We start from the raw sequence: 67,612 nt of genomic DNA on the forward strand, positions 1-67,612 counted from the left end.
AAATATCTGTGCGCCGATTAGTGGGATGACTGGAAATATCTGCATAAAAAGCCAATTGCAGGACCCGCGTAAGCAAACAAAAAAAAAAAAGTTGCGACGAGCTCCTTGGAGAAGTTTGAGAGTTTACACAAACTTTAGAGCTCGGGGTGGGGGGGAGATTGGCGCCGGTTGATCTCATTCATTACACAGTCCAAGCGTACATTTGCAAAATCCGCCTCTCCAAAGTCGCACTACGATCAGCGAGATATCGGGGCGAGGGCAATGAGCAGCTTTACTTTGTGTGCCACGCTTCTTCTATCTCTGCTAGCGACCGGCTTCCCAGCGAAAGCTTCCAAGGACACACTCACTGGTAAGGATGCATTTTAAAGTTATAATAATGAAGCACCCCCCCTCAGTTATCTTATGTGAAACAAAACGTGCAGCATTGGAAACGTTGCTCAGATATGTGTACTTGGCACGAATGCGTTTATGCTCTCGAAACTAATATTCCTCCTCGTGCACAATATTCATCCGGATTAACCCTCCTTATAAATTGAGATTACCAGTATGATGGGACTTCATACCTGCCAACCTATGTCCTGCCTCTCCCCTCTTCCAGCTTTCTTCTTCCAACCTCCCCCCCCCCCCCCCCTAAAAAGAAGTGAAGGAGGGTCTCGACCCGAAGCGTCACCTATCCATGTTCTCCAGAGATGCTGTCTCACCCGCTGAGTTACTCCAGTACTTTGTGTCCTTTTATGACGGGACTCTCACCTAACTCTCGATATGTAAACCGCTCATTTTTAGCGTGCATTGTATGTGGACGAGCAGTTTCTTGGATAATGGTTACAGGAAAGTAATAATGTTATGAAAGTAGAGTTTAAAAATGCATGCTTTTATGGAACGCTGTTCGCTGCACATGTAACATTTCAAGCACTTGGCTCGACTACTTCCATTGATAAATTTGAGGTGTTGCAAAATATATTGAAACAAGGCACGTTTGTTAAATAGGTATGTATTCACAAAATGCTGGAGCAACTCAGCAGGTCAGGCAGCATCTCGGGAGAGAAGGAATGGGTGACGTTTCGGGTCGAGACCCTTCCTATTGTTAAATAGGAAGAGCCACTGCGATTGTCGAAGTCTTATTGTTTTTCAAAGGGTTCGGACTGCCCAGTTCACCATCCTTCCCTGCCACTTGGTAAACTCTGTTCAAGCCTGAAAGGCTGGTGAGAATGGTGCATGACTCTGTTTAAGGAACACAACTCAACAAGCCCGAGATCATCTTAACCGAGAATGTGAAAAAAAAAAAAATAGCTAGGAGTAAGTAGAAGTTACAAAAAAGATGGGTGGAAGATTTGAACAGGAAATTAATGAGAGGAAAAGGGGGCTAAAGGTGGAAGGCCAAGCGGGTAAGAAAAAACGACCTTGCAAATGCTGGAGTAACTCAGCGGGACAGGCAGCATCTCTGGATAGAAGGAATGGGTGACGTTTGGGGTCGAGACCCTTCAGACTGACAGTCAGGGGAGAGGAAGACACAGAGATAAAGAAGGGTAAGGCGTGAAAACCAGACATCAAAGTGGATTAAGCTAAAATGTAGGATTTATCATTGTTATTCCCCTCCACCGATTCTGTCTGACCTGCTAAGTTCTTCCAGTACTTTGCTTGTTACTCAAGATTTCAACATCTGATGTCTTTTGTAGCTGTCAATTCCCATCCAAGGAATCTGCCTGACCCACTGGTCCTCCAGCAGGTTGGAATCTTTTGTTTTGTTTGGAATCCTTTGCCACCGCATATAAAATCTGCTGCTGATAGTAAATATTTAAAACTGTTGCTTGCAAACACTAAATTTTAAATCTGCAACTGCACGCATAAGGGACTGCATGTTTATAGCCCAACAGTGGCGGTTGGTGCAGTATCAACAAGACAAGGTTGTTTTTTAAAACTCAGATTCCAGCATCTCACGATTCCAACAGTCAGCACAGTCTAGCAACCATGTCACTGTATGTTTCTGATCTTAATTTTCCAGTACTTACACTGATTGCAAGCAGTGCTACAAATTTACATCTCAGACCCATTGGAATGTGTTCACATGTGACAACAGTTATTGTACATCAAAGAATATCTAATTAGTGTAACGAATTTTGGGATCCTGATTTCATGTGAAAATACCAGGGATAGATAGATAGCAGGCGAGTCAGCAGCTGTGGGGAAAGAAACATTTTATTCTTGCTGAATGCCTCCGGATTTTCCATTTATATTTCAGATTTCTGACATTTGCAGATTTTTGGATGCAATTGAAAATAAACAGCAGTGTTAAATACTATGCGGAAATTCCACTTTCTTTTTGTGCACAAAGGATTGGTGAGGGGTTATGTAAAAAATATACTTAATGTAATCCTAATTTGTTGGAATTGTGCCTGAAGCCATCTTATGGTGTTGTGCCCCATTGTGAAGATGTCGAATGGGCCATTTGAATATATGGATATTAGGAGATAGAATGAGTTACATCTAACAGTGGTCAATCAGTTGTCCCAAGGCATTGAGTAATCTGACGGATGATGGTAAATGGAGATCCAAGCAGGTTTATGCTTATCTTAAACGCTATCTGCCAGTTGGGAAGAGCAGAAGAGATTCGCCTGCATACCGCCCTCAACCTCCTCACTTAGCCTCACCATCCTACCGAGCGAGCCCTTGGAGCCCCAACGTTCTTTGATCTTTTACAGGGATTGTGTTTAACCGACCTCACCTGCGGGCTCCTAGTGCAGATTTTTTTCTACCCAGTGGCCAAATACCCCATCACTCAGCTTTGCCGCTTGGCTTGAGATTCAATTAAAGGTATGGGTGATGGCATCCTGTCATCAGAGAGTTGTAAATCTGTGGCATTCTCTGCCTCAGAAGGCAGTGGAGGCCAATTCTCTGAATGCTTTCAAGATAGAGCTCTTAAGGATAGTGGAGTCAGGGGGTATGGGGTGAAGGCAGGAACGGGGTACTGATTGAGAATGATCAAGCATGATCACATTGAATGGTGGTGCTGGCTCAAAGGGCCGAATGGCCTACTCCTGCACCTATTGTCTATTGTCTATTAAATTCATCAGGATCCCCATCAACCCAGTGAGCATCCTCAAGTCTAGAGTTCAACCACAACTCACCTTTAATATGACCTTCAGTTCTCCCTTAACTCTGGAGTTCTATCCTATCTACAAAGTCTTTCTTTTGTGTCTCACCACTTTGCTCTTAAAAAATCCTCTTTATTCACTTGTTCTGGAGTCTCGTCTGACTGATTTATGAAGCACTTTGGTGGAACATTTTCCTGCACTGTAGGTCTTCTTTAAAAACAACTTGGTGTTGTAACATTTATCTAACTTTGTCCCTTTATGGATATTATGAACTATAAAAGCTTTGCAGGTACTGTAGTGAATAGTGGAAATAGCACAGAAATAAATAATTCAGCCCATCAAGTCCAGGCTCACAGCTGAGTCTGATCCAACCTCCAACCCATTGAGCTTGATATGAACACAAGAAAATAGCAGTACCGCTCAGTTTCTTAAGCCTCTCCAGTATTATTGTATGTGATCTGTCCCAACCCTCAACTCCGCTGTGCCAGTTCTATATAGTCTTCAATTTTAAAAATGTGTCTACTTTCTCTTTAAATACTTCCAGCGATCTAGTGACCACAACCTTTTGGGGGTGGAGAGTTCCACAGATTCGCCATCCTCTGTGTGAAGAAATTGCTTCACACCTTGATTTTAAATGCCTGCCTTCTAATCTTGTAAATGGTCCCGTCATTTGAAACAGTCTCCCACCAGAGTTAACACTGACATCTGTCCTGCTCGAACATTTCATTGGTGCTGCTGTGATGGCCCCTCAGGATCTTGGAAAGAAACCCCCTGATTCTTCAAACCTCCAAAGAATTCAAGGCCAGATGCAGGAATTGGTCAATACAAATTATTTCTTCCCTAAGACCTGAGATTGATTATAACAGTGATTCCTAGTTACAGGTATCAACAAATGAACAAACTAAACTCTCAGAACCTGGCACCGTGCCACTCTGCAGAGTTAAATTGGGCTGAAATGTCAGGAGAGCTCTTGAGAATTAAGTTTCTGAGTAGATCTTGCTTTTCTTGCAGTTTTTGATTACATGGACTAACTGTTCACATTGCAGTTTCTTCATTTATTTCCTTCAAATGAAATAATGTTAATAAATAGCCAGTTGCAGATCCAGTCGAAAACAGAATTGTTAATCATGTCTTCGTTCGAAAGAGAATGTCTGAGTTGACACTGTCCCTTTAAATGATAACTCCTCGGAGTTGAATTGGGTGCTAGATTAAACACTTCTTCGCCAATGCTCTGTCATCTACACTTGGGAATTAGAACATACAGTCCCTGTCACAATATTACAGGGTGGAATTTCACAGCAGCACCAATGAAATGTTCGAGCTCCTCTCAAACCTGCTGTGTGCACAATTTGTCCATTGCTTTTCTAAAAGAGTGTAGCTCTAATTATGACAAAACTATGACAAATTAATAAGTAACTTTTTCCTCCTCTTTTCAAGCCTCTGTTCTGCTATAATTGATTCCCTTTGAAACTGGCTACCCCCTTGGGGATTCTTTGAGATATGGGCGTGTCGGTGAGCTGTTCAACCGTGGAAGGAATTATAGCTGCACCTGAAGTATACTGTCTGCCCTGTGCCCTTGATGCAAACTATCCTGCAGAGGTTATTACATAAGCATTCAAGATTCAGAATTCTGGCTTAATTTTCCCTGCTCTAACCTTGGGTGGAGCAGCTAATTATAGTTCACCAGCTATTGCTCCAACCAAGGTTAATTTATTCAGTGCAGTCTATCGATTAAAGCTGGAACCTTTTTTGCTCTGAACTGCATTAGGCCATCAATGTAAAACTTTCATATCTCTGAGGCAAAAGTAAGAATTTTTCTCCATACTGTCTTGAGGCTTTCTTTCTGTGAAAATGCACGTCGACTTAAAGTTTCTTTGCAAAACAAAGTTAGCCCATTGAGACAGAATGTAAAATTTGGAGTCATAAAACAACCACAAGTTGTCAGCCTTTATTACTTGTACCCTGAATCAGATTAGTGTCAGGTCTCTTGCACACATTTTACATTATTGTGTGGTGTTAAAATTGACATTGGTTAGGTATATGAAGGAGGGTCAAAAGTGATTTATTTCAAGTGCAGTATTGTAATACTGATGTGTGATATTCGGAATCTGGTGAAACCAAGTGGTAATAATCGAAAAAATAGTAATTATTGTGCTTCTTTCTCTTGAGTGTCCTGACACATGAAATGAAATTGATTAAAATCTGTAATAATCTACTTTTATTCATCTTTCTTGATTTCTTGTTCCCCAGCCTTCTCCCACAAGTGAACTACTGCCTGCAAAGGCATTCAGTTCAGTAACTCAATTGGTATCTGACTAACTACTAACTCTCAGAACGGATTTAGGATGGGAGTGAAAAAATAGAAATGTTTCTGATGAACCAGTTTTATTCTAAAACAAGACTGAATGTGCATCATCCTTGGTGCTCAAGGAACTGCCGAAGCAAACGATTAAAAAGTGTAGGAAACAATATACTAAAAAAACAGGTTGTCCGAAAAATATTTTTCACTTAAATTCTACATCAAAGGCATTGAGACAAATTCCCTCCTGCTCATCTTTCTCAGCACAAAAATGCATTTGTCATAATTTTCTCCTCAATTGGAGACAGATGGAAGAAACTATTTTAACATGAGTTTTTTTGTCCATTAGCCTTCAGTTACTGTGAAGAAAATATATATATTTTTCTGGTAATATTGGAGTATTTAATTGTTACCAACCTGTCATTTATATGATAATGATAAAACAAATGTACTTCTGCCAATTTTTGCTTTTATTTCTGGTTTCCTTTTGTTTTACTTGGATGTCTCTGGAAAATATTTGCATAGAAAGTTGCCTCAACCACTTAACAATAGAAGTTTTCGGCAACTGATGTACGTTATTGTTTGTATCAGCCTTTATATTTAGAATGAAAATTATCCATGCTCCTCATCACTACCTCATGTGCTTTGGATGGGGTTTGGAAAACTCAACTATTGTTGTATCTAAACTTTCCAAACAAATGCTCTTGAAAATCCAACTGACCGTTTATTTATTTTTTAGCAAATTAATTAGGAAATTCTCTTAATTAATGGTAAATTGTGTTGCGCCTTTTCTTGATTGAGGACAAAGAAGATCAGATTTCAACCAAAGTTCAGATTTATCCATTCTAAGTTTTGTACGCAAAGAGAAATAATATCAACTAGACCGTTGGGTCCAAACCTCTCCTGCAGCACCCTCTCCTCCTCCTCCCCCTCCCTCCCTCCTCCTCCCCCCCTCCCTCCCTCCTCCCCCTCCCTCCCTCCTCCCCCCTCCCTCCTCCCCCCTCCCTCCCACCTCCCCCCTCCTCCCTCCTTCCCTCCCCTCCTTCCCTCCCTTCCCCCCTCCACCCCCTCCCCCTTGCCCCCTTCCCCTCCCCCCACTCCATCCCCTTCAACCGCCCTTATCCTCCCTCCCTAGGAGATAGATTTAAACTTTAAAATGTGAATAACTTTAAAAATATAACACCGATTTCAATGAAACTTCTTCTATTAACACCAAAGGGACGACGGCGAGTAAGGTGGACCTAAAATTGTCGTGCTATCGTGTACTGTTTTGGCTGTAGTTCAGGAACAAACAAACAAACAAATGCGAGTTTTAGTATATAGATGAAATGTATTCTCTTTTTTTACAAGTTTGCATGAACTGTTAATCCTTGGTTATAAAAAAAAAGGAAGGTAATGTACATGTCAACCTAATGCATTCCTCCGGTTGGTTTTGACTCAACAGTCTCTGGTTCCAAAATTGACTACTGTACCATTTTGCTAATCTCCACGACCCAATCCAATCTTGTTGAACAGTCGTAAGTTTTCTTTTCCTTGTCTCCTTTTCGTGCCTCCAGACAATACATAGCCTTGGGACTTAAGACCAGTTATCAAAAGTTATTCACAATGGATTGTGAGACCATTAATATTTCATTTTCAATTTAACTACAACCTTGTACTTAACGGCAGCTTTGCAAACTGACCTTTTGTGGTTTCCCCACAGGCAAAGCAGTTCGGGATGTGCTACATAAAGAAAACCTAGGTCAGCATTACAGCACTATTCAGACAAAATTTAACCTTCAGAGCTCAGCAAATACAGATGGAAAAGACTGTGTCATTATTGCAGGTGTGGGCGAAAGTCTGGCGAAATGTAGCTTCAATATGACTTCCAAGACATTCATTATCATTCATGGTTGGACGGTGAGTTACACAATCTGCTATACCTATCCTTGCCCCAGGAAGTTGGCTCTGGTGTCTTGACCATCTTGGGTATAAAAATTGATCCTATGATGTGAGGTTTTTGCCATTGTTATTCGCAAATTGTCACAAAGATGCATGGACATTTTGTTACGTTTCAAGAAATTGCAGCATAATTAAAAGCTTTAAGAAATGTTCCTTGAAACAGTGCCTCTCAAAATAATTTGAAATTAAAAATAGAAATCTGGTTCAGAATGTTCTTGGAAATGGGCAGTTCTAATAAAATGGTTTAAGGTCATCGCCCTGGTGACATATCTTTAGACATTAAAATACTTGCAATGGGCACACACTGTTTATAAGAAGGTCATTGAATCATGAACTAGATTGTGTGTTTGTGATTGCACATGAATGCATTTTCTCTCTCCTCCAGCCTCCTCCCAAAATTCAATGACTTTGAGATGCTGTGTTTGGTAGGATTCTGATCCAATTTTTTTAGTTTAGAGATATAGCTATTCAGCCCACCGAGTCCAGCCTGACCAACCATCACCCCTATCCTAGTTTTGCATCTTACACACTAGGGGCAATTTACAAATCAATTAGCCTATAACCGGCACATCTTTGGAATGTGGGATGAACCTGGAGCACTCGGAGAAAACCCACACGGTCACATGGAGAATGTACAAACTCTGTACTGACTCCACCCTTAGTCAGGATCGAACCCAGGTCTCTGGCGCTGTAGGGCAACAACTCTATCGCTGCGCCGATGTGCCGCCCTTTATTTCTGCTATAACCAGCTAATTTATCGCAAGGAAAACTGGGATCTTGGAAATATTCAGCAGACCAAGCTAAATATCCGTGAAGAGAGGAGTAGTCAACATTTCAAATTGACGACTGCAAATATGACGATAGTACATCAACCTGAAATTATAACGTTTGTCTCTACCTACAGGTGCTACCTAACCCGTCGTGTGTCTCCAGCCCTTATTTTAATTTAGCATTTCCATAATCTGCATTATTTTGGATCTTTTTGTGACTCAATCGTGCACAAGAAAGCTGCTGCCTAATAGTGCAGCATTCCCATTGCTTCACTCATCCCACCACTGAATCCTCCCTAAATCTACAACTCCTCAGTATCTCTCCTTGCCTCCAATTCTGGCCTTTTATGCTGTCCAGATCTGAATTGTGATGCTAATGACAAACATGTGGCTGCACTAAACATTACACACTCACAATATCACATTCTCACCCTTCGGTTTTAAGATGCAGCATAAAAAGTCTATCTATTTGTCCAAGCATTTGGACAGCTGTCTTAATATCAACGATTAACTATTACTTTTTTTGGTGCTCTTGTGAAATGCCTTGTGATGATTTACTACATAATGCTATTAAAGTCCTGTTGAATGCACGTTATTACTGTTGTGGTTGCATGGACATAACAATTTTGCCAAGAATTAGCTCCTAAGCTTTTAACTTGTAACTTCTAATATGATATAATGCAAAACATTTTTATACAGAAAATAACTAATTATAAATTATAAACAGTCTAGCCACAAATCCCCATGTTATATTGCAATAGATTTCATGTTTAATGTAAGATTCACCAGGTCAGAATAAAACTCTTCTCACCAAGTAGTTCAAATTTGTTGTCCATCATTGAAGGGGTGGTAACTGGTGAGCTCTTGAATAATTATGAGCCCTTATGGGAATGATGCATGCGCTGTTCATCTTAGCGTTCATCTGATGGCAGTTGGTTGATGTCATTGACACCAGCAATGAAAAGAATGTGCTGATTTGCTGTCTCAGTCATCTAATTAACTCCCCCCCCACCCACCCTACTATGATGCTGATAATTTTTTTCCAGCTGATCTGATCTCTTGCCTGGTCTTACTCTGAATATAATCCTGGTTCAAGTACGAGTGCACAAGGTCAGAATCAGATTAGTTAAAAGACTATTAATGATGGTATGAAAGGGGAGTTGGTTTAAGGAAGTGCCTCTAGATGTTGCTCAGTGACATTTATTACAGTTTGACATTAATTATGATAGAGGAAATGGAGGGAGAGCCTGAAAGAGAAAATAATTTAAATGTAAAGGATACCAGAGTAACTGCGTTTGTGGGCCTAATCGCCTCTATGGTGTATGATTACATCCTCCAGCTCACTGTAAGAGTTGAGGGCGTGCAGCATAGGTTTACTAGGTTAATTCCTGGAATGGTGGGACTGTCATATGTTGAAAGACTGGAGCGACTAGGCTTGTATACACTGGAGTTTAGAAGGATGAGAGGGGATCTTATCGAAACGTATAAGATTATTAAGGGGTTGGACACATTAGAGGCAGGAAACATGTTCCCAATGTTGGGGGAGTCCAGAACCAGGGCCCACAGTTTAAGAATGAGGGGTAGGCCAGTTAGAACAGAGATGAGGAAAAACTTTTTCAGTCAGAGAGTTGTGAATCTGTGGAATTCTCTGCCTCAGAGGGCAGTGGAGGCCAATTCTCTGAATACATTCAAGAGAGAGCTAGATAGAGCTCTTAAGGATAGTGGAGTCAGGGGGTATGGGGAGAAAGCAGGAACGGGGTACTGATTGAGAATGATCAGCCATGATCACATTGAATGGCGGTACTGGCTCGAAGGGCCGAATGGCCTACTCCTGCACCTATTGTCTATTGATATCAATGTCTGGGAATAATCTGTAATGTTTTATACTTAAAACAGAAAACGCCTAGCAGGTCAGGTAGCAAATGTGGGAAGAGAAAGAGTTCACATTTCAGGTCAAAGACTATTTCACAGAAATTGTAAAATGTAAAAACTTGTCTTTTTTAAGTTGCAGAGAGGGTGGGGAAGGCATCCAGAGAGGAGAGGGCAGGCCCAGAGTTGTTGTGATGATATGTTGTTTATGAAGCCAAATTTTGAGTAGATTAATACATTAATGAGAGGGTCAGCACAGGGAGTTGTAAATGCTGTGAAATGCAGAAAAGTGGTATTATAGCAAACAATTTGGATGTATCCAGCAGATCAGGAAGTGTCTGGAGAGAGAAAAAATTTAGATAATATTATAGATAGATCACAATGTGCAGAACTGGCCAGAACTGTTCTGATACAAATAGAGAAATTGAATTGTCTGAGGTTGCTCAATTTGAAATTGAGTATCAAAGGCTGCAATGAGTCCAGGTGGAAGATGAGATGCTGTTGTTTTATAAATTGCCTAACATGTTGAAAATTCAACAGGTCTGCTTTTGATAATGGTGACCACCTGTCTATTTTCCTGGTAGACTGTCTAGTTTCAGTTTGGGAACAAACTAGCACAAAGTTGCCATCAATTTTGTATAATAAGCACCCTTAGCTTTGTATAAGTCTCATAATTATAGGTTATCAAAGAAAAATTGGCATTGAGTTGCATGAAAACATATTCTGACAGTGATCATAAACATGAGCAAATGGTTAGATTTTAATAAATATCTTAAAGGATACGACTGGGTTAGTGAGGAAATTACAAAATTTAGAGTTCGAAAGCAGTCACCAGAATTGGCACAATTAAAATCAGAAAATGTTGATCAGGGTAAATTTGGAGGATTGTGAAAATGTTGGTGGCTTGTTGGAGGTCATCTGGAGAGAGAGAGCTATGAGGGATTTAAAAGCTGTAAAAAGCACCAGGACAAGTATACTTTCCAGTGCTAACTTTTTTCCAAAAGATGTCTATACATGTGCATAAAGGAACAGTACATGATTGATTTCTTCATCATGTTCTTGTGCACAGGCAATTTGCTTTCCAAGTGGCCAAGCCCATGTTTTGTTTTGTAGAAGGTCATTACCTTCATTATCGTGGAGACTGGAGAAGGCTTTGCCAGGTAGCAAACCTCTGGGTCCCCAATAACGGAATGTAAATCTGAGGATTAAAAAAAGAACAGTACTAACAATACTATTCAAGTCTCGTTGAAAAGTGGCGCCTGCTCAAGGTGAATAAGTGCCCTATTTTGTAACCATTTGCCTTTCTTTGTAGACAACAGGCTTGATGGAATCTTGGATCAATGATATGGTTACAGCCCTCCAAAAACTAGAAGCACACGCAAATGTCATCGTGGTGAATTGGCTTGAACGAGCCCACCAGCTTTACACTATAGCTGTCAACAACTCTGAGATTGTTGGAAAAGAAGTGGCTATCTTAATTGATTGGCTGGAGGTAAATAATACCACTTGAATTCTCAAAGCACTAATATGTACATCCTAGATGAGCTTTATCTGTTAAAGGTTATTAACTGTTGATATTGCTTAAAGGTGATTTTAATCTGGGGTAATTAAGAGAGTTGTGAGATGGGATGAGTGGGGTTGAAGGATGAAACTTAAACGTGGATCTTATCTGATTGAGGTTCCAGTCCAATGCTGTTCAATGGAAAGCCTATTGCCCAGAGTATGATCATTAATGCTTGCTTCCAGGATAGCATGGACTAATTTTAACAGCAATGATTCAAGAGAGACACTTCATAGACAATGACATAGTTAAAGACTGACTAATTTCCACTTCATCCCTGATGTACAAATCTGACGCCCAACATGAGAAAGTGTCCAGTCACATCTGCAAAGTGAGACCACACCATCCAAAATTTATTTTCAGTCGTATAATCTAGAAATAAATGATACCATGCAATTAACCTTCTAGGTGGTGGAACACTGAAAAACAGACTACTTAGGGCATCTCACAACCTTAGGATGTACCAAAGTCCTTTAATAGACAATGAACTAATCTTGGAGCAGTCATGGTTATGCTGTAAAAATGGTGCAAATCTCTTTCCAGTTGTCAAAGTAACCTTCTGTAAAGAGCACAGGACTGAAGGTAATCATCCAATGAATATGGAAGTGGAGACTTTTATTTCAAGTTGAAAGTTGTTGGGGTGTGGAATGCTCCATGAGGGACCATGATGGATGGAAGCTTCTTAACCATTTTTAAAGGGAAACAGGCAAATATTTGGAAAAATAAAATAAAAATTGATGATGAATGAGCTGGCTTAGGCTTTCATTTGTTTTATAAAATTCTGTTTAGTGCCACAGAATCATTTTTTATTGGAATGGATTTGGATTAAACATCTCATCCAAAGCCCAACACAGCTGTATCTAAACACTGTGCTGAATTGTTGTCTAGCTAATGATCTCAGTTTCTGGAGTGGCACTTGAACTCAAAGCACCTTGATTCAGTGCTAAGAATTTTGCCAACGGTGCCAAGCTGTAACTAAATAATGTTCTGTAGGTGCGGAATTATTCATAGCTATTTGTGGTTGTGGCCATGGCTTCACTTCTATTTATGATATCAGCAAAGCAAAAAGAAATATAAAATCATGTGCCTTTCTGCTAAATTTTATTATTAGTCCAAAAGTAGAATGTAGGAATAATGAAAGTATTGGCAATCCCAATATTTATCACATTGGAAAAGCATAGAGCTGATAATATCACATGGGCAAGCACCTTCCACTGCGCCACGACTGTTTAAATCATTAACTTTTTTTATAAACTCGTTTATGATTTGTTCACTTGCGGTGGGCTGAGGAAATGGTGATCCCCACCAACCAATCTGAAAGTCATACAGTCTTGCAGATATAATATTTCAAATTATATGTATATATAGGCAGTGACTGGGCTGCCAGTGAAACTGTCATTCCCCACTGGGACTTGATGAAATTCAATCTAAACTGATAGGATGGCACATTCCTGTCTAAGGTTGTAGTTCTCCCAGCTTGATTGAGTATTGCACAGTTAAAGTCCAAACATTTACTCAGGCAGGTTAACTTTAAGGCTGCAAGGGTCACTGGTGCAGGAAATGATGCAGTTATGGCGAGTCCGAAAACTTGTTGGTTGTAAAGGAAGTTTATTGCAGCCGCAATATTCGAATACAGAGTTAAACAACAAGGTAAAGGACAACCATCAAAAACTTACTGTCTTCTTCGAAGACTTCGCCGAACTGGCTATTTCGGGCGCCAAACGCGCACATGACATCGCTGGCCAATCAGCGATGTCGCTCCCTGGACCAATCCCCATGGTCGCGTTCACACGTGACCTCGCTGGCCAATCCGAGGGTTCGACGACCTGGACCATTCTCTATGGTCGCTACATGACCCCCCCCAGAACCCGAGGTGCGGAACCTAGCAGGGAGCCGGATTTCGCGACCATAACGAGTACGGAGAGGGACAGCCTGAACCACAGGAGCCGGGGGTTCCGGACTTGGCGGAACAGCCGGAACGGGAGGTCCTGGAGGAACTACCGGAACGGGGGGTCCTGGAGGAACTGCCGGAACGGGGGTCCTGGAGGAACTGTCGGAACGGGGGGTCCTGGACTGAGCGGAACTAACGGAGGTCGGCCTCTCCTAGGGGTTTGACCGACCAGGACTGGTTGATCCGGATCCAAATGTGCAGGTTTGAGCCGGGACACCGAGACGAGCTCACTCTTGCCGCACATGTCTAAGGTGAAGGTAGCTGTTCCCTTACGCAAAACCCGGAACGGCCCTTGATAGACCCTCTGCAACGGGGCGCGATGGGAATCTTTTCGCAGAAAAACGAACTCACAGTCCTTCAGGGAAGGCGGTTCATGTACCATGGGACACCCATGACGTGAAGTCGGAACTGGAGCCAGGGAGCCCACCCGTTCCCGGAGAGATGCTAACACTGATGGGACTGTAGGCAGCTGGTCTGAAGGGTCCGGAAACAGATCTCCGGGTACTCCGGGTACTCGAAGTGTCGAGCCATATACTAGCTCTGCGGACGACGCACCGAGATCTAGCTTAGGAGCAGTCCGGATGCCCAAATGCCCAAGGGAGCTGGTCTACCCAGTCCGGGCCTTCAAGCCTTGCACTGAGGGACGCCTTAAGTTGGCGGTGGAACCTTTCAACGAGTCCATTTGCCTGGGGGTGATATGCAGTAGTGGGTTGTAACTTGGACCCGTACAGTTCTGCGAGCGCGGCCCAGAGGGACGAAGTGAATTGTGGGCCTCTGTCAGTGGTAATAACTGCCGGGACCCCGAAACGAGCTACCCAATGAAGGGCCAAAGTCCTAGCACAAGACGCTGACGAAATATCAGACAATGGGAAAGCCTCTGGCCACCGGGTGAACCGATCCACCACCGTGAGGAGGTGGGTGTAGCCCCGGGAGGAAGGCAAAGGACCGACCAAATCCACGTGGATGTGGAAAAAACGAACAGCCGGGACCTCGAAATCCTGTACGGGGGGCTGGACATGGCGCTGGACTTTAGCGGGCTGACAGGGAACGCAGGAACGTGCCCAACCCGCTACCTGTTTCCGTAGGCCATGCCAGACAAACCGAGCTGCTACCAAGGCAGAGGTGGAGCGGATGGACGGGTGCGCCAGCCCATGAATGGCATCGAAAACCCGGCCTGGGACGGGGAAGAGAAACATCGCACCAGACTTTTGTGCCTTCCGACCCACAAGCTACCTGGGCCAACTTCAATCCCGAAGTGCTGGACCGGTATGCCGAAACGGTATCCGCTAGAAGCTGTGCCTTCGCAAGCTCCTGGGGATCCACTTCGCAGTCCACCGCCGAAATAGGGGGAAAAGTGGGTCTAGACAGGGCGTCAGCAACGGCATTAAGCTTACCCGCGACATGACGGACATCGGTGGTAAATTCGGAGATAGCAGTCAGGTGCCGCTGCTGGCGGGCCGACCATGGGTCAGACAATTTCAAAAAAGCAAATGTTAATGGTTTGTGGTCCGTAAAGGCCACAAATGGGCGGCCCTCGAGGAAGTACCTGAAATGACGAACAGCTAAATAGAGAGCCAGAAGCTCTCGGTCAAATGCGCTATACTTCAGCTCGGCCGAATTTAGTTGCCGGCTGAAAAACGCTAAAGGCTGCCAACGGCCACCGACCTGCTGCTCCAGAACCCCGCCCACCGCCACGTCAGAGGCGTCAACCGTCAGGGCCGTGGGGGCGGAGGGGCTCGGATGGACCAACATGGTGGCGTCTGCCAAGGCTGCCTTAGCTGCTGTAAAAGCCGCCTCTGCGGTCGGGGACCATATCAACTCTACCGGATTCCCTGCCAGGCATTGGAAAAGCGGGCGCATGACTCGCGCAGCTGCCGGAACGAACCTATGGTAGAAATTGACCATGCCTACGAACTCCTGTAGCCCTTTTACTGTGGTGGGCCTGGGAAATGCCCGGATAGCCTCCACCTTCTCGGGCAAAGGGGAGGCGCCGGCAGGGGTAATTCTGTGCCCTAGAAAATCAAGAGCAGGAAGGCCGAATTGACATTTGGAGGGTTGGATAATGAGCCCGTGGTCTTGGAGCCGCTGGAACACGGTCCGCAAGTGGGCCTGGTGTTCCTGCACTGAGGGGCTGGCGACCAGGATGTCGTCTAAATAAATAAACAAAAAGGGTAAACCCCGGCCCACGCGGTCCATCAGTCGTTGGAAAGCCTGTGCCGCGTTCTTTAAACCGAAAGGCATACGCAACCATTCAAACAACCCGAACGGAGTAATCGTTGCAGTTTTCTGTATGTCCTCCGGTCGCACCGGGATCTGGTGGTATCCTCGCACCAAATCGATTTTGGAAAACACCACCGCTCCTTCCAGCCCAGATGAAAAGTCCTGTAGGTGCGGTATGGGGTAGCGATCAGCCGTGGTGACAGCATTGAGACGCCGATAATCGCCACATGGTCTCCACCCCCCAGATGCCTTGGAGACCATATGTAACGGCGAGGCCCACGGGCTGTCAGACTGACGGACAATTCCCATTTCCTCCATCTTCCTGAACTCCGCCCGTGCCACCACCAGTTTGTCTGGCGGTAGTCTCCTGGCCCGAGCGAAAACGGGAGGGCCTTCGGTGCGGATGTGATGGACCACGCCGTGCTTGGCCGAAGGCGTGTCAAAACGTTGAATGAGCAGCTCTGGAAACTCTGCCAGAATCTCAGCATACGAGTCGGGGGCCGCGACGACGGCCTGGACAGTAGGGCTGGGCGAGGTGGCGATTGTCGGAGCGACGTGCTCATCTTCGGCGGAGGGTCGGAGGTCGTTACCGCGGACATCAGGAACCAGTGAAAAAGCCCAGAGGAAATCTGCGCCCAGGATCGCTTGTTTGACGTCGGCTATGACGAATGGCCATTCGTACGTGCGGAGGCCTAACACAAGGGACATCTTCCGTATACCGAAAGTGCGAATTGGGCTGCCATTAACCGCGATGAGGGTGGGACCTGTCTTACCCGATCTGGTTTCGAGGTCGGTCGGCGGCACTATGCTGACGATGGCTCCCGTGTCCACCAAAAATGCTGTGTCCGTGAATCGATCATGGACATAGAGGCGCCGGTTCTGGCCAATCGTAACTGCCCCTATGTACGATCGGCCGAGGCATTTCCCGCGAAGGTACAAGGCAAGCGGCAGTTGCGGGATTCGCTACCCCATCGTAGGTGATAATAGCACCAGCCGCGCTTGTGCGGATCTTTTTGGCGGGCTTTCGGAGAATTGGCGGGAGACGTGGCGCCATCTTGCCGTCGCTGTGGCGTGGTCACTGATGTCGAGACCTTGTTGATCGAACCGCTTGCCTTGTTTTTTGCCGCTATGAGCGCGTCCGCTCTCGCTGCATATGCTTCGGGGTCCTTAAAAGAACAATCCGTGAGCAGCAGTCGGACATCCTCAGGAAGTCTCTCGCGGAATGCCTGTTCGAACATAGGGCAATCCGTATGCTCACCGGCTAGCATCATCATTTCGGACATGAGAACGGAAGGCAGTTGGTCTCCAAGATCCGGTAGGTGCAGAAGTCTTGCCGCACCACCATGCTTATTAAACCCGAAGATTCGCAGTAATACTTTCTTCATGGCCTCGTACTTGCTTTCCGCAGGTGGATTCACGATGAACCGCATCACGCGCTTGGTTGTGTCCGGCGATAGAGCGCTGACGAGGTAGTAGTACATCGTGGATTCGTTCGATATCTTCTTTATGTGAAATTGAGCTTCGGTGTGGATAAACCAAGCTTGCGGTGCGTGCGTCCAAAACAACGGAAGGTGAACGCTTTCCGCGCTTAACTCCGGTGTGCCCGGCGCGGTCATCGTCAACGAGGCGTCGGGTTGCTGCTTAGTCGGTGATCGTCCAGATCACGTCGGGGTCACCAATATGGCGAGTCCGAAAACTTGTTGGTTGTAAAGGAAGTTTATTGCAGCCGCAATATTCGAATACAGAGTTAAACAACAAGGTAAAGGACGACCATCAAAAACTTACTGTCTTCTTCGAAGACTTCGCCGAACTGGCTATTTCGGGCGCCAAACGCGCACATGACATCGCTGGCCAATCAGCGATGTCGCTCCCTGGACCAATCCCCATGGTCGCGTTCACACGTGACCTCGCTGGCCAATCCGAGGGTTCGACGACCTGGACCATTCTCTATGGTCGCTACACAGTGATCTTTGTTCTGATGCAAAGGAGACAGATTTATTGTGCACTTGGGGCCCAGTGAATGCAAGATGCTGAAGTGAAAACTAGAAGTGTTCTCCGGAAATTATCCCGAGCACTGATGAATGCAGCATTCCTCACCTAAAGTCTAATGTATTTAGTTTAATGAAACTATAATTATCATTGGCTTTATATGTGTGATATGCATCTAATAAATGCTTGCCTTGTTTATATCCTATAAATGCATGGAGAAAAAGAACTTGCATTCACACAATATTGTTCACTTCCTTACAAAATGCAAGAGTTCTTCACAGCCAGTAACATGCTTTTGAAACATTACCACTGTGCAGAAAAAAACATAGCATCAATTTTCTTCAACAACCCACTAATTGCAATGAGATGATCACTAGTTGCTCAGTTTCTCAGCACTTCTAGCATTTTGTTTATATTTCATACTTCCAAAATCAACAGTAATTTGTTTTGTATTGGGTTCCATTTTTTTGTTTCAACATGATGACCTGCTGAGACAAGTTGTCCCACTATAGTATTAATGTCCTTCTAGTAAAAGGTCACTAAATTCTTAACCAAGTAGCACAGATGATTCAAGTAGCAAAGCCGATTCTGAGTAATTTGTTGCATTCTGAACTGAAGTGCCATGCTAGAAGACTCTGGCTCATTTAAAACTGGTATATCATTATAACAGGTTTGCTTCTGGCTAAGGACATATTGAACTTCTCAGTCAGTGAAATGGAGCGTGATGGCAAAGCAAGCTGCTGTTCTATTAGTTTAGATAGCTCATTCAGTTTTAAGAATCACAGGTAGTACAGGAGGTGCTGGTTTTTAGTTGTTACTAGCACAAGTGTGCCCGTTGGGCCCGTCCTCGTAGGGTTTCCATTGTAAACGGGAGGGGAGTGGGGGGTGAGGGAAGGGGGAGGGTGGTGGGAGGGAAGGGGGAGGGTGGGGGGAGGGAAGGGGGAGGGAGGGAGGAGGGGAGGGGGAGGGAGGGGGAGGGGAGGGGGAAGGGGGGGAGGGAGGGGGGAGGGAGGGGAGGGGAGGGAGGGGGTAGGGGGGGAGGGAGGGGGAGGGGAGGGGGGGAGGAAGGGGGACCTCCCCTTTTCCCAGTACCCCTCTTTCCCCGTTGGGCCCGTCCTCGTAGGGTTTCCATTGTAACCGGGAGGAGGGGAGGGAGGGAGGAGGGAGGTGTGGATGGAGGAGGGGAGGGGGAGGGAGGGGGGGAGGGGAGGGGGGGAGGGGAGGGGGGAGGGGGGAGGGGGAGGGGAGGGGGGGAGGGGGAGGGGAGGGAGGGAGGGGGAGGGGAGGGAGGGGAGGGAGGGAGGGGGACCTCCCCTTTTCCCAGTACCCCTCTTTCCCCGTTGGGCCCGTCCTCGTAGGGTTTCCATTGTAACCGGGAGGAGGGGAGGGAGGTGTGGAGGGAGGAGGGGAGGGGGAGGGAGGGGAGGGGTGGGGAAGGGGAGGGAGAGGGGAGGGAGGGGGTTAGGGGGGGAGGGGGAGGGAGGGGAGGGGAGTGGGGGAGGGGAGAGGGGTAGGGGGGGAGGGAGGGAGGGGTACCTCCACTTTTCCCAGTACCCCTCTTTCCCCGTTGGGCCTGTCCCCGTAGGGTTTCCATTGTAACTGGGAGGCGGGGAGGGAGGGGGGGAGGGGGATGGAGGGGGGGGGGGGAGGGGAGGGGGGAAGGGGTGGGAGGGGAGGGGGGAAGGGGTGGGAGGGGAGGGGGGAAGGGGGGAGTTGGAGGGAGGGGGGAGGGGGGAAGGGAGGAGGAAGGGGTTGAGGGGGGAAGGGGGACCTCCCCTTTCTTTTTTCGAAACACTTGCCCCGGTGGCCCACGAGCATAGGGGCCCAATGCTGATCTGTGTATGTTAAATGACTTGCAATAAAAAACACAACTTTAAAAAACATTCTGTTGCCTTTCGCTACAATGTTGCAACCATCTCACACAAGCATTGTGACGTGAAGAGTGAGGATAAATGGGTCCCTTTCGGAATGGCAGGCAGTGACCAGTGGGGTACCGCAAGGTTCGGTGCTGGGACCCCAGCTATTTACGATATACATTAATGACTTAGATGAAGGGATTAAAAGTACCATTAGCAAATTTGCAGATGATACTAAGCTGGGGGGTAGTGTGAATTGTGTGGAAGATGCAATAAGGCTGCATGGTGACTTGGACAGGTTGTGTGAGTGGGCGGATACATGGCAGATGCAGTTTAATGTAGATAAGTGTGAGGTTATTCACTTTGGAAGTAAGAATAGAAAGGCAGATTATTATCTGAATGGTGTCAAGTTAGGAAGAGGGGATGTTCAACGAGATCTGGGTGTCCTAGTGCATCAGTCACTGAAAGGAAGCATGCAGGTACAGCAGGCAGTGAAGAAAGCCAATGGAATGTTGGCCTTCATAACAAGAGGAGTTGAGTATAGGAGCAAAGAGGTCCTTCTACAGTTGTACCGGGCCCTGGTGAGACCGCACCTGGAGTACTGTGTGCAGTTTTGGTCTCCAAATTTGAGGAAGGATATTCTTGCTATTGAGGGCGTGCAGCGTAGGTTCACTAGGTTAATTCCCGGAATGGCGGGACTGTCGTATGTTGAAAGGCTGGAACAATTAGGCTTGTATACACTGGAATTTAGAAGGATGAGGGGGGATCTTATTGAAACATATAAGATAATTAGGGGATTGGACACATTAGAGACAGGAAACATGTTCCCAATGTTGGGGGAGTCCAGAACAAGGGGCCACAGTTTAAGAATAAGGGGTAGGCCATTTAGAACGGAGATGAGGAAGAACTTTTTCAGTCAGAGAGTGGTGAAGATGTGGAATTCTCTGCCTCAGAAGGCAGTGGAGGCCAGTTCGTTGGATGCTTTCAAGAGAGAGCTGGATAGAGCTCCTAAGGATAGCGGAGTGAGGGGGTATGGGGAGAAGGCAGGAACGGGGTACTGATTGAGAGTGATCAGCCATGATCGCATTGAATGGCGGTGCTGGCTCGAAGGGCTGAATGGCCTACTCCTGCACCTATTGTCTATTGTCTATAATGGTTGTCTAACTACCTGCTAAAATACAAACTTTCCTACTGTAGCAGGTGACGGACTTACCTCATCAAAAACTGCATCTGATTGGCTACAGCTTGGGAGCTCATGTTGCAGGATTCGCTGGAAAAGCTGCACTAAATAAAATTGGCCGAATAACAGGTATGAATTGAAATGCTTACTGGGTTTAGCCTGTCGGGTCCATATTAGTTCACAACACTCCCATTCCTCATTTCCCTGTTTTGCAGCAACTTCTGTCTCATGTCCATCAGCTCTCATCAATTCTTTTTATCATTCACCTACACTAACCTAGCACATCCATGGGTTGTGGGAGGAAACTGGAATACCTGGCAGAAACCTAAGCAATGTTGTGGAGAGCGTGCAAACTCCAAGTAAAGAGCACGGGAGGTCAGGTTATAAACATAGTATGCTGGAGTTGTGGGGCAGTGGTGCTAACTGTTGTGCCACTCTAACGCTGGGTTGAATTTTTAGAGCAAACACATAAATGGATACATTTGACCAAAGAATGAAGGAATATCGATTTTACAACCATGAATTCTGAGCAGTGTCAGTCAATTTGACCTGTGGTGGGTGAAAAAATGGAATCGAACGCCATATTCTGAATTGTGGGGATGGATACAATATGGTGTTTGACTACTGGGCTCATTGGCGCATTACAAAAACCTCACTTTCCACTTTATATAATGTGGAAAGTGAGGTTTGTCTGAACTGCCTTTTTTTGGGGAGGCTTTGGTTGATTTGAATTTTCTCCTGTTGTCTACTCAATAACAAGGTTACGTGTTGACCAAGAAAGAGATTGGGAGCAAGTTATCTAAAAAAGAGGCTATTGTGAATTTTGGATTCCTTGAGTCCAGTAACTATATAAAAAGGAAAAGCGCAAAAGTTAAAAGCAGGTTTTGGAGAGTGACCGAGAAAGAAGGTTTCGTTACGGATTCCTTTAGCAATGGCCTTCTGTGCTGTAAACATCCATAGTTTTGTGGTTCAATTCTGGTCGGAGCAGGATGTTGGATTTTGCATTTGGCTTAATCTAAATGAAGCAAGATGGAATATTGCCAGTGTACAGCTTTAAATTGTTACAAGAGATTCATGTTAGAAAGTGCATGAATGTTTGACGAGAAAAGATGTAATGGGTCTTTGCCCGACTTAGATCTGAAAAGCTGTCATTTGAGGAAGGTCATGGTGATCCTCTGAATGTTTAGGTTTATTATTATTATTATTATCTTGTGTACCAAGGTAGATAAACCAGCTTTGTTTTGCATGCTATCCAAATCAGATCAGATTAATACTATACTAAATACAATCAAGCCAAACTCAAGTACAATAAGTATAGTAAAAGGAAAGATCCAGAGTGTAGAATATAGTTCTCAGCCTTGTAGCACTTTAGTTCCATAGACAAAGTCCACTGTCCACAATGGTGTAGAGGAGAATCAGGCAGTACCCTAGCTTATGGAAGGACCATTCAGAAGCCTGATAACAGAGGAGAAGAAGCTGTTATTGAGTCTGGTGGTGTAGGCTTTCAAGCCTCTCTACCCTTTGTTGGACGGGAGCAGGGAAAAGTAATGATTGGGGTGGGACAAGTCTTTTATTATGTTCACTATGTGGGAATATGTACAGTACTTGTTTTCGAGGAAGACGGGTAGTAAGGCAAAGAAATATTCTAAACACCATAAGCCCAGCAAGAGTCAAGCTGGCCTCTGCACTGGAGAGGAAGGTCAGGAGGGCGAGGAGGGATTTCTTCAATGAATAAGCATGTCTTTGCTCATTGCAGGCTTGGATCCAGCGGGTCCCATGTTTGAAGGTGTCGAGCCCGATAAGCGACTTTCCCCCGATGATGCAGACTTTGTAGATGTGCTTCACACTTTTGCATTTGGTACACTGGGAGTTAGCATTGGCATCGAACAACCCATTGGCCACATTGATGTTTATCCAAATGGTGGCAGTTTCCAGCCTGGTTGTGGCTTTCACAATGTCATTAATGCCATTGCCATTGGAAGTAAGTCTTTTCTGCTTGTTGTGCCATCTCTTTCCTCTCTATTCTATTGCTATCTAATGTCTATTTGCTTGTTAATGGTGGTTAGTTCCTCTTTTGAATCAGTTAGTAAATTCAGTATCTGTTTCTTTATTCCCGATTGGCTATATTTATCTTTCGCTGTCAATTTTTGGTCAACTTTGGGTTAACACATTTGAGACCAGCTTCTTTCCTGAGGTCGCTCTATGCACTGCCATAGATGCTACAAAGGAGGTTCAAAGTTTGATTTCCAGACTCTGGTTCATTGACTGATGTACTATACAGTTATAGCATGTTGGAACAGGGAATGGCTATTGAGCTTCAAAAGCATGTCTGTCATCTCGACTCTCGGACTACAAGAATAAAGAGCATCTTCTTCCCTGCTATTATCAAACTTTTCAACGACTCTCTTGTATACCAAGAATGAATTCCAATTTTCCAATCCATCTCATTGCAGCCCCTGCATTTTTTTAAATCGCCCATTGTCTGGATTAAATCCAGATCTCTAGCGCTGTAAGGCTGCAACTCTACCGCTACGCCACCATGCTGCCTCATTTGATCTGCATTCTTCAAAATCTCATGTTCAGTTAGATTTCAGTGGGATCCCACATTTTTGACGTGTCCCTGTTAAATTGATGTTAAATTCATTTGTGACATTCTGAGAGGTAATTGAAATCTTCAAAACTTGAAGACTTGCACATGTCGGATTCCAATTCCCCTTGTTGCCTCATGGCCCATCTAGTCATGACATGCGTATCACCTGCTCAATAAATATTTACTGTTGATCCCATTTGGCCTGGTAGGAATTGTATTTGAATCTCAGATATAAGTGCTATTAGCTTGACTTCGATGCTCCCCATATTTAGCTAGGCTTTTGCAACGACTTCTCAGGTCAACTTTGAAGAATGATGGGGAGTTGTGGATATGGGGAGAAGGCGGGATAATGGGGTTGAGAGGGAAAAATAGATGTGCCATGATCGAATGACGAAGCAGACTCGATGGGCCTAATGACCTAATTCTGCTCCTATGTTTTATGGATACATGAAATTGTTCATGACCTCTTTGTATCTGGTTCCTTGAGAACAACAGAGAATGTGCCATGTGATAATGCTACATTGGTTTCCTTTTTCTCTGTTGGCAGATCTTGGCAATGTCGTTTATTGTGCACATGAGCGGTCCGTGCATCTCTTTGTCGACTCCATCCTCAACCAGGATAAGCAGAGCTTGATGTATCGATGTCCTGACACTAAGACATTCGAGAAGGGGATGTGTCTCAGCTGCCGGAAGAATCGTTGCAATAAATTGGGCTACAATGTCAATAAAATTAGAAGTAAACGCCACAACAAGATGTACTTAAAGACAAGAGCAGACATGCCCTTCAAAGGTGAGTGGCAAAATAGTCTGGCATAATGTAGAAATAAGGAACTGCAGATGTTGGTTTCCACAAAGTGCTGGAGTAAGTCAGTGGTTCAGGCAGCATCTATGAAGAACATAAATAGGTGACATTTCAGGTCGGAATCCTTCATCAGCCTGAAGAAGGGTCCCGACCTGAAACGTCACCTATCTGTGTTCTCCAGAGATGCATCTTGGCCCGCTGAGTAAGAAGGGTCCCGACCTGAAATGTCACCTATAAATGTTCTCCAGAGATGCTATCTGACCTGCTGAGTTACTCCAGCCCTTCGTGTCCTTTTAGTTCGGTAAATGGTAGGTTACATGTTCTAACTGTAATAATTGAAGTTGGAAGGCGTACTAAGAAAATCAATACTGCTTGGAAATCACATATATTTGTTAATGAACTCAAGATCCATGTCATCAATGGTATCTTTTGACATCAATGTCAAATGAACAGCATTTATGTAAATGTGCTTAATTATCAGGGCAAAAAGGATTTTAATAGTATTGGCACATTTTCCTCAAATTTTCCCCTCCCCTCTTATGAAGGTGTTGATCTTGTAGACTTTGGAAGAGATCCCCCTCCCCTCCCCCCACTCACCATCAACAACACCACAGTCACATCTGTGGAATCATTTAAGTTCCTTGGAACCATCATCTCCAGGGACCTTGAATGGGGGGGCCACCATCGACTCCACAGTCAAAAAGGCCCAACAGAGGATGTACTTCCTGCGGCAACTGAAGAAACACAATCTGCCACAGGCAATGATGGTCCAATTCTATACTGCTATCATTGAGTCAGTCCTCACCTTCTCCATCATGGTCTGGTTTGGCTCGGCCACCAAGCACGACATCCGGAGGCTGCAACGGATCGTTCGATCAGCTGAGAAGGTTGTTGGCTGCAACCTTCCCCCCATTGACGAACTGTACGCTGCAAGGGCCAGGAAGCGAGCGGGCAAGATCACCTCTGACCCCTCTCACCCTGACCACAAACTCTTCTAAGCACTTCCCTCTGGAAGGTGACTCCGGACTGTCAAAGCAGCCACAGCCAGACATAAAAACAGCTTTTTTCCACGAGTGATAGTTCTACTCAATAACCAAAGTCTGTAGTCTTTTTATTGCTCTGGTTTATTTTCACCCACATGTTTAGACCGTAATGGTGTATCCTTATTGTTTTGCTGTGTTTATGCTTTATTCTTAATTGTTAACTGTATGTTTGTGTTGTCATTTGTGAGCGGAGCACCAAGGCACATTCCTTGTATATGAAGATAACTGCAGATGCTGGTACAAATCGAAGGTTTTTAGTCACAAAATGCTGGAGTAACTCAGCAGGTCAGGCAGCATCTCGGGAGAGAAGGAATGGGTGACGTTTCGGGTCGAGACCCTTCTTCAGACTGCATACTTGGCCAATAAACCTATTCATTCATTCATTCATTCATTCATTCATTCATCTGCAGGTGATTTCATCCATACTGGATGTCTTCCAATATCCTACCCAATGACGGGCAACATGTTCGCTTTCCAGGATGAGAACACAGACTAATCTAGAGTGTGGATAGTCATGTGGACTAATGGACTGTGCTCCTGAGTTGACAGTGCTCTGACAGGGAACCTGAGTTGTTAATTGTTTCCTCTCCATGCCAAGATCCAGTTGTACCAGTTAGCTGCTGCTCAAGCAGAAATTCCCTACAGAGTCAGGAATGGCATTTTTCTCTTAGACTGTTCAGTTTCCTTTATGGAGCTAGTGATAGGAAAGGGATTTGTGCACTTGAGATCTCTCTTACATTTACTAGTGAATTATATCATGTTGAAGTGGTTGGCAAGAATGGAACTTGGATTGAGAGGAAACCTCTGATTTGGTACTTTTTCCTCAAAATCATGAATGAAGCAGTGTAGTTTCAGCCAATGATTGGCTGCAGGTCAGAAAACTGATGTGTACTTGTGGCTTATGATGACTTACTGAGTGCATTAATCTTTATTGCAAGAATACAGCCATAGAATCATACAACACAGAAATGGGCCCCTTGACCCAACTGAGCCATACCGACCAAGATCCCCATCTAGCAGTACAATGTGGATAAATGTGAGGTTATCCACTTTGGTGGCAAGAACAAGAAGGCAGATTATTATCTGAATGGTGTCAGATTAGGAAAAGGGGAAGTGCAACGAGACCTGGGTGTCCTTGTACATCAGTCACTGAAAGTAAGCATGCAAGTACAGCAGGTAGTGAAGAAAGCAAATGGCATGTTGGCCTTCCTAGCGAGAGGATTTGAGTATAGGAGCAAGGAGGTCCTACTGCAGTTGTTCAGGGCCCTGATGAGATCACACCTGGAGTATTGTGTGCAGTTTTGGCCTCCTAATTTGAGGAAGGATATTCTTGCTGTTGAGGGAATGCAGCGTAGGTTCACCAGGTTAATTCCTGGGATGGCGGGACTGACATATGATGAAAGAATAGATTGACTGGGCTTATATTCACTGGAATTTAGAAGGATGAGAGGGGGTCTTATAGAAACAAATATAATTCTTAAGGGATTGGACAGGCTAGATGCAGAATTTTTTTTCCTGATGTTGGGGGAGTTCAGAACCAGGGGTCACAGTTTGAGAATAAGAGGTAGGCCATTTAGGACTGAAATGGGGAAAACCTTTTCACCCGGAGAGTTGTGAATCTGTGGAATTCTCTGCCACAGAAGGTAGTGGAGGCCAATTGACCGGATGATTTCAAGAGTTAGATATAGCTCTTAGGGATATGGGGATAAAGCAGGAACGGGGTACTGATTTTGGATGATCAGCCGTGATCATATTTAATGGCCTACTCCTGCACCTGTTTTTTATGTTTCTATGTTTACTCTATTTGTCCATGTTTGCCCCTTATCCCACTAAATCTTTCCTATTGTTGATATTGGAGTATAAAAGATAATGCAATAAACCGCTTCAGTCCTCCTAGTTAAGTAAGAAAATACTTGATTCATTAGATTGATCTTTGGGTTTGGGGAGTTGCCATACAAAGAGGAACTGAAATATATCTGTACACACTGGAGTTTAGAAGAATGGGAGACAACTTCAAAGTGGCATATTTTAGATTGAGATTAATTAGCAGGGTTGTCTTTTCAGACTGTCTAATGATTTCATGGTTATGGCTTTGTTGTAGGAAACATTTCAGGTGGGAAATAACAGCTTAAAAAAATCAGCTGTTTAGTATTGTTTTGTCATCCTTGGAGTTAAAAAAACTTGCAAGCATCACCTTAAAAATCAGATTTATCTGTGGCAAACAGGATAGTTTGTGATCCAATTTTTTAAAAAAAGTCATTTTCTTACTGCATTCCACAATGCAAATCTGGCTGCAATTGAGTCACGTACCAATATCTAAACACTGCTAATCCTGGCAAATCATAAGTTTTCTATGCCTGTTGACTAAGAAGGTGGGGGCCTTGGTGTAAAGGGAAAGGTGATTAAAAAATAACCGCTGTTTTGATAGCTTTGTTTTGTGCTCCAAATTAAATGGCAAACTTTGAAAATGTATCATATTATGATGGATATAAATGAACACTTTCCTTTGCTTTTCATCTTTTTCAGTATTTCACTATCAATTAAAAATGCACTTATTCAGTGCAGAGGAGACACAAGACACAAATCCCACACTACATGTTAATTTGTATGGCACAGAAGCTGACAGCAAGAAGACCAGCATTGAAATGTATGTGGCACAAACAGCATGTGTTTGAGACCTGTATGAGAGTTGGTGAACAGATATTGCTATAATGTGTTTTGTATTGTGTGTAAGAACAATATAAATGCTTGGTGTGTACGACTGAGGTTAAAATTGCAACCCACGGGAAGGTAGGAGAATTGGTGGGAACAAGTTGGAGTCCTTTTAATTGCATCCCCTCCCCACCATTGTTTTCCACAAGAAAGGACACAAAGTGCTGATGTAACTCAATGAGTCAGGCACCTTCACTGGAGGTCAAGGATAGTTGATGTTTTAGGTTGGGATCCTTCTAAAGACTGTTTTCCCCAATCTATCATACCCCTCCAAGATTTCTGTGAGATGCGAAGATTAAAACCAGCTACTGAGAAAGCAATAGACTACTAAAATCAGTGGAAATTTATCTTGTCTGATCTTCAGTAATTAACCACACGAAATATAAAGAAAAAATGACTGAGGAAATACTTTAACCATGTCAAATCCATTGGTTCTGGTGCAAATATTGAGAAATTCTGTACTTGAACTCCATGGATTATCTGGTATTATGGGAAACTTGCTCAATTCTCTGATTTAAAAAAAAAGCTGCTAAGTACTTGTGTAACATAGTCCCAGTCTGAGCAGGCCAATAGCCTAACCATCTGCCGTATTACACAAGATAAAAATAATTGCCTACTTGTGGGGCAAAAAATAATGTGCTTTTCATTTCCTTTGAGAAAGAATAAAGAAACAGAACATTTTTTAAATGATTAAAAAAAAAAGAATAGTGATGTACAGAATGATCTTAGTGAGCTGGTTCATGAAACAGCATGTTAATTTAGTTTAGTTTAGAGATGCAGCGCAGAAACAGGCCCTTTGGCCCACCAAGTCCGTGCCGACCAGCGATCACCCCGTGCACTAGCTCTATCCTACACACTAGGTACAATTAACCAACGCTCATTAACCTACAAACCTGTACATCTTTGGAGTGTGGGAGGAAACCAGAGCACCCGGAGAAAACCCACATGGTCACATGGAGAACATGCAAACTCCATACAGATAGCACCCACAGTCAGGGTCGAACAGGCATCTCTGACGCTGTAAGGCAGCAACTCTAATGCTGTGCCCCATTGTAAAACACAATCTTTATCGCAAAGCTGGAGTACAAAAGAAAGGAAGTCTTGCAGTAACCATGGAGAAGTTTAGTGATACAAGCATTCATAATAACATAGAAAAATAGGTGCAGTTGTAGGCCTTTCGGCCCTTCAGGCCAGCACCACCATTCAATATGATCATGGCTCATCATCTAAAATCAGTACCCCATTCCTGCTTTTTCCCCATATTATTTGATTCCTTTAGCCCTAAGAGCTAAATCTAACTCCTGAGAACATCCAGTGAATTGCCCTCCACTGCCTTCTGTGGCAGATAATTCCCTTTCAGAGTATTCATTTTACATCTCTGCAGTGAAGGAAGGAAGCACTGATCCAGTTGTCTCCTTAATTGATTTCTGGATTTGTGGAGATATACAGTGAGAGATTGAGCATGTATTCTCTTGAACTTTGAAGGATAGGAGATAATTTCACTTAAGTATCTAAGTTTGCTGGGTAGATACTTGGGAACGGTTTTCTTGGGCTGAATTACCGGAACTAAGGCTTAGTATAGACTTAGGATAATGGGAGAGTGGGTTGCAAATCTTTCCCCAGATGACAGTAGATGCTCAGTCTCTGCAAATGCTGAAGACTGAGATCACAGATGGTGAGCAGGGAATTGGATATGAAGAACCTATTTTTTATCTGTGAACTGCAGATATGGGAAAAGTGACCAAGTATTCAGTTAGTTAATAACAGTCCCAGGCTGGGAACTATCAGCCCAAAGGAAACCAGAGAGGATCAACCAAACCAATATCAGAATTAGGACTCTTAGATGCATCCAAATAAGCTTATTTCTCTAAGTTCCAGCTACCCAGGTAATGATCTAGCAAGCTCTGCACCTGAGAGTTTCTTACTCTTGCTGCAGGCCCTCCTGATGTGAGCCCTGAATTGGGTTCCAGTCCAGGAGATCTCCCCATCTCCCATTTCCCAATCCTGGTCGCAGAAGTTGCATTCCAGGCTAATTCTGAAACATTTTGCCACTTTGAATTCTACTGAAGAGAGGCTGTAGGTGATAGTTTTTTTTTAAAGCCATGACTGATTGAATGGCAGAGTAGACTTGATGGGCCAAATGGCTTAATTCTGCTCCTATCACTTATGGTCTTATGAATGTGGCAAATATCAGAGGTGTGATGATGAAGTATTAAAATGTGTGTAACTGTTTCCCTTGCAGGCCAGAGCAAGTTATGGCAAACAGGACAAATTCGTTTCTAGTCTACTTGGAGGAGGACATCGGGGACTTGCTGAGGATAAAGTTGAGCTGGGAAATATCCACTTCATCCTGGTCAATTTGGACAAATATTAAATCTTTGTGGTACGGGCCGGATTTGGGTGGACAGAGAGATCTGAAAGAGCTGGAAATAAGGAAGATTCGAGTGAAGTCTGGTGAACTGCAGAAGAAGTGAGTATGGCCTTATTGTAGGGAAATAACTACAGATGCTGGCACAAATCGAAGGCATCACAAAATGCTGGAGTAACTCAGCAGGTCAGGCGGCATCTAGGAGAGAAGGAATGGATGACGTTTCGGGTCGAGACCCTTCTTCAGACTCAGATGGCCTTGTTGTAGATGATTCTAAACTTTGTCGTGGACAATACGAGAGTGGCTACTCATTGCTTTGCTTCATTTCTGTAGTTCTTTGGCAAGTGAACTTCCCAATGTCACAAGGTACACTGAATTTAGGTTTCTAAAAGTAAATATATAAGGAGCTCTTTCACCATGTCCAGAGAAGAGCAACCAGAAAATCCAACGCTTGACAGCTGGTGGGGTTAAGGAGAGGCAGAGACTGGTGAAAGGTGACTAGTTAAATTCAGAACTAACCTACTGAAGTAACGGGCCTTCTCATTAGAAGAGGTCTTAGTCAAACGTGGCGAATGTAACTCCAATCTGCACTGCATGTTCAGAATCAGATCTATGAGGAGTGGGAGAAATGCAGAGTGAAAGGGTGTGTGGGGGGGGGGGGGGTGGTGCTGAGACAGGTATGAGTTTACCACTCTTTCTAGCTGAATGACAACCTTTTTATAGCTGGGTGACCAGAACTGCACACAATGCCCCCAAGAGTGGTCTCTTGAACATCCTTTACTGCTGTAACTCTTGTACTTCATATCCTTACCAATGAAGGCAATCATGCCAAATGCCTTCTTCTATACTCTGTCCTTCTGCGTTGCCACTTTCAAGCAACAGTGTACTCCTACCTCTAGGTTTCCCTGTTCTACAATGCTCTCCAAGGCCCTACTATTTACTATGCAAGTTCTTCCCTGGTTTAACTTGCCAAATTCAACACTTTATACTTGTCCGAGTTAAATTCCATCCACCATTCCGTGGTCCACTTTCCCAGTTGACCTCGATCCTGTTGTAATCTTGGATAACCTTCTTCATGTTCACAAAATTGTTAAGGTAGATGACGAACAGAGGTGGACCTAACTCCAATCCATGCGGCACACTTCTTCTCCTCTGTTGTCAGGCTGCTCTACGCCCCCTCCTTAAGCTGAGGTACTGTTTGATTGACCTCTACCCCATTGTGGACATTGGACTTTGTCTAAGGAACTGAAGTGCTACAATGCACTACAATACTGAGAACTATATTCCACTGCCCCTTTGCTCTATCTATTGTTCTTGTGTCTGAACTGATTGTATCTATCTATGTAAAGTATATCTGATCTATTTGAATAACATGCAAAACAATGCTTTTCACTGTTCCTTGGTACATGTGACAATAATCATAGAGTCATAGTCATAGAGTGATACAGAGTGGAAACAGGCCCTTTGGCCTGACTTGTCCATACTGGCCAACATGTCCCAGCTACACTAGTCCCACCTGCCTGCGCTTGGTCCATATCCCTCAAATCAGTCCTATCCATGTACCTGTCTAACTGTTTCTTAAACGTCGGGGTAGTACCAGCCTCAACTACCTCCTCTGGCAGCTTGTTCCATACACCCACCACCCTTTGTGTGAAAAAGTTACCCCTCAGATTCCTAATTAAATCATTTCCCCTTCATCTTGAACCTATTTCCCCGGGTCCTCAATTCCCCTACTCTGGGCAATAGACTCTGTGCATCTACCCGATCTATTCCTCTCATTATTTTGTACACCTTTATAAGGTCACCCCTTATCCTCCTGCGCTCCAAGGAATAGAGACCAAGCATACTCAACCTCTCCCTATAGCTCACACGTAAATCTTCTCTGAACCCTTTCAAGCTTGACAATATCTTTCCTATAACATGGTGGCCAGTCCTGAACACATTATTCAAAATGCGGTCTCACCAACGTCTTATACAACTGCAAAATGGCCTCCCAACTTCTATACTCAATACTCTGACTGATGAAGGCCAATGTGCCAAAAGCCTTTTTGACCGCCTTATCTACCTGTGACTCGACCTTCAAGGAACCATGAACCTGCTCTACATCCCTCTGCTCGACAATACTCCCCAGAGGCCTACCATTCACTGTGTAGGTCCTGCCCTTGTTAGACATCCCAAAATACAACACCTCACACTTCCCTGTATTAAATTCCATCAACCATTCCTCAGCCCACCTGGTCAATCGATCCAGATATTTCTTTCACAACCATCTTCACTATCTGCAAATCCACCCACTTTTGTATCATCAGCAAACTTGCTAAACTTGCCCTGTATGTTCTCCTCCAAATCATTGATGTAGATGAATTATAGTAACGGGCCTAGCACCAAACCCTGAGGCACACCATTAGTCACAGGTCTCCAGTCCGAGAATCTACCTTCTGCCATCACCCTCTGCTTCCTTCCATGGAGCCAATTTGCTATCTATTCAGCTATCTCTCCTTGGATCCCATGCGATCTAACCTTCCAGAGCAGCCTACCATGTGGAACCTTATCAAGTGCCTTACTGAAACCCATGTATATAACATCTACAGCTCTGCTCTCATCAACCTTTTTAGTCACTGGTTCAAAAAACTCAATCAGATTTGTGAGACAACGACCTCCCATGTACAAAACCATGCTGGCTATCTCTAATCAGCCCTTTCCTGTCCAAATGCCTGTATATTATATCTCTCAGAATACTCTCTAGTAACCTTCCAACTTTAGATGTTAAGCTCACTGGCTTATAGTTCCCAGCATTTTCCCTGCAGCCCTTCTTGAAAAGTGGCATGACATTTGCCATCCTCTAGTTTTCCGGCACCTCTCCTCGTAAATTTCAACCAGGGCTCCCGTAATTTCCTCTCTGGGACCTAAACCTAAGCACTATTGGTCACAGGCCAGTGATCTGAAAAACAACCCTACACTGCCACTCTCTGACTCCAACCACCAAGCCAATTTTCTACCCAAATGGCTGCCTCTCTCTGGATCAAACCTTCCAGACTAACCTGCATTATGGGACCTTGTCAAAGGCTTTGCTCAAGTCAATGTGCACCAAATCTACCACCCTGCTCTTGGCACCCACTAAGAAGCTAGCAAGATATCCTCCTAAATTAATACATAGCCTTCAGTAAGTGAGTCAAACATCCTTGTTTCTTGAAAACACCCATGATGTTTCCACTTGTGGGAGAGTCTAGGACCAGAGGCCATAGCCTCAGAATAAAAAGATGTGCCTTTAGAAAGGAGATGAGGCGGAATTTCTTTAGTCAGAGGGTTAAACATAGAAACATAGAAAATAGGTGCAGGAGGAGGCCCTTCTATTGGCCCTTCGAGCCAGCACCAACATTCATTGTGATCATGGCTGATCATCCACAATCAGTAACCCGTGCCTGTCTTCTCCCCATATCCCTTGATTCCGCTAGCCCCTAGGGTGGTGAATCTGTGGAATTCATTGTCACAGAAGGCTGTGGATGCCGATCAGATGGATATTTTTAAGGCGGAGTTTGACAGATTCTTGATTAGTACGTGTGTCGGGTTACGGGAAGAAGGCAGGAAAATGGTGTTAAGAATGAAAGATTGATCAGCCATGATTGAATGGCGTAGTAGACTTGATGTGCCGAATGGCATAATTCTGCTCCTATAACTTATGAACTTATAAATGTAAACTAGGAATTATTCCTGATATGTAAATTTCTGACCATATTGGAGAACCTGGATTAAACTTGCATCTGGATATTCACAATGATCTCAGGAAACTAGTCAGGAACTGGCAGATAAAGCTGGAGTCAGGATCTTGACTTTAAGTAACTTCAGAGGTATTGTGGTATGTTCTTAGTGGAGTTTTGGCAGGCAGATACCATTTCACGGGTCTCATTTTTGGAATAAATTCACCTTGCATAAGCATATTCAAATCCAAAACAAATTTTGGTCTTAGACTACGATTTCCACATTTTACATATGAATAACCAAAATAATTTAAGATATGTTTAATGTTAGATACCCAAATCAAGTTGATAAATGACAAGGTCTGTGCTGGAGGTTTGGTCTGATCTTGCTTACTGCTTCTGAATGCAAGCCCACAGTCACCATGACCTTGCAACTCCTGCAACAATACAAGGCCTTGGTTGCATTCACATTCTGCAAATTGTGATACAGAATATACTTGGTTACAAAAAGGAAGATAATTGCTTATTTGTTGGTACAGAATGGTTACTGTAACACCTTTTTGCAATTATAGTCCTGCCTGCTTCATTTCTGTAAATCATTTCATCCGGTTTTTCTCGACTGGTGATTTGCTTTCTGCTATTTCTTGCAGCTTTGTTTTACTTGTAATCTTCACGATATTTCTGTTTATCTGTCCTTTTACACTCTATATGTTATACTCCATGCCTTTCCTTTCTACGTAATCCTTAAATCAAGACACTGCAACACCGTGTTTCCGCTGACTGGTTGGCACGCAACAAAAGCTTTTTCACAGTACAATAAACCAAACTAAACTAAATTTCCCACCGACCTTATTTTCCAAGTGCTCCAGTGCACAGAATTCCTAATATCTCGAGTCAGAGCCACCTTATTTACCTGAACCCCTTTTGCTCTTTCCATTTTGGATGGATGTTGGCCTTATTATATAGGAAGTCCTTTGAGCATGGCATTCCCACCTCACATCAGCACGAATGATGACTTGCTCATCTATCGGTTTCTCAGTATCCCTCAAAATACAAATTTGACCTTTTGGTTAGACAATAGACAATAGGTGCAGGAGGAGGCCATTCGGCCCTTCGAGCCAGCACCGCCGTTCAATGTGATCATGGCTGATCATTCTCAATCAGTACCCCGTTCCTGCCTTCTCCCCATACCCCCTGACTCCGCTATCCTTAAGAGCTCTATCTAGCTCTCTCTTGAATGCATTCAGAGAATTGGCCTCCACTGCCTTCTGAGGCAGAGAATTCCACAGATTCACAACTCTCTGACTGAAAAAGTTTTTCCTCATCTCAGTTCTAAATTGCCTACCCCTTATTCTTAAACTGTGGCCCCTGGTTCTGGTTACTGCTTCATCACTGCGCCAGAGACAGAGTTCTATCCTGACCTTGGATACTGTATATCTAAAGTTTGCACGTTCTCTCTGTGACCTTCAGAGTGCTATAGTTTCTTCCCACATCCCCAAAACATGCAGGTTTGTGAGATTAGATTAAAATTGCCCCAGGTGTGCAGGGAGTAGATGAGAAAGTGGGATAAAGCAACTAGCGTGAATGGGTGATCGATGGCCAGCGCGGACTTGGTGGGCCAAAGGGCCTGTTTCCGTGCTGCATCTCCAACATTTCTGCCACCTTCAGCACGGTCACCTCACCAATCACATCTTCCCATCTCCGCCTCTCTCCGCTTTTAGCAGAGGCCACTCCCTCCGTAACTCCTTGGTTCACTCATCTCATCCCACCCAAACCACCCCTTCCCCAGGTACTTTCCCCTGCAACTGCAGGAGATGTAACACCATATAGCTCCTCCCTTGCCAGGGACCTCAACAGCCCTTCCAGAACGGACAAAGATTCGCATGCACCTCCTCTAATACATTCAGTGCTCCCCGATGTGACATCCTTTACAATGGCAAGACCAAGCTTAGTCTGCCAAGGCCTGCTGGATCACCTGGTTGCTGGCCATTTTAACTCCACTTCCTATTCCCATACTGATCTTTTTATCCTGGACCTCCTCTATTGCCGGAGTGAGGCCTCACACAAATGGAAGAACGGCACCTTGTATTCCGCTTGGGTAGCTTACAAACCAACGGTATGAACAATGAGTGTTCCAATTTTAGCTAACTAACCTACAACAACCTCCTCCCCCCACCACCCCTTTCCACCTTGTTTTCCCTCTCTTTCCTGTGCCCCACCTGAATATAGCACCCATTTCTTCCTTTCCCCTGTCCCCTTCCACCTATGTCCCTTCCTCTGCTTTCACATTTCATGCCCCTTCAACCCTTATCTCTTAAGTGCAGACATTTTGTCTTTTCAGCGCGTGCCTTTGACCAACCATCTACCCCCCCCGTTTCCTGTATCCACCTATCACTTGTCTGACTGTCCCTACTGCTTATCCAGCAACCCCCACCCTACCATGATCAGTCTGGTTAAGGCTCTCCTAACTTTGTCACCTATCTACGATCTCCAGAGAAGCCGCCAGTCCTGCTGAGTGACTCTTGAACTTTGCCTTTTTTTGGTAAACCAACATCTGCAGTTCCATGTGTTTATCTTTACTAGTTTATCTTTCTGGCCCTCCCACAATAACTTCCCAAACCAAATCCTGAACAGCATTGCTCTTTATTAAAATTGTATTATGTAATCTCTCTACTATTCCCAAGTTCCGCCACTTCCATTGGTGGAATTTTATGTATCCAATTATGGTCCATGCATCTTTAGGTAATCTTTCTCTTCACATCTTACTGTTAACTTGCTCCTTGCTGACATTCACCATCACAAATGTAGCCTTGGGATTTTGGCTCTACCTCCCCACAGTTTCCTACACCCCTGCCTTTGGTTCCGCGCTGTTGTGAATTATTCCAAATATTAGGATGAATGAATCCTCAAACTTTATGCTTTTGGCTGAGGAAACCCTTCCTTTACCCAGTGCCCTGTCTGAGGATGTTACAGGGAAAGATAAACGTGAGATAAATGGCTGGTGGAAAGGGAAGGAAAAATATTAGGACTATGTTGGAAGTAAATGGAGCATCAGTGGAGCAGCGGTAGAGTTGCCGCCTTACAGCGCCAGAGACCTGGATTTGATCCTGATTACTGGTGCTGTCTGTATGGAATTTGTACCCTCTCCCTGTGATCACATGCATTTTCTCCAGGTGCTCTGGTTTCCTCCCATACTCCAAAGAAGTAAGTTCATTGGCTTTGGTAAAATTGTAAATTCTCCCTCCAGCACAGGATAGTATAAGCTGGTCAGCACGGGCTTCCTGGGCCAAAGGGCCTGTTTCTGCACGGTATCTCTAAAGTCTATTTTTTTGTTAAGTCTAAGCAATTTCTGTTCCCAGATATACGTTCTGTGCAAGCGATCCATTAGCCAGAAAGTTTTCACCAGGAAATGAATTGACATTCATCAAATGTATGGATGGCTGGCCAGTTAAAAACAAAACCAGGTACTGTGTAATATTCCTCATGTACTTAATTTTTTGATGCAAATTTAAGATAGAAAACATTTGAAAGACACACGGTGCTGGAGAAACTCAGCGGGTTAGGCAGCCTCTCTGGACAACATGGATAGGTGACATTTTGGGGCAGGACACTTTTTTTGCAGCGATTGTGGTGGTGTGGAGAGGGGTGAGGGGTCCAGATCTCTCACCTATTTCTCCCCCCCCCCTCTCTCCTTCTACCTACACTCTACCCTCTGGCTTCACGACAGATGCTCCCCGCCTTACGATGCTTCGACTTGCGATATTTTGACTTTGCGATGGTGCAAACGGCAGCGACCGATAGTGAGCCGCACCTCGCTTCCGGCCAGGTGATCATGTGTATTCAATGCATTTCGACGTATGATATTTTCGGTTTCCGATGGGTTTCTGGGATCGTAACCCCATCGTAAGTTGAGGAGCACCTGTATTTGCAACTCTTCAATCATATCTCATCTCTGGCCATTGTTGAACCATCTGCCTATCAACATCCCCTCACCTGTATCCACCTATCACTTGAAAGGCTTTGTTTTGCTCATTCTCTCTTCCAGCTTTCTCCCCCCCCCCCCCGACCCCACCATAATCAGTTTAAAGAAGGGAACCGATCCAATATGTCACCTATCTATGTTCTCCAGAGATGCTGCCTGACCTGCTGAGTTACTCCAACACTTTCTGTCCTGTGGTGTAAACCAGCGTCTGCTGTTCCTTGCTTCTACATTTAAACATTTGAATATATTTTCATATTTTGACTTAATCGGATTAGTCACAAAAACACTATGGTTTAGGAGCAAGTCAATGGATGTGAATCTTGTGGTGAGCTAGTCACCTTCCTGACATCCCAAAGGCTTTTCACCATTCATTGGTATAAGCCAGGAGTGTAATGGAATATTGTCCATTTGCCTGGTTGTAGCTTCAACAATGCTCTTGTGTCACGGTGCAAAGCATTATGGCCAGCTCCATAAATATTCACCACCATTGCCTGGTGGCTGCACTGAGTAGCATCTACAAAATGTAGCACAATTACATGCCCTGTGTAACTCCTCTAGCTATTTCACAAACATATCGCGGAGAAGGAAAAGGGGCAAGAGGTGCAGGAGGAGACCACAGGTTCCCTTCAAAATTCCATATTGTCCTGGTTTGAAAATAAATTGCCATTCTGTCATTAACGCTGAATTAAGACTAGGAACTGTGGAAGTAATCACCAAAAAGACTACAGTGGTTCATGAGAGTGGCTCATTTCATGGTCATTTAGAGTTAACATTAATGCTGGCCTTGGCAGCAAAACCCAGATCCCAAAACATGAATTAAAAAAATAAAACAAAGTCAGATTAGTGCTCCATCTTGCTGTGAGATACTGTGCAGGGTGATTAAAGGTTGTGGTTAATTTAAATTGCTGGAGTTTCTCCATATTCTTGCTACAGTTATTCAGCTTTCATTGCAACACTGCAAATTGTATGTGTCTCGTCCACTCTATTGATCCTATCAAATGCTGTCATCAAACGGCCATTTTGATGCTGGCACTGCCTGCAGAGATTCTGTTCCTCTCTCCTGGTCAAACACCGGAAAAATCTTGAGGTCTTTGCATCAAAATCCCCGTCATCCCATAACCTTGGTGTTGTGCCTGGTTTTCCCCGACTGAATGAGTAAGAATGACTGTAAATAGCTCTATTGTAATCATGTATTGTCTTTCCGCTGACTGGTTAGCACGCAACAAATGTTTTTAACTGTACCTCGGTACACGTGACAATAAACTAAGCTGAAATGAATGGATAATTTGTGGGTCTTAGAGACACAAGGTACTGCAGATGCTAGTATCTTGAGTATAACACAATGTGCTGGAGTAATTTAGCATCATCTGTGAAGAACATGGATTGGCCCGAGGCCTATCGAGGAGCCCGAGGAAGACCCAAAATGTCCCCTATCTATGTTCTCCAGAGATGCTGCCTGACCCACTGAGTTACTCCAGAATTTCATCTGTTACAATTCATGGGTCTTTCTTTATCTAGCTAAAGCATCATCTTAATGTCCAGGTATCCAGGTAATAGATTAGCAATCAAGCGGTTTGGGCTTGTGATCTGAAATTTGTTCAAATTCCTCTCTGGGACCTGGAAAAAAAGATAAATTGGGTTGCTGATATTGTGCTGATGTAAGCTCTATAAATTTGCTTTTGAGAAAGAAATCAGCTCTTTTGTCTGCCCTAAATGCAAGTCCAAACCAACAGCAATGTTGTGGCCTCCTAAGTGTTCTCAGAAATGTCCTAGCAAGACTTTCAGCTCCTGGACCATTAGGAACGGGAAGTAATGCTGGCTCTGTATGTGGCACTAACTTCCTGAGAAGAAAATTTCAAGAAATACACATCCGATGCATGATAGAGCATGGCTGACTGCGTCCGTGCTGACCATCAACCAACCATTTACAATAATCCTACCATTTTTTATTTATCCCAGTTTATCATCAACTCCCTCTAGATTCTACCAATCACCATCACACTAAGAGCAATGCACTTAGCGTACCAACTCTCGTGTCTTTGGCTGGGCGGTGGAAAACAGAGCACCCTGAGGAAACCCATTTTGCCACAGGGAGAATGTTCAGAATCCACACAGACAGCACCCAAGGCCAGGATTGAACCTATGTCTCTGGTGCTGTGGGGCGGCAGCTCTACTAGATGTACTGCTGAGCTGTCTGATACTCTGTTGTAACCCTCACCACGTCCATCAAGATTGATTCATGGGCCACCACATTTCTTGTATTTCTTCAGTGGAGTTGGGGTTGGAAACGGAAACCTTATGGGATGACAGATAAAAGTCTGGTAGATGGCAGATAGACACAAAATAGAGTAACTCTGCAGGTCAGGCGGCATCTCTGGAGAAAAGGAATACGTGACATTTCGGGTCGAGACCCTTCATCAGTCTGGTAGATGGCTTCGATATGATTAAGTAAATGATCGAGACATTGTAATTAAGTAAATGATCGAGACATTGTAATCTTCATCGTTGTTCTTATCTGACAGTTCATATGGCATGTATCTAATCTTACGAATTTCTTTTTCACTTTCTTTAATTTGCATTCAAGATTATTACAATGAGTGTGGAAGTAAAGTTACAGTATCTTCAAGGAAATCTGAAGGACGCCTTCAGCTGCACTCCATCCTGAAAATGCCAAAGTAGCTGTGATGATTAAAAGATTATTCCTGCTGACTGGTTGCTTCGTTTTCTCCGCTGAACTGTTTCGCACAAAGTTCTCTATTTGTGGCAAGAGACGACCCGGTCGTTGGTAGTGCTGTTTGTGGAGACAAGGTGTCCGTGGTACATTTGTACTTGTTTCATGGAGACCCACATTCACTCCTTTGCACCAGTTACAGCTGCCTTCTCAACGACCCCTAAAGCTATATGCTACATTGATTTTTTTTATACTGCTGATAATTTAAAAGAAAGAGTCTGTTTCATCGTCCTATCTGTATATATTGATTTGCTGCATTTTTGTACATTGCGGACTTACTTTCATTGAATGCTATTTATATACTGAAGTGGAATACTTTTGAAAATAAAATTATTTTTCTGTAATAATTGGAAAGTATGGGAAGGAATTAATTTTAAATGTGTGCAATGTTTGACGCCTCTGACCACGAGTTCAGGCTGATGTGTGGGCGACAACGGTGCTTGATTGTCTCCGACCAGGAACAATGCCAGAGTTCAGGCTGAAAACAGATATTTACTGGGGTGGTCTCCCACTTCCCAGACCACATGTTCCACGTGCTACCAACAGGAGTGGTTACTTGGCAGGAAGCCCAAGTTGAGGGCTGAGGCCACCCCAGTGAGTGCTGTGAACTCATGAAGTGAACATGAAATCAGCCAACAGGACCATGCATGAGAAGCAGCACTTTAGTTGTTTAGAAATTTGTGGAAAACCAAACGGGTATCTATCTAGAATTCTCCAGAATTCTCTCCTTAAATCGTTACCCTTACTACTTTTAATAAGTACCATTTGAACGAAGCTTTTAATCCTCTGACCACTTGGATTTCCTCTAACATCCAAAAGATGTACATGCTTGTAGGTTAATTGGCCTCTGTGAATTGCCCCCAGTGTATAGTGGGATAACTAGTGTGAATGGATAATCAATGGTTGGCGTGGACTCGATGAGCCAAACGGCCTGTTTAAACTAAACTAAAACTAAACACAGTTGGATTCTTTGATTTATCATATCCGCGCAAATTTTATAATTTAATACAAATCCAGAACAGATGAGAGAACCTGACTCGTAGAGTTTAGTTTAGTGACTCAGAGTTATATTTTGTTTGATGCTCCTCTGTGAAGGGCTTTGTGCTCCTATGTTGGGGCACGATGTAGATACAAATTATATGAAGTTTTGTTGCATTCATTTCCTTTGAAGGTTATTGGCTTTGTTTTCCTTTTGTTTTCCTGTTGGCTTTTGTAATATATCTATGTGTAACAACAGAAGGAACAACAGATGCTGATTTAAACCGAAGACAGACACAAAAGACTGGAGTAACTCAGCGGGTCAGGCAGCATCTCTTAAGAAAAGGAATAGGGGATGTTTCGGGTCGAGGCCCTTCAGACTCGGCCTTTTGTGTCAGGCATCTGTCTAGTTTGTTCACAGCTGCAGGGTGTTTCAAAGTCTCAGACTATCTTTAACCAGACTTTACTGTACTTCATTTTGCACTATCCCTTTATCCTGTATCTGTACATTGTGGATAGCTCGATTGTAATCATGTCTTTCTGCTGACTGGATAGCGTGCAACAAAAGGTTTCTCACTGTACCTCGGTACACCTGACAATAAACTAAACTAACTAAGTCTTTTATAATAAAGAACAATTTTTGAAGGCAGTCACTGCTGTAAGTATTTCTGAGGAAAAACACTAGTTTTATTTAGTTTTAGAGATACAGCGTGGAAACTGGCCCTTCAGCCCACTGAGTCCCTGCTGGCCAGCAATCACCAGTACACTAGTTCTATCCCATACACTAGAGACAATTTACAGAAGCCAATTAACCTACAAACCTGCACATCTTTGGAAAGTGGGAGGAAACCAGAGAATGCTGGAGAAAACCCACGTGGTCACAGAGAGAACATAAACTCCATACAGATAGCACCTGTAGACAGGATCGAACCTGGGTCTCAGGCCAGCGCTGTAAGGCGGTAACTTATATCTTCTCATCTCATTAACTACTCATCTTCTGATGTACAAGTCCTGACATCTGGCTGTATACATAGTTATAGAATCATAGTTATAGAATCCTTTGGCCCAAATCGTCCATGCTGACCAAGATGCCTCATTTAAGCTTGTCCATTTGCCTGCATTTGGCCCATATCTCTCTTAACCTTTCCCATCTATGTACCTGTCCAAGTGTCTTTTGTCCCATTTGTTGAGTTGCAATAATCATCTTTGACCCTGGCAGTGTATGTCAACAGTCATGTTCAATGAGTTTCAAAAATTTTGTTTGATAGTTTCAATAAACATATTTGCCCTGATTTTCAATAATCATATTCACCTGTGTTGGTGAGTTTCAATAGCTCCCCCGCTCCCCCCACCCCCCCATCTCAGTGAATCTCAATAGCCATGAACTCTATTGTTCAATATCTGCATCCATTTTTGTTGCTATTCATAACTAATGTGTTTATTTCAGTAACCATATTTAACTGTTCAATACCCTTGTTTTCTGAGTTTTAATAACCACGTTTTTCCATGTTGGAGGATTTCAATAACCATATTCCATATGTTCCAATAATCACATTTGCCATGTTGAGGAGTTTCATTAACTAGGCTCACCCTGACTAAATTTCATTACCCTTGTTTGCCCATGTCAGTCATTTTCAATTACCATGTTCAATGAATTTAAATACCATGTTAATTCTTGTTGATGAGCTTCAGTAACCACGATTGCCTCTGTTGGTGAGTTTCAATAACCACATTCATTCCTGTCAGAGTTTCAATGACCTAATTCGGCACCACTGGTGAGCTTCATCACCACACCTGCTGATATTCATCCTTATTGGTACGTTTCAGTAACTACATCCAGTGAATTTCTTTGATCGCGTGGATCCCATTCAGTAAATTTCAATAATCCACCTTCAGGGAATATCGCTAGCCACATGGGATCCAGGCTAAACTAGCCGAATGGATACAAAATTGGTTTGAAGGTACGAGGCAGAGGGTGGTGGTAGAGGATTGTTTGTTAAAATGGAGGCCTGCAAAAGGTATTGCTAGTTATGTACATTAACAATTTGAATGTGAATATAGTTGACATGGTTAGTAAGTTTGCAGATAACACGGAAATTGGTGGTCGAGAGGACAGTGAAGAAGGTTACCTAAGATTACAATGGGATCTTAACTGGGCCAATGGACTAAGGAATGGCAAGTGAAATTTAGATCAATGTAATACACTGTAAATGGTAGGGCCCTGGGGCTTGCGGTAGAAGAGAGATCTTGGTATAGGTGCACTGTTGCATGATGCTGGTCACATTTAGAGTAATGTGTACAGTTCTAGTCACCCTGCTACAGGAAGGGATGTTATTAAACAACAAAAAAATGTTAAAAATGTTTACAAGGAATTTAGTTTATTGTCATGTGTACCGAGCGAGGTACAGTGAAAAGCTTTTGCTGTGTGCTAACCAGTCAGCGGAAAAACAATACACGATTACAATCAAGCCAACCACAGCAGACAGATACATGATAAAGGGAATAATGAGAATAACGTGATAAAGTCAGTAAAGTCCGATCAAAGATAATCCGAGTTTCTCCAACGAGGTCAAGTCAAGTCAAGTCAACTTTATTTGTCACATACATATATACAAGATGTGCAGTGAAATGAAAGAGGTAACGCCTGCGGATTGTGCGAAACCTACAAAACAGAATAGAATAATTTTTTTTAACACAAAAAAACAATTAATACAGTAAATTAAATTAGTCCCTGGTGATATGAGAGTTAACAGTCCTGATGGCCTGTGGGAAGAAACTCCGTCTCGTCCTCTCTGTTTTCACAGCATGACAGTGGAGGCGTTTGCCTGACCGTAGCAGCTGGAACAGTCCGAAGGTATTTATTCAAGCTGGAACAGTCCGTTGCTGGGGTGGTAGGGGTCCCCCATAATGTTGCTGGCTCTGGATCTGCATTCTGGATGGGCGAGTGTAGTTCCCATGGTGCGTTCAGCTGAACGCATTACTCTCCGCAGAGCCTTCCTGTCCTGGGCAGAGCTGTTCCCAAACCAGATTGTGATGTTCCTGGACAAGATGCTTTCTACAGCCCCTGAAGGATCCTCAGAGATAGTAGTTCAGGACTGCTCTCTAGTTGTGACATGTTAAGTAATCTGATCTCTCGCAGTAACATAAGTTTTATGTCACTGTTCGGAAAATCAGTTTATTGTTCAATGGTTCAATTGAACAATAAACGGAAACAGAGTTTTGCATATAGTTCAATAAAGTACTACTACACAATAGCCCGATCCTACATTAAGTACAAGGTGTCTAGATGAAGTCCACTGGGAGAATATACGAGTGTCCACTGGGACAATATACAAGAGACGCCAGCGAACCTTCGTCCTTCTCCTCGCCTGCCCACCGTTCAGCCTTTATGCCCCGGGAACACCTCCTGCAGCCGACCTTGAGAGCCCTGTTCACGCCCCTACCGGCCACGTGTTCCTGCATCCGCCATCGGCATCTTGATTCTCTCTACCCTTCGCTCCGGTTCTCTGATCCTTGGGAACAGGCAGCTTCCCTCTCGATGGACGGGCTTCCTGGTTTCACGTTGGGCGAGCCAAATCTACTGCCAGGGGATAGTTGGGGCACCAGGGTCTCCCACCCAGCACCAAGGATGTTATGTAAGTTGTAAGTGAATCCTATATGTAGACTTTAGTTAGAAGGATCCTGGTTCATGTTAACCAATGCAAGGGCTTCCTGGGGTTGTAAATGACCTCACTTATGGCGTTACTCAAATTCTCCCATACCTAAAGCATTTTTCAAACAGGTAATAATAATAAAATGTTTCATGATATTCATTAATGAATTGGACACAGTTTATATTCCATTAGGTTAATTATGCATGGTGATTGGTGATTATTCAATGAAACAAAAGAATTATAGCAAATGTAGATAAGTAGAACCATGCAATATGGATTACTATAGAAAATGGGCATCACTGACATAGAGTAATCAACTGATGGACAGTTCTCAGGAATGGAATCCTTACATAATCTGGAGTCTGTCTGTATTTATGTTTCCACTTTCACCCTTGTACAAGTGCATCTGTTTCATTCATTGTGTTCCAATAACATTAAGAAAATAGTTCCCTGACTCTCAGTCTGATGAAAGGTCTCGACCCAAAAAGTAACTTATTCCTTTTCTCCAGAGATGCTGCCTGACCCGCTGAGTTACTCCGCATTTCTTGTCTATCGTTAAGAAAATATTATTTTGGGACCAAAGTTTCTTGGCCTAAGCAGAGATGCACAGAAATTTGCATTTATATTGTGTCTTATCATGTTCTTCTGTCTCCATAACATATCGGAAGAGAAACGTTAATTTGATGGTCAGCCACTGTATTAAACAGGACACTGGTTGGAGGAAGGTAATCTTAGATTACAAACCAAAATTAATGAGTTGATATTTGGGCATACTAAGGTCCTGAAACTGTCAGAATTCTCTCCCAAAATCGTTACCTCTTTACTTCTTTTAAGAAGCACCTTCTGAACCAAGCTTTTGATCATCTGACCATGTGGATTTCCTCCCACATCCAAAATATTTGTGGGTTTGTAGGTTAATTGGCCTCTGTAATTTGCCCCCAGTGTATAATGGGATAACTAGTGTGAACAGGTGATCAATGATTGGCATGGACTTGATGAGCCAAAGGCCCTGTTTCCATGCTGCATCACTAAACTCAACTAAAACTAAACACAGCCTGACTCTTTCATTTACCACAACCACGCAAATTTTATAATTTAATACAATTCCAGAACAAATGAGAGCATCTGACTCATAGAACATAGTTACGTTTATTGGCTCAGAGTTACATTTTGTTTGATGCTCCCCTGTGAAGGGCCTTGTGCTTCTGCTATGTTGGGGCACTTTGTAGATACAAATTGTATTACGTTTTGTTGCATTAATTTCCATTGAAGGTTATTGATTTTGCTTTCCTAGACATAGAAAATAGGTGCAGAGTAGGCCATTCGGCCCTTCGAGACTGCATCGCCATTCAATATGATCATGGCTGATCATCCCAAATCAGTTCCTGCCTTCTCCCCATATCCCTTGATATTATTAGCCCTAAGAGCTAAATCTAACTCTCTCTTAAATACCCCTTATTCTTAAACTGTGACCCCTGGTTCTGGACTCCCCCAACATTGGGAATATTTTTCCTGCATCTAGCCTGTCCAATCCCTTAAGAATTTTATATATTTCTATAAGATCCTCTCTCATCCTTCTAAATTCCAGTGAATATAAGCCCAGTCGATCCATTCTGATCTTAAACATAAAATCCATTTATAAGCAAAATGCAAAGGGTTGGCGGAACTCAACAGGTCAGACGGCACCTGGGGAAGGAATGGACAGTCAGCATTTCACGCCGGGACTGCCCTTCAGACTAGAGAAGGGACCTGATATGAAACACCATCTTTTTATTCTGCCTTTTAGTCTGTTTAAGAGGTTGTGGTAATTCACCCTCTGAACCACTGCCATCCTGGGTACAGATTCTCTGTACTGTTGGCTAAGAAAGTATCTCTGAATTTATGCAAAGATTATGACAGATAACTGCACTTGATGTTCTTTGTGTTAATACAGGACAATTATAGTTGTACAGGCCATCGTGAGAAATTTGGAAGTCTATACTGCAAAATTCAATTGATGCTAAAGTTCATTGTTACTGTTAAGATTGTGATCAATGAATGTTTGTTAACCAAGAATATTAAAGGATAAAGGAAAGAGGTGGGCAAGTAATATTATGTTTTAGATCAGCCACAAAATCAGTAAATGCTGGAACAGGCCCATAGATTTAAGTAGTTATTGCTATCAGAACTACAGTACACTACTCAGAAATTCCAGCTGGCAGAAGATTTTTCCATACTAAAATATAAGCAAACATTTCTTTAGAGAACTTCAGTGGTGTTTCACTTCCGTGTTAAGCCAGCTAATGCAAAGTGAGAGACTATCAGTAAACAGCTGCCTCAAGAGTGGTGTCTGAATTTATGACCATTAAACTGTATACAAATTGTGGCCATTTGCATGGGAATGAAGAATGACAGTGTTGAATTCCATTCACTTTTGCCCTCCGCACATCATTTATCTGGCCATGTTCCAACCATCAGGCAGGCCATTAAAGCTAAGCCGGTGTAGCTCAACGTGTCGGGCAACATATCTGGAGAACATCGATAGGTGACATTTTGCGTCAGAATCCTTCTTCAACTGATTGGGGTGGGGGGAAGAGGTAGTGAATGAAAGCTGGAAGAGAGGAGGAGCACGATGAAGCCTGGCAAGCGATAGGTGGATGCAGGTGAGGAGTGTTTTTGATAGGCAGACGGTTGGACAAAGGCCAGAGATGAAAGATTGGGAAGGTGTGCGACACAAAGGGTAGAAGGGTTGCGAATTGTAAAGCTGGAGGATGGAATGTAGGTGGAAGGGGAGGGAAAGGGGAGAAATAAGTGCGAGGCCAGGTGGGGCGCAGGGGAAAGTGGGGAGTAGAAGAAAGAGGTGCAGGGGAGAATATTCATTGCAAAGGTTCAATCATTGCATGTAATGCACTTATTTATTCTCCTTCCATGGGCTGAATATTAATCCCCAGTGAAAACAAAAGTTTTTTGTTTGGTAAAATTGAAAGACCTGTTACAAAACAATGAACACAGACATTCTGAGGTTGTGAGTGTTTTGTGGAACGTGGAGCAGTTTGCATTTCCGAGTTTGTTCTGCCTCTTTTTATCGCAGGTTTTGCAAGGTCAGATGATGTTCTTTTTGTCGCGCTTTGTTTTAATTTCCCTCCTCCGGGAGGTTATTAATCAATGTCATATCTATCTTCCTTTGTATACATTGAATGTTTTTCTTATTATTTTTTGGGGGAGCTGTGCCAGTTAAGCATTGAAAAGTGATATGGTTGCTCATTTCTCGGTACTCATCGAGCCAGGTTGTAACAGGAGATGGAAGTGGGAATATGGAAGTATGACACTGGTCGTAATAAACACACCTTGGTGGTGTAACATGGAAATTATGGATGGTGGGCAGTAAGTGGTAGGTTAACAATAGAATTTTTTCTTGAAAGATGAGAAACTAGCATAAGGTGTTGACAAACACGACAGTGCTCCACAGGGTGAGGAGAGGAGATGAATGGCAAAATAGCACATTGATGCTCCAACCATCAGGCAGGCCATTAAAGCTAAGAGCCGGTGTAGCTCAACGTGTCGGGCAACATATCTGGAGAACATCGATAGGTGACATTTTGCGTCAGAATCCTTCTTCAACTGATTGGGGTGGGGGGAAGGGGTAGGGAACGAAAGCTGGAAGAGCGGAGGAGCACGATGAAGCTTGGCAAGCGATAGGTGGATGCAGGTGAGGAGTGTTTTTGATAGGCAGACGGTTGGACAAAGGCCAGAGATGAAAAATTCATGGGGATAGAAAATTCATGCCATGGGGATAGAAAAATAAGGGTAAACATTTAAAAAGTGAGGCATGGTTTATCCTGGAATCAACATGAGCTAGAAGGCACAGGAATGATGGGTGAATAGGTTATGGTGCAGTATGGTCCTCGACAGAGGCCTCAGCTTTGTTACCCTTGGTCGCCATCTCGATGGGTTCCTGGACCGCCATGATGTAGAGCTTTTAGCAGTCTGAAGAAGGGTTCCCACCTGAAACATCACCTATTCCTTTTCTCCAGAGATGCTGCCTGACCCGCTGAGTTACTCCAGCATTTTGTGTGTATAAACCAGCATCTGCAATTCCTTCCTACACAAGTTATGGTATGAGACAGGACATGAGCAACAGCTTTGGACAAACTCATCTTCATAATGGATGGAACAAAGGATGTTGGTCAGGAATGCCTCAATGTAATCCCACCCAGAGATAAGATTAGTGGCAAGGAAGGCAATGGATTCAATATCATATAAAGTCAGGCAAGGCAGAATCAGACAACGTCATGGATTTGAAGATAAGAAATCTTTAGGAATGGTGCAGATATGTGGTCCAAGCCCACCTTAAGTTTCCCCCACCGTGATGTCACACTGGCCAACGAGCTCAACACCTTCTTTGCTCGCTTTGAAACCGGCAACAACAACATGAGTGGTAAAATTCTGGCCTCGGAGGACGAACAGGTGCTCACATTGAGCATACACGATGTACAGCGCGAGCGGCAGAGGATCAATACACGCAAGGCTGCAGGCCTGGACGGAGCCCCAGGACAGGTACTTAGGGACTGTGCTGTCCAGCTTGCTGAGGTATTCACAAAGATCTTCAATCTGTCTCTATCTCTGGCAACAGTCCCGAAGTGCCTGAAGTCAGCCGGTGCCAAAATAGGCAAACATCAGCAACCTGAACGACTAGCGTCTGGTTGCCCTCACACCGGTAATTACGAAGTGCTTTGAAAGGCTGGTCCTCTCCCACATCAAAGCCACCATCCCTGCCTCACTAGACCCACATCAGTTCGCATACAGAGCAAATAGATCCACAGAGGACGCCATCGCTCTGGCTCTTCACACTGTCCTGACTCACCTGGAGAGACAGGGCACATACGTGAGGATGCTATTTATAGACTACAGCTCTGCCTTCAATACAGTCATCCCCACCAAGCTCACCACCAAACTCCACCAGCTAGGCCTCAGCTCGCCTATGTGCAACTGGCTCCTGAATTTCCTGACGGAGCGCCCTCAGGCAGTGAGACTGGGCCTCCACCTGTCCTCCACGACCACTCTGAGTACTGGCACACTGCAGGGTTGTGTATTAAGCCCCATCCTCTACTCCTTCTTCACACATGACTGTGTCCCTGCATTCGCCACCAACACCATCGTCAAATTTGCGGATGACACGACGGTGATCGGGCTGATCTCCAATGGCGATGAATCGGCCTACAGAGCGGAGGTGCAGAACCTGGCGTGCTGGTGCTCAGAGAACAACCTGTCCCTAAACACACCAAAAACCAAGGAGCTAATCATCAACTTTAGAAGGACACAGAATGCGGAATGCGCTCCAGTCTTCATTAACGGGGACAGAGTGGTGAGAGTGTCCAGCTTCAGGTTTCTGGGCACACACATTTCAGAGGACCTCACATGGTCCACTAACACCACTGCGCTGGTCAAGATAGCACAGCAACGGCTGTTTTTCCTGAGAACGCTGAAAAAGGTCGGTCTGCCCCAATAGTTACTGATGACCTTCTACTGCTGCACCACAGAGAGCATACTGACATACTGACTATGTGTGGTATCTCAGCTGCACAGCAGCGGATAGGAGAGCTCTTCAGCGGGTCATCTGCAGAGCGCAGAGGATCATTGGGACACAGCTACCAGCCCTGGAAGACATCTACAACGCACGCTGCCTCAGGAAAGCCACCAGCATCCACAAAGACTCCACACACCCATGCCACCGTCTGTTTGAACTACTTCCATCTGGCAGACGTTGCAAGGCCTTCTACGCCCGCACCTCCAGACTAAGAAACAGCTTTATCCCTAGAGCTCTGAATCAGACCTGCTGAGAGCCCCCCATAATCTGTCTCGGCCCCCAGGGTCATCTGGCACAACTGACCCTGCATGACCCCCCCCCCCTCCCCTTTGTTGTTTTTGTTTTTGCCGTGATTTATTTATAGATTTTATTTTATAGCATCGATATGGAAGTGACATTCTTAATCTCGTTGTACTTGTACAATGACAATAAAAGATATTGTATTATATTGTATTGTAAGTAACTGGAAGGGCCTGTGTCATTTTCAGACGTATCAGAGAGGGCGATTTGGCCAGTGCAAGGGATCCAGCCTTCCTGGAAATTGAAAGGGGGAATTTTGCTTGACAAGTGCTGTATACTCCACAAGGAGCCTGAAAACTAGAGACAAGAGAGTTGATCGTAAAACAAAAAGGGGTATTTCCAGCATTTACCTGGAAATATATGTGAGTTATTGAGCAACTGTGAATGGAAAATAAATTAGAAGGATAACTGACTTTTTACTCATCTGTAGCTGTTTTGCTGGATAAAGACTAACCTTTATAGATGACTCAGAAGAAATTGATAGCAAGCATAGCAAATAATTAGGAAGGCAAATGATACATCAAAATGAGGTTATTTATTGCAGATACAAATAAGGACATATTGCTCCACTTATACTGAGTTTTAATGAAATCATACTTAGAATACTGTGTCACTGTTCTATCTGGAACATATGACAGTAAAACACTCTTGACCTCTTGATATAAAAATTCTCAACACAAGAATACATTCTCAGACTCCTATTGTACTGCCTAAACACTCACGATTGTACAGCCAAATTTGGATCTAACCCCGTCTATAAGTTTACCGAAGACACCACTGTTGTGAGTCAAATCTTGAACAATGATGAGGCAGAGTACAGGAATGAGATAGAGAACTTGGTAACATGGTGTTAAGGCAATAACCTCTCGCTCAACGTCAGTAAGATGAAGGAGTTAATTATCTGGAATGGAGTACATGCCCCAATCAGTATCAATGGTGCTGAAGTGGAAATGGTTGAGCGCTTCAAGTTCCTTGGCGGTAATATTACCAACAATCTATCATGGACCGACTACATTGATGCAACATCCAAGAAGGCACACCTACGCCTCTACTTCCTGAGGAGACCTAGGAAGTTTGGCATGTTTCCAATGACTCTTACAAACTTCTACAGATAGGCCAAAGAGAGTATACGGTTTGGGTTCCATCATGGCTTGGTTTGGGAACAGGTTTGGTCAAGACTGCAAGAAATTGCAGACAGTTGTAGATGTAGCCCATTCCATTGGACAGACCAGACTTCCCATCGTAGGCCCTTCCAGTTACTTACAATACAAAATGCTGGAGTATAGGAGCAAAGAGGTCCTTCTGCAGTTGTACAGGGCCCTAGTGAGACCGCACCTGGAATACTGTGTGCAGTTTTGGTCTCCAAATTTGAGGAAGGATATTCTTGCTATTGAGGGTGTGCAGCTTAGGTTTACTAGGTTAATTCCCGGAATGGCCGGACTTTCATATGTTGAAAGACTGGAGCGACTAGGCTTGTATACACTGGAATTTAGAAGGATGAGAGGAGATCTTATCGAAACATATAAGATTATTAAGGGGTTGGACACGTTAGAGGCAGGAAACATGTTCCCAATGTTGGAGGAGTCCAGAACAAGGGGCCACAGTTTAAGAATAAGGGGTAGGCCATTTAGAACTGAGATGAGGAAAAACTTTTTCAGTCAGAGAGTTGTGAATCTGTGGAATTCTCTGCCTCAGAAGGCAGTGGAGGCCAATTCTCTGAATGCATTTAAGAGAGAGCTGGATAGAGCTCTTAAGGATAGCGGAGTCAGGGGGTATGGGGAGAAGGCAGGAACGGGGTACTGATTGAGAATGATCAGCCATGATCACATTGAATGGCGGTGCTGGCTCGAATGGCCGAATGACCTCCTCCTGCACCTATTGTCTATTGTCTATTGTCTAACTCAGCAGGTCTGGCTGCATCTTTGGAGAACATGGATAGGTGACTAGGGTCTGAAGAAGGGGCCCAATCTGAAACGTCAGCTATCAATGTTCACCAGAGATGCTGCTTGGCCTGCTTAGTTACTCCAGCATTTTGTGTCTTTTTTAAAAACAAACCAGCATCTGCAGTACCTTGTGTCTGTTTCCCACCATTTTCCACATCTACATTTCATGCTGTTGAAGAAGTTGATTACTTTCAAAACAGAAATCGGTAGATTTTTGGGATCGACATATATTCCACTCTGGCAGGAAGGTTGATTTGAAACTACTATCAGAAAGTTTGGACATTAGCAGGCGACAGAGATTAAGTGACGAAACAAATATCTGACTAATGGAGCTGAGCCATGTCTCACGGTGAACCAGCTTATTTCCACCATCTCCAAAGAATAATTGCTGTGCAAAAAAAAAAGTCAGCATTTATAGTTCCATGGTTATATCTTCAACCACAGGATGGTTCAGACTTATTACTGGTATCGTCAGATCCAATTAATCCACCAGACACAAGTTATTCTTCCTCTCTCCCCTCATACCAATGAGTAACACATGAATACTGATATGGCAAAATGGAAAGGTTTCTAGTAGAGATCAACAATGATTTTATTGAATGCTTTTATTCACAAAATGCTGGAGTAACTCAGCAGGTCAGTCAGCATCTCAGGAGAGAAGGAATGGGTGACGTTTCGGGTTGAGACCCTTCTTCAGACTGATGTCAGGGGGAATGCTTGGCTTACTCCACCATCTACTTTAGTTTAGATTTTTTTTCATTTAGTTTAGAGATACAGCGCGGAAACAGGCCCTTCAGGCCCTTCCGCGCTGACCAGCGATCCCCGCATATTAACACTATCCTACACCCACTAGGGACAATGTTTACATTTACCAAGCCAATTAACCTACATACCTGTACGTCTTTGGAGTGTGGGAGAAAACTGAAGATCTCGGAGAAAAGTCACGCAGGTCACGGGGAGAACGTACAAACTCTATACAGACAGCACCCGTAGTCGGGATCGAACTGGGGTCTCCGGCGCTGCATTCGCTGTAAGGCAGCAACTCTACCGCTGCTGCCCAGTGTTTCTCCAATGCTTGCGGTTCACAAAAATGTCACAGAGATGTCTTTCCAATGTGATGAAATCCTGAACTTGCCAACAATGCTGTTATTTCACATCCAGGTCCTCATGTTCATATGTTATACAGGAAACTCTGTGACTATATCAGAGTAAAATGAAGTTAATCTTGCTTTCTCAAATTGTCTGTAACATTTATATCCACTGTCTTTGACAGTTAGAGAGGAACGTGATGGATCTTCGTTTTTCCTTCCAGCTTCTTTCTGCTTCAGCTATATTGCTCTCGTAGCTTGCTGTTTAGATCTGTCCAATATCTACCCAATGTAGCCCAGTGCATGGTGAGGAAGTGGGAGTTTGGAGAAAAAAAAAAACCCCACTTTAATAGCAGGGCACTTAAAACATTTCAAGGTAATCAGGCGAAGTGAAAAGGAAATCACGTTTGATCAGGTTATTGAAATTCTTTGAAGAAATAACTCCTGCTAAAGGCGAACCAGCAAAATGCTTAGATTTCTTGAAACTACTTGATAAGTACCACTTCAAAATGATTGTGGGAAATAAAAGTTCAAAGAATAGGAGGAACGATATTGGCATGGATAGAATATTGGCGGGTGATGGGAAAAAGGGAACAGGCAGAAATTGATATTTTTCTGCTTCTCACTGTACCTTGGTACAAGTGACAATAAACTAAACGAAATAAAACTTTATCTGGTTAGCAAGATGTAATGAACGGTGTGCCAAAGCTGGGAGTTCAACATTTTCGACAAACACATCAAACACATCACAAAGACAGCCTTCTTCCACCTCAAAAGCATTGCCCGTCTCCGTCCATCCCTCTCCTCCACAGCTGCAGAAACCCTCATCCACGCCTTCATCACCTCCCGTCTGGACTACTGCAACAGCCTCCCCTATGGCTCACCCTCAAAAATCATCAGTAAACTTCAATACATTCAAAACTCCGCTGCCCGTCTACTCACCCACTCCCCGATCCGTGACCATATCACCCCCGTCCTTTACAAACTCCACTGGCTCCCCATCCCCCAGAGAATCCAGTACAAAATCCTCCTCATGACCTACAAAGCCCTCCATAACCTGGCCCCATCCTACCTGACTGACCTCCTCCACAGGCACACTCCCACCTGCACCCTCCGCTCTGCTGCTGCCAATCTCCTGCCCCCCCCCCCCCATCCGGACCAAACTCAGATCCTGGGGGGACAGGGCTTTCTCCATCGCTGCTCCCACCCTATGGAACTCACTACCCCAAACCGTCAGAGACTCCTCCTCACTCACCACATTCAAAACATCACTGAAGTCCCACCTGTTCAGCACTGCCTTCAACCACTGAAGGTCACCTCACCTTCTGTCTCCTTTTTCTGCTCGTTTACTTATTTATCTATTTATTCACTTCTCTATGTTCTAGAAATCCCTGTAAAGCGTCTTTGAGTGTTTGAAAAGCGCTATATAAATGTAATACATTATTATTATTATTATTATTATTTTTATTTAAATAATGAGGTTGGAAAATAGGCTGTGAGGAAAACATTAGAAGGCCCCAAATGGACAAAGATGAGGTTTAGTGAGTGAACAAAGATCTGGCAGAAGAAGCCTAGCCATGTTTCATGGTGAATCAGCTTATCCCCCACCCCGCCTCCTCCCCAAAGGATAATTGCTGTGAAAAACATGTTCAGCATTCATAGTTCCATGTTATATCTTCAACCACAGGATAGTTCAGGCCTATTATGGTAATCATCATACAGGCAGTTCCTCTAACCCAATTAACTCACCAGACGCAAGTCATTTCTTCTCTCTCTCCCCTGATACCAGTGAGTAATACATGAAAGATGAGTGACAGAATGGAAAGGTTTCAATTTTCTTGCACAAATATTGTGGAGAAATTATCTCTGATTCAATAAAAAGTGAACCTTAATCAGCAGGTAATGGAAAGTGCCGACAATTGAGTTTGGTGGCTTTTGGGTTTTCCGGTTCCATGTTCAATCTCTGATGTGTCAACTTTATACAGCCATTATGACGTGAAATGGTCTAGCGCACTCTTAAACAAATCTGACATATCACAAAAGCACAGTTTAGGGAGATGACCAAAAGCTTGTTTCAGGAGGTAGATGTTGAGGGAGTTCTTGAAGGAAGGAAGTAAAAATGTCTACCGTAAAAGCTGAGGAACTGAATTTCAGAGATTGATGGGGTGGCCACTGAAGCAAAGCTACCAGTGGCAGAGTCATTAGATTCAGGATGAACAAGATAACTTGGAAAGCGTAGAGTTTGAAGAAATTCCAGAATTTCACCACAAGAATGGCACAAAATAAGGAGGGGGTTTGAATTTAGGAGTGAAGATTTTACAACCTGGCCATTTTTATAAAATACCTCAATTTGAGTTGTACGGAAAGCTTGAGAGCTGGTGGCCTATTGCTGTTCCCACTTTCTTCTGCAGATAGGCACAAAATGCCAGAGTAACTCAGCGGGTCAGGCAACATCTCTGGAGAAAAGGAATTAGTGACGTTTCGGGTCGAGACCCTTCTTCAGACTTCAGTGTAAACCAGCATCTGCATTTTCTTCTTACCCCTCTTCTGTTATCTTCCTGTAATGACATGGAAACTTGTAATTCTGGAAAAGCTTCAGTTTTAGTTTGCTTTGGGTATAAAAGAAAAGCTATAGCGGAGAAATAGAAACATAGAAACATAGAAACATAGAAAATAGGTGCAGGAGTAGGCCATTCGGCCCTTCGAGCCTGCACCGCCATTCAATATGATCATGGCTGATCATCCAGCTCAGTAACCTGTACCTGCCTTCTCTCCATACCCCCTGATCCCTTTAGCCACAAAAGGGCACATCTAACTCCCTCTTAAATATAGCAAATAAACTGGCCTCAACTACCTTCTGTGGCAGAGAATTCCACAGACTCACCACTCTCTGTGTGAAGAAATGTTTTCTCATCTCGGTCCTAAAAGACTTCCCCCTTATCCTTAAGCTGTGACCCCTGGTTCTGGACTTCCCCAACATCGGGAACAATCTTCCCGCATCTAGCCTCTCCAACCCTTTAAGAATTTTATATGTTTCTATAAGATCCCCCCTCAGTCTTCTAAATTCCAGCGAGTATAAGCCTAGTCTATCCAATCTTTCTTCATATGAAAGTCCCGCCATCCCAGGGATCAATCTGGTGAACCTTCTCTGTACTCCCTCTAAGGCTAGAATGTCTTTCCTCAGATTAGGAGACCAAAACTATACACAATACTCCAGAGACGGTCTCACCAAGGCCCTGACCAACTGCAGCAGAACCTCCCTGCTCCTATACTCAAATCCTCTTGCTATGAATGCTATGAATGCTATGAATGCTATCACTATAGTGCAGTGATGAGGAACATTTCATTGGTTTACAGGGAGAATGCTATTGTTATACTAAACGTGCTTTCCTGTTGAAGATTGCTCCAGACATAACCTCTGGTGGGATTCATAAGAGCTGTACTACTCACCCCCTCCCGTGACTCAGCAAATAGTCACAAATATGCACTGCAAAACACAGTGCTGGAAAGTAACTCAGTGGGTCAGGCAGCATCAGTATCAACTTCACTGTGCCAGAAGCACAATAATTAAATACAAACAATTATTGAACGATTAGTATCAGAATCCCACCAGAGGTTATGTCCGAGGCAGTCTGCAGCAGCAAAACATGTAGAATATAAAAATAGCACTCTCCTTAAAAACCAGTGAACTGTGGTCCATCCCTGCCCAACTCATCTTCCCCCTATATAGTTTTTCTGATGCCGCCTGATCTGCTGAGTTACTCCAGCACTTATTATTTCACTTAAGATTCTAGCACCTGCATCAGGCAGTATGTACTGGTGCATTCTCAATGCTCATATCAGGAATTAACTCCCTGCAGGCCTTAACTCCCCGCAGGCCTTAACTCCCCGCAGGCCTTAACTCCCCGCAAGCCTTAACTCCCTGCAGGCCTTCATGCCATAAATTCGTACCTCTCAATGATCAAAGCTAAAGGCTTAAGGAAAGAACAATTCCTGAAGTAAGGTTTACCTTTACACTTATTTATGATTGTGCTTATGTATAGTACGATATTACTAAGTTAAGTGCAAAACAAAGAATTTCACTGCACCTAGGTACATGGGATAATAAAGTATGATTGAACCATTGAGGTTTGCCCCAGCTCTGAAAAGAAAAATAAGGTTGATTCTGATGGCTGGTAGAGTACTGACATTGTCATTGTGGGGTTTAGTTGTGTAGCACAGTCATCTCCCAATGGCATTAGTGAGCACAGGGAAAGCTCTTTATGTTGGCGGGCGTGAAGCACACTAACTAAATACACTAACTAATTCTTGAACGATTAATATTGGTGAGGCAAGTTGGCACACGAATACTCTAACAAACTTCTACAGGTGCACTGTAGAAAGTATCTTGACTGATTGCATCATGGCCTGGTAAGGCAATTCCAACACACAAGGAATGCAAGAGTCTGCAGAGAGTGGTGGTGAGTCTGCCCCTCCATCAAAAGCATCTACATGAGGTCTCAAGAAGGTGGCAGCTATCATCAAGGATCCCCACCATCTGGATAAGACTCTCTTCTCATTGCAACCATTTCGGAGGAGGTACTGAAGCCTGAAGTCCCACTACACCAGGTTCAAGGACAACTACTTTCCAACAATTATTAGGTTCTTACACCGACCAGCATAACCCTAATCTTCTCTCAGCAACAAAACATTACGGGCCATCTCTTGCACTACCGCAATTTGTTTTGTACTTGTGCTTTTGCACTAATGTCTTAAAAAAAAATAGACAATAGACAATAGGTGCAGGAGTAGGCCATTTGGCCCTTCGAGCCAGCACCGCCATTCAATGTGATCATGGCTGATCATCCACAATCAGTACCCCGTTCCTGTCCTCTCCCTCTTGTTTTTGTCAGATTTTTAAATTTTGTATAATTTATTCTCTGTCATTTATGTATAATTTATGTTTTTCTGTGTTGTCTGAATCTATGTGCCTGAGATGTCACTGAGAGCAAGATTTTTTTTGTACCTGTACCTCATCACACTTGTACTTATGACAATAAATTTGACTTGACTTGACTTGATGATCATCCTACCACTAACAAGTTCTAATTGTGTCTGTTTGTAGTTTTAATGAGTAAGTAAATGGAACAGTATTTTCACGTTCAGAGTCGCATGCCAAACAACAATGATTAAAAGTCAGGGTTTACATCCGGGGGTTATTTTGGAGATTCATAGATGAGAAAAGAGCAGGATGTGATAACTGACAATTCATAATATTTGGAATGTATTCATATAATCCAGTTAATCTTCTTTACTCAATAACAAAATGAAATATCAGGAAACAGATTCTCCCAATTTCCTGCTGTTCTCAGCTGTGAAGCAGTGTGCCAGGTAACTAGTCCATCTTGGATTCCTTCTGCATTGCACTCCATCAGAGGCCAGCCAAACTTCAGCCAATTCAATTCATGGCACGTTACATGGGAAATGTGAGCACTCTGTGACCAATTAATATCCTGACATTAGTGGTTATGTTTTTCACTGCAGTCATGCCCACTCCTCTATTCAAGTTACAACACTAACATCTAGACAACAATGTGGAAAGTTACTCAGATGTGTTCATTTTATCATGGCAGTGGTTTCAAAAACAAGAGAGCAGGTTTAAGGTGAAAGGAAGAAGTTTTAAAGGAGATATGAGTAGTACATATTTTTACATAGAGAGTGGCTGATATTGGGAATCCACTGCCAGGAGGTGGTGGACTCAGATACCATGAGTATATTTAAGAGATATTTTGACAAATAGTTAAATAGGTAAGGCAGAGAAGGATGCAGTCCTAATACAAGGATTTGTGTAGATGGGTAAATAAATTGGAATGGCTGTGCTGCCCTATTTCTGTGCTGTTCGGTTCGATGACTTTTTAATTCTAATGCTATGCCCAGAATGTAATGCTATCAAGAGAAGTCAGATATCTTTTTCATGCTATGTAACTATGTATGCTTTGATTGTAAACACTAGTAGTTTTCTACAGATGCACTGCAGAAAGCATCTTATTGTGATTTCTGTTCTCTTTGTCTGTGCCATTGCATTAGCAATTGTTTTGAGGTCTGTTTCAAAATGGTCATTAAAAAGAAAAACAAGAAAGTTATTCCTGCCAGCCCAATGACTGCACCAACAGAAAGCTGTAGCAATTGGACATAGGCCATGATGGTGGTGCCAGTCCCCTGCTGCAGTATTCCTTGCCAACCTGATGGCAATAAGATGCCAAGAGGTGCATGTGCGGGCATGAATGACCTCTATGAATGCCTGCTCTAAGAGAGTCCGACACAGCATCCAAACTTCTTTTCCAGGTGTGTCTGTAAATGTTACATTTATCACTGTCTGTGTGGAATTTACATATTCTTCTTGTACTTATGTGGGTTTCTTCCCACAGCCCAAAACTGTGTACATTGGTAGGTTAATTGGCCATTGTAAATTGCCCCTAGTGAATAGAATCTGGGGTAAAGTTGATGGAAATGTGAGGACACTAAATGTTTCAGGGTAGGATCAGTGCAAAGATGGTTTTGCCATGAACTCTGTGGGCCAAGGACCTTCTTCTCTGCTGTATCTCCATGTTTCTATGACTCTGTGACTAAAGTGCTGTACTCTGGTTGACTGGTGCAGTGTGGCAGTGTACAGCAAAGTAACATCAGATATCTCAGAGAGACAGCTTGCTTGGAACATGAAGCAAACGTTCTGAAATTGAGGGTGATCCTGTTGCTGTGAGCAATGCATACAATTGTGTTCATTTGACAGCAGTTAAGGAATTTAAATGAAGTAGAGCATCTCAGGGAAGTGAAATCAAAGAACTCAGGGAGTGTTTGGGAAGGTTAGTAAAAGCTTGTAGGTTGCATATTGAATATAATGGGTAAGAAATGGGGTGGGTCAAGGCTCACCAAGGTTCTTGTACTTATGTGCCAGTCATGGATACCAAGATAGAAAAATGGCAATTGCAATACGTATCCAGATACCCCTCACAACATTTAAAACAAGCACTGGAAATGCCATGGCATAAAAGGCTGCAGACCAAGTGCTCGTAAATGGGAGGAACAAGGAATTAAAGATAAGGACACAATGTGTTGGAGTACTTGTTTCTACAAGGAACAGCAGATGCTGGTTTACCAAAAAAGACACAACTTACTGGAGTAACTCAGCGGATCAGGCAGCATCTCTAGAGAACACGGGTGGGTGACATTTCCTATTGTAGAGGGGGGGGGGGGGGGAAATAAAGCTGGAAGAGAGGAAGAGATGGGGTGGGGGGAGGTTGATAGGCAGAAGGTTGGCCAGAGATGAAAAGACAGAAGGTGTGAGGCAAAAGGACTAAAGAGTTGAGAATTGTGAAGCTAGAGGAAGGAATGTAGATGGAAAGGGATGGGGGAAGGGGAAATTCCCCCATCCATTGGGAGTCCATTAAATTCACTGGGGAGAGAGGGTGGAGGGGCGGGGGGGAAAAAAAGGTTGTGGTGGAAGAAGGGAGGGGGAGGATTGTAGTTACTTGGAAATGGGATTTGTATTTAGTGTATAGTCTGCCTCTGTGTACGTCAGTTTGGGTATTTGAAATTCGCCCTTAACATATAACATATAACAACTACAGCATGGAAACAGGCCTGTCCGGCCCTACCAGTCCACGCCGACCATTCTCCCTGACCTAGTCTCATCTACCTGCACTCAGACCATAACCCTCCAATCCCCTCCTATCCATATACCTATCCAATTTACTCTTAAATAATAAAATCGAGCCAGCCTCCACCACTTCCACCGGAAGCCCATTCCATACAGCCACAACCCTCTGAGTAAAGAAGTTCCCCCTCATGTTACCCCTAAACCTTTGTCCCTCAATTCTGAAGCTATGTCCCCTTGTTGGAATCTTCCCCACTCTCAAAGGGAAAAGCCTACCCACGTCAACTCTGTCCGTCCCTCTCAAAATTTTAAAAACCTCTATCAAGTCCCCCCTCAACCTTCTACGCTCCAAAGAATAAAGACCCAACCTGTTCAACCTCTCTCTGTAGCCTAAGTGCTGAAACCCAGGCAACATTCTAATAAATCTCCTCTGTACCCTCTCCATTTTGTCGACATCCTTCCTATAATTTGGCGACCAGAACTGCACACCATACTCCAGATTCGGCCTCACCAATGCCCTGTACAATTTCAACATTACATCCCAACTTCTATACTCGATGCTCTGATTTATAAAGGCATACGAGTGGAACAAAAATCCCCTCACACAAACTTTATGTGAGAAAACATGACTAACTAAACACAAATACCAAAAGAATCTCCAAATTTAGTAAATGTTTGTCAAGGGTTTGCTTTATGGAAATTCATGATATGGTTTTCTCAGAATACAATCCTTGGGTACTTGATTGTTGCTATGGTTATGATGGGCGGAAGGTCCCGTTTCTGTACTGTACAACTCTGTGACCCTTTATCACTGGCTTTGAAGTTGTGGCAGGTGGCAGGACAGTGCATCTTCCTACTCTTCAATAAATGTCCTGGAATGTTTTATATCCACTTGACATTCCGAAAAAAGTCTGACAGACTGATTTGTTTTGAGCCTCATCCAAAATGTGCATCTCTAACTTGGAGGAGTGTCGGCATAGATTGTCCATTTTAGGTGTGATACTGGCTCCAGCTAGCAGAGTGGAAACAAATATTTAACACAATAGAAGTCAGAACATTTACATTTTATGCAAACAACAGGCACAATAGTTGAACTCTAATAACCCCCACATAAGTCTATGAAACATTATGACTTACCTTCAGCCAATGAAAAATGAATCGGCAGCCACACCAGCATCATACGGTTTTACTGAGCCAATGAGCCTCTGGAATGTTGCACTCAATGTAAAGTAGCTAAGTACTTTAAAACGGTACATTCTTTCTACTTGAAAAATAGGAAATTACTAAAACCAGGAACTGAAGTGGCAGAACATAATGTGCTCGACAATGTTAAGGCATCATAGTAAAATGCTCCTAACGGCTATAAAATATCACGCAAATGATGTCTGGTGATAGTTTTATTCTCAGGGGGGGATAAAGATCTCTGCATTGCATGGTAAAATACATTGGTACATTTGTGTTTGATTATCTTGTACATATTTGGAATTCATGCTTTGAACACCAGGCACAATGCTATAAGATTGTACATGTGATTCTCAGTTCATCTACAGAATGGACAGAAAAAGCTGTGCACAGCACACTTCCCACTAATGGGAATGTCCCTTCTACAAAGGATGCTGGAATGAAGTTTGTCCCACTGGGAATTCCGACATGTTAGAGATTTGTAGAGTCCGATAAATCTCCTTGTAGTTTAGAACATAGGATATATAACAGTACAGAACGGGAACAGGCCCTTCAGCCCAACGTGTCTGTGCCATTCATGATGTCAAATTAAACTTTGCCTGCACATGATCCTACTGGATCTCCTGGTTGCTAGCCATTTTGCCAAAGTACTGGCCATTAAAGTCATAAGGTCATATATGATAGGAGTAGAATTAGGCCATTCGGCCCATCAAGTCTACTCCGCCATTCAATCATGGCTGGTCTATTTCTCCCTCCTAACCCCATTCTCCTGCCTTCTCCCCATAACCTCTGACATGTACTAATCAAAAATCTATCTCTGCCTTAAAAATATTCACTGAGTTGGCCGCCACAGCCTTCTGTGGCAAAGAATTCCACAGATTCACCATCCTTTCTGCACATTCACCACCCTGCACCACCACCAATCCACAAGAAATGTCTGCACAAGCAGAGGAGTGGTGGGGAAGAGTCAAAAGCATCGGCAGGTAATGTACAAGAACCATGTGGCATCCTCCTCTTAAGAAGTCTTGGATATTGGTGGAGAGGATGGCCTCTCAGAGGAAAGCAGCCACAGGGACAGTACAGTGGCACAGCTGGTAGTGCTGCTGCCTCACAGCACAAGAGATCCAGGTTCGATCCTGACCTTGGGTGTTGCCTGTGTAGAGTTTGCACGGTCTCCCTGTGACCACGTGGGTTTCCACTGTGTGCTCTGATTTCCTCCTACACCCCAAAGACGTGGGGGTTTGTAGGTAAATTGGCCTCTGTAAAAATGCCCCTGGTGTATAGTGATTGAATGAGAAAGTGAGATAACATAGAACTAGTGTGATGGGTGATTGATGGTTGGCATTGACTCAGCTGACTGAACGGCCTGTTTCCAAACTAAATGAAACCAGTTTTGTGGCACCATGGTTAGCACTGCTGAACAACATGGGAGGAAATAAGACTGGGAGAGCTACAATGACAGGAGACTTGATTATATGGGGAGCAGATAGGCATTTATTTGGTCGCGAATGAGACTCTCGAATGTTATGTTGTCTCCCTGTTCCAGGGTCCGGAAGTCTCAGAGCAGCTGCAGGGGATTCTGAAGAGGGAACAGCCAGTTGAAAAGCTGCAAATATCTGATCTGATAAGGGGACTAGAGGTAAAAGAGCCATTAGGAGGCAGTGATCACAACATGATAAGTTTTACTCTGCAAATGGAAAGGCAGAAGGGAAAATCAGAAGTGTCAGTATTACAGTATAGCAAAGGGGATTACAGAGGCATGAGGCAGGAGCTGGCCAAAATTGACTGGAAGGAGGCCCTAGCAGGGAAGACGGTAGAACAGCAATGGCAGGTATTCCTGGGAATAATGCAGAGGTTGCAGGATCAATTTATCCCAAAGAGGCGGAAAGACTCTAAGGGGAGTAAGAGACACCTGTGGCTGACAAGGGAAGTCAGGGACAGCATAAAAATTAAGGAGAGGAAGTATAACATAGCAAAGAAGAGTGGGGAGACAGAGGATTGGGACTCTTTTAAAGAGCAACAAAAGTTAACTAAAAAAGGCAATACGGGGAGAAAAGATGAGGTACGAGGGTAAACTAGCCAATAATATAAAGGAGGATAGCAAAAGTTTTTTTAGGTACGTGAAGAGGAAAAAAATAGTCAAGGCAAATGTGGGTCCCTTGAAGACAGAAGCAGGGGAATTTATTATGGGGAACAAAGAAATGGCAGACAAGTTAAACCGTTACTTTGGATCTGTCTTCACTGAGGAAGATACACACAATCTCCCAAATGTTCTAGGGGCCGGAGAACCTAGGGTGATGGAGGAACTGAAGGAAATCCACATTAGGCAGGAAATGGTTTTGGGTAGACTGATGGGACTGAAGGCTGATAAATCCCCAGGGCCTGATGGCCTGCATCCCAGGGTACTTAAGGAGGTGGCTCTAGAAATAGTGGAAGCATTGGAGATCATTTTTCAATGTTCTATAGATTCAGGATCAGTTCCTGTGGATTGGAGGATAGCAAATGTTATCCCACTTTTTAAGAAAGGAGGGAGAGAGAAAACGGGTAATTATAGACCAGTTAGTCTGACATCAGTGGTGGGGAAGATGCTGGAGTCAATTATAAAAGACGAAATTGCTGAGCATTTGGATAGCGGTAACAGGATCATTCTGAGTCAGCATGGATTTACGAAGGGGAAATCATGCTTGACAAATCTACTGGAATTTTTTGAGGATGTAACTAGGAAAATTGACAGGGGAGAGTCAGTGGATGTGGTGTACCTCGACTTTCAGAAAGCCTTCGACAAGGTCCCACATAGGAGATTAGTGGGCAAAATTAGGGCACATGGTATTGGGGGTAGGGTACTGACATGGATAGAAAATTGGTTGACAGACAGAAAGCAAAGAGTGGGGATAAATGGGTCCCTTTCGGAATGGCAGGCTGTGACCAGTGGGGTACCGAAAGGTTCGGTGCTGGGACCCCAGCTACTTACGATATACATTAATGACTTAGACGAAGGGATTAAAAGTACCATTAGCAAATTTGCAGATGATACTAAGCTGGGGGGTAGTGTGAATTGTGAGGAAGATGCAATAAGGCTGCAGGGTGACTTGGACAGGTTGTGTGAGTGGGCGGATACATGGCAGATGCAGTTTAATGTAGATAAGTGTGAGGTTATTCACTTTGGAAGTAAGAATAGAAAGGCAGATTATTATCTGAATGGTGTCAAGTTAGGAGGAGGGGGAGTTCAACGAGATTTGGGTGTCCTAGTGCATCAGTCAATGAAAGGAAGCATGCAGGTACAGCAGGCAGTGAAGAAAGCAAATGGAATGTTGGCCTTCGTAACAAGAGGAGTTGAGTATAGGAGCAAAGAGGTCCTTCTACAGTTGTACCGGGCCCTGGTGAGACCGCACCTGGAGCACTGTGTGCAGTTTTGGTCTCCAAATTTGAGGAAGGATATTCTTGCTATGGAGGGCGTGCAGCGTAGGTTCACTAGGTTAATTCCCGGAATGGCGGGACTGTCGTATGTTGAAAGGCTGGAGCGATTGGGCTTGTATACACTGGAATTTAGAAGGATGAGGGGGGATCTTATTGAAACATATAAGATAATTAGGGGATTGGACACATTAGAGGCAGGAAACATGTTCCCAATGTTGGGGGAGTCCAGAACAAGGGGCCACAGTTTAAGAATAAGGGGTAGGCCATTTAGAACGGAGATGAGGAAGAACTTTTTCAGTCAGAGAGTGGTGAAGGTGTGGAATTCTCTGCCTCAGAAGGCAGTGGAGGCCAGTTCATTGGATGCTTTCAAGAGAGAGCTGGATAGAGCTCTTAAGGATAGCGGAGTGAGGGGGTATGGGGAGAAGACAGGAACGGGGTACTGATTGAGAGTGATCAGCCATGATCGCATTGAATGGCGGTGCTGGCTCGAAGGGCTGAATGGCCTACTCCTGCACCTATTGTCTATTGTCTATTGTCTATTGTCTATTGACCTCCAATATTAAATAATCTGGATTGCTTCCAGTGCTACATGCTCATGAGAGTGGAGACAGGGAGATAGGTCAGATAAGAATACGTGGCTAAAGGGAATATGTAGGGAGATTTAGATATTTTGGGTCATTAGGAATGTTTTGAGGGTTGATGGAACCTGTGCAACCAGGGCAGGTTGCACCTGAACTGGAACAGGCTCAATATCACGGGTTCTGCCCTCCCCACCACAGAAGGGATCGATCAGAGGTGCTGTCCCAAACAGGCAGCCAGCATCATCAAGAACCCACACCACCCTGACCACACACTGATTTCACTCCTGCCATTGGGAAGAAGGTGGAGGAGTCTGAAAACTGTAATGTCCAGATTCAGGAACAACTTGTTCCCAACAACCATCAGGCTATTTATTGAACACTACGAACTCCAACTAAACGCGGAACTATGAACTGCCCGGGTTGCACTAGCGACTTTGGGCTTTGTTTTGGTTTTTTTGCACTCTATTGGGTTTTCTATTTATTGGACTTTTGTTGTTGTTGTCTATTATATTATCTATTGAGTACAGTGTTTATAAACCTGTTGTGCTGCTGCTGCAAGTAAGAATTTCATTGTTCCGTTTTGGTACCTATGACAATAAAACCCTCTTGGGTCTTAA

The 67,612-nt window shown here is 43.8% G+C and overlaps 1 protein-coding gene across 2 annotated transcripts; it reads left to right on the forward strand.

Moving 5' to 3' along the window:
- Nucleotides 1–261: 261 nt before the first annotated feature.
- Nucleotides 262–40,865, forward strand: LOC144598885 (endothelial lipase-like). 2 transcript variants are annotated; one of them, XM_078409451.1, is made up of 10 exons: nucleotides 262–349; nucleotides 7,094–7,290; nucleotides 11,284–11,463; nucleotides 20,746–20,857; nucleotides 22,485–22,709; nucleotides 23,866–24,108; nucleotides 27,690–27,810; nucleotides 30,118–30,345; nucleotides 37,301–37,405; nucleotides 40,496–40,865. In XM_078409451.1, the coding sequence occupies exons 1-10, from the start codon at nucleotides 262–264 to the stop codon at nucleotides 40,518–40,520; spliced, it is 1,524 nt and encodes a 507-aa protein (XP_078265577.1). In that variant the 3' UTR covers nucleotides 40,521–40,865. The 2 variants fall into 2 exon arrangements, with proteins under 2 accessions (XP_078265577.1, XP_078265568.1); XM_078409442.1 differs by having other exon boundaries at nucleotides 40,508–40,865.
- The last annotated feature ends 26,747 nt before the right edge of the window (nucleotides 40,866–67,612 follow it).

Source organism: Rhinoraja longicauda, chromosome 1 (assembly GCF_053455715.1).
Source record: "Rhinoraja longicauda isolate Sanriku21f chromosome 1, sRhiLon1.1, whole genome shotgun sequence".
In the NCBI taxonomy this organism is placed as follows: Eukaryota; Metazoa; Chordata; class Chondrichthyes; order Rajiformes; family Arhynchobatidae; genus Rhinoraja; species Rhinoraja longicauda.

Coding starts and splice junctions, on each gene's coding strand:
- LOC144598885 (XM_078409451.1), top strand. CDS start 262: ATGAGCAGCTTTACTTTGTGTGCCACGCTTCTTCTATCTCTGCTAGCG. Junction 11,464..20,745: donor TCTTAATTGATTGGCTGGAG/GTAAATAATACC, acceptor TTCCTACTGTAG/CAGGTGACGGACTTACCTCA. Junction 27,811..30,117: donor AAGAAGACCAGCATTGAAAT/GTATGTGGCACA, acceptor TTTCCCTTGCAG/GCCAGAGCAAGTTATGGCAA.